The sequence below is a fragment of the Phaseolus vulgaris genome, chromosome 7, assembly GCF_051622355.1.
Source record: "Phaseolus vulgaris cultivar YP4 chromosome 7, ASM5162235v1, whole genome shotgun sequence".
Taxonomy (NCBI): Eukaryota; Viridiplantae; Streptophyta; class Magnoliopsida; order Fabales; family Fabaceae; genus Phaseolus; species Phaseolus vulgaris.
In genome coordinates this window covers 32,982,926-33,055,014 of record NC_143504.1, presented here as the reverse complement: position 1 = coordinate 33,055,014, position 72,089 = coordinate 32,982,926, and the positions used below count along the sequence as shown (strand labels likewise).

Here is a 72,089-nt window from a genome sequence, read left to right as displayed (position 1 = left end):
ATTTCAAACAATTTTATTGAGCCAAAATCCTATAATTTGAACTGAAAAAAATACTTTTAAATTGACCATAATTATAAATTTTATATCATAAAATCATTTGATGTTTATGGTGGGTTTATTTTAAAATAAATTGACCACATATCTCAATGTGAATAGACTATTTTAAAATTTTGTATAAGTAAAGATAATTTTAGATTTCACCCATTAAAAATTTTGTGAGCTTTCACTCACCCACCATGAAGATGTGAACTTGAAATTGTAATATTTTTAAAAAATAAAATTATAATAAATTAGCAACAATATATGGATACTTATGTATCCTTTTATTTATTTATTATTATATATATTATTATTATTATTATTATTATTAACATCTTAAGGGCCTCAACAATAGTAGGTCTTAACGCCACTATCAAATGAGCACATAGCATTCCAACATGAACAAACCTTTCCATAATTTTTACTGACCCTCTCTTACTGATTCCTCTAAAATTTCCTCTATCTTTCCAGATTCTGCAAGTGCCCATACCCAATCTGTAAATGAATCCGTGGATGAATTCAAAGTATCGAGCACTTTTCTTCCTCTCATGATTTCTAGAATCACAATACCGAAACTGTACACATCACTTTTCTCACTTAGTTGCCCATATAGCGCATATTCTGGTGCTGCATAACTATATGTGCCAGCAACTCCTGTAGTTAGATGAGATTGGCCATCATTACCCTGCTTGGCCAACCCAAATGTATGTCGATAGCTTTTATGTCACGATGAAAAATTGGGGGTTTGATTACATAATGCAAATAAGCAAGCCCCTTAGCCACATCAAGGATTATGTTCTTCCTTTGTGGCCATGTTAGCTTATTAGCACCATCACAACACAATCGGTCACTCAGTCTGCCATTAGGCATAAACTCATAAATCAAAAACCTCCTCTTACCTTTCAAATTATCACTTGTAACACAACAACCCCGAAGAGCAAGAAGATTCCTGTGCTTTATTTTGCTTATGATCTCCACTTCATAGCAGAACTCTTCATCCCTTTAGTTCCCAAATCTAAAATTTCCTTATCGCCAACCACAGTGCCATCTGAAAGAGTCCCTTTGTACACAACCCATCACCTTTCCCAATCACATTACTCTCTGAAAATTTACTCGTGGCACGTTCAAGCTCTGATATCTGCAACCATTTAGCACCTCTGCGAGGCAAAACACCTCCCCTAATTTGTCTAAAATGAAATAACAATATTGTTCATCATACGGTAGTGTCAAAGGAAGCAGTTTGGTTTAGATGCTAAGACCAAGTATGAAGAAGGGACTGGGAATGCTGTCAAATGAATTCTGCAGCAGATGGCGATGTATGGCATACTTGATGCCTAAAGTTTCTGTTTCATGGAAGAAGAAGAGTGCCAAGGCATTGCATATCATCAAGCTAGCATGTGGCTTTCAGTTTAATTCAGCGCATCTCTAATATTTGTTTTTTAAGTCATTTTGCTGCAGCCACAGTCACTATTACTCTACATGGTTGTGGTACTTTTAGGGATATTAGGCAATGGTCTCTTTAGGCAATTTGTGTAGATTTTTATGGGTTGGTTTAATGAGTTTTGTTTTCCTTTTAACAAACCAATATCCTTAGTTGGTTTGGTTTTTTTGATTATGTATAGGTGTTGAGATATCTATTAAGTATCTCTTTTATTCTATTTTATATTTTGTTGATAAAAAAAAATATTGTTCATCATATAATAATGAATAAAAAAAACTAAATTCATATATTACAATTTTATCTTCTACTTTATAATTAAAAAACAATACTTACTAGTTGATTTCGTGGTTTTGGAAGAAAACTACGACTTCTCATGTTTTGAATTTAAAAATAGTGTTATCTCTTATGTTATATTTTGATATATAAAATTAAAACTGCTAACAAAGTGACAAATATCTCCTCTCAGATATTTTTAAAATAATAAAATAAAATATAAATATAAGAATAAATTTGGAATAAAATAAAATGGCAGTTAAAGAGGAGAAATCCATTTATATATAGGTTGAATTACTTGAAAATGTTAATAAGAATTTTGTAAAAATAAATAAATATTTTTTAATATAAAATTATTTTATTAATTAATAAATTAATTTTTATATATTTTAATTTCAGAAACCTAATACTTTAGGATATTAGTTGAATAAATGTAATATATAGTTTTTTAGGACTTACTTAATGATTATTTGAAAAGATATTCATTAATCTAATTAAAGAAAAAATATTTTTTAAGTAATTAATGGTAATTTAATTTATTAAAGTGTGACAATTATACATGTGCTTTAGTTCATTTAAAAATAAAGGAAAATGTAGTATTTTTTTCCTAACAATTAGAATTGATAAGTGTACTGGACTAGACATCGAACATCGTCATCAAGCATCGGACATTGGTACTTATGAAACAGGTTGGCTCGGTGGTCTGGTCGAGATAATGGACCACGTAAGTGGGCCCCCAGAGATGCGTGTGTTGAAACCCGTGTATAAATGAAAAGCCTAGTCAGCAAGAAAGTGCATGTGGTGTGTATAGTACATTCGGGTCTAACACAAATAAATATCCCCTGAAGACGACAAGGCCCAAGAGCGTTAGGGTTTTCAGGGGAAAGTTGCATGCAAGATAGATAAGGACTAGGGCGCCTACAGTAACAGATGGACCCTGTAATGCTGGTACATGAGTTGGTACCTTGGCAGTCATGCTGTTAAGATTGTGCACTTCAAAGAGGAAGATTTTGTGCTCTAAGATTGTGTAACAACGTAATAGAATGTCCTCCCAGAAAACCTAATTTCACTAGAGATAAGGCTCTGGTGAGAGAGGGGTTGTTACAATAAGGTAACCTAAAAGCAGTATGTAAAAGGGAGTTGAGATCCCTGGTAAAGGTACGCCGTTTCTAAGACTGAAACTGTTTTACATACTTATTGTTCTTTAGTCCTTACTGACTTGAACGTCGGAGTGCAAACGGACGTAAGGCCTGAATCGGTCATCAGAGTCAACCGACAATAAGTCAACCGACGATAACAATAAACATATGTTATGTGTGAGGTTTGATTAGTAGAAAAGAAAAATTGAATTTGCTTTTAACTTTTTAGAATAAAATATCAAATAACATGAAAATTAAAATATGTAATATGTTTACCTTTATATATACATTTAATTTATATGAATCATATATAAATGTTAAAAGGTTGTATATAAGAATGAAAAAAAATATTTCGAGAACAAGAAGAAATATATAAATAAAGAGAAGTTAGAAGAAGATTTCTTAAAAGATAATTTCATAAAGTTATTCAAATTTAAAAGTTTGGAGATTTATTAAGAGATATTTTCATAATTTTATTTAAATGAAAAAATTTGTTTCTAAGAATGAAATAGCATTAACCTATACATGTAATTTGACGTTACAAAAATACAATTAGGTAAAAAAAAAAATAAGAAAAAGAAACGGAGAGAAATTATGAATTTATAGAAAAATTAACATCACTTAAAAATGTTAAAAGGGTTAAAATGAAAGCGGTTTGTTTGTTCATGCACCACCTCGTTCTGATAAAAGGATTTTATCTATTTTTAAAATAACTTCATCTTCTCTAATACACCTTTTTAAAATTTATAAATGTATTTTGAAAAATATTTTCTGAAATTTTGAGAAAGAATTTTTTGGAAAGATTTTATGGAATAAGATTTTCGGAATGTGTAATACATTTTGAGATGTGTTTTTGAGAATAATATTTTTGAAATATATTTTGAAAAGAACATAAGACCCAGATATTTTATTCATTTTACTTATTTGATGAAATGTAACGAAAATTTTGACAACAGGACAAACAGCCTGAATTAAATCACAACTTGATCCATAAACTAAGATGAAAGCAAAATGCAACATTCTATTTATCTAAGACAGTTTAAAAATACTCTAAACTTCAACTCTCATCCAATATCATCAAAAGTTCATTACAAGGAGAGTGAAAGGTTATTTATAACCATATGTATAGCATCAAGTATACCTAACAACAAATTCAAAAATATCTAAATTGAATTGAAAATTCAACCTTATAGTTTTATATAGTTGACCAAAATTTACAATGTAAACAAGAGAAAAAAAATAAAATATAAAATTCAAATTAAAGAAAATAAAGAAATTGTCCTATTAATAAAAAATAAAGAACATCTTTCTCATCTTTGGTCATGTTTTCCTTATTCCCTTGTCATGTTTTCCTTGTTCCCTTCACATGTGTTTTGCCTTTCTTTTTATTTTGTTTGACCATATGTTTGACAAAAAATGAATAGCTCCCAGATTGGTTTTATGTTTTTCCTTCTTCTTATTATTATCCGTACATCTAACTTATTTGAGTTAAGGCTCAATTACAAAAAGTACTATTTGCCCCTATTTACATCGAAGTAAATTTTTTATTTTTAAAATTTACTATCAAAATACTATTCTGTTTTACAAATTTTATTTATTTAAGATAATCTTTATCCATAAACTCAAAAATTAAAAAATAATATTATTTTATGTTATCAAAATGTTGAAGAATATTTACATGTCCAGCTTCATTAATGCATTGATTTATTAATATATTATCAACTTTGTTTCAAACTTAAAAGGTACACACTTTTAATCTTTTTGTGAAATAAATTAAAGTTTACTTATTAAATTAAAAAAATTAATGTAATCAAATAAATAATTAGTTTAAGTGAAATCTTTTATGTTATTTACTAAGACTTAAAATATAAATAATATAAAAATAACAAACCCAAAAATATTTTATAAGAGTTATTTCAATTTTAAAATTGTTAAATGATAGTAACACAAAATAAAAAATATCGTTATAAAAGTAACCTAGGTTATTCATATTTAACACACAATAATTCGTGCTCTCTTAGATTATTTCATCCCTGGAATTTTTCACCCACCTACTTCTATCACCATTACCTAATATAGTTGTAACTTCTTGCCCAGGATTCAGCTGCAATCCTGCTTGGTACATGCGACAAAAAAGGCTAATTCTTCTTTTGTACAATAGTTCACATCTTAAACATAAACTTAAATGATTTACAGTTAGCAAATTGCACTCAACAACCCTCCTAAGCTTCTATCAACCACTTAATCAAGTTCAAAAATCAAGCTTGCTACTTATCAGTCTTAGAAAATGAGTATAATACACTAATTTCACTAGTTTGTGCAGTACACTAGCCATAAATCACAAGTGCAGACAGAGCTAGCATTAATTACAAGAACTGACTCCATTAATTTCTTTTTGTATATATTTTAATTAAAACGCTAATGCAAATTAACAAAGACAAGTTTGCAACCTGAACTCCACTCCATATGAAAAAATTTCATCGATTGCAGAACAATCTGTTATAAAGCTCTTGTTCTAGGAATAAAGCTATACAAATTGCTAGCTTTATCAAAATGATATAATGCAACAGGAAGAAAAATCCTCCAGAAGATTAGTCATTCAATAAAGAAAGGAAGAGATGTTTAGTTGATTAAAAAAGACAAACAACAAGAAGGAACAATATACAAAGCTATGATATTCAGAAACTAATCTCCACATCATTAAGTTGGTTAATAGGTTTCACGATTTGTACCAAAAGAGTAAGCCCCAGGACAAAAGGAGTTAGCTCTCAGCAAGAAAACAACAATGTAATAAAACAACCTAAAAGAAAAAATGTAGCTAAATATCTGGAGTTGAGATTGGTCCCAGATAATCTCCTTCCAAACTGACCAATGCCTGAAATTCCCTGTCTGCTTCCATCCACTTAGTACCTATCACTGAAAAGCGAACTGTGACATCTTTTCCAATTTTTGATAATTTGTCATTCATGAAGCATGCATTTTCACCAGGAACATAACGGTAATCAGGCATTTTCAAATGTGAGAGATAGACATTCTCAATTGGACCACATCTCATGAAAACTCCATGCTTTAAAACCTTGTGGACAACACCCTCCAATATCTCTCCCTTGAAAATCTTGAAGGTAATGGCATTAAAAACAACAGGGAAGAGCACATCCCCAGTATGTTGTCTGACCTTTCCTTCCCCTATTTTCTCCAGTGTCGTCACAGCGAGAAAGTATCCCAGATCTTTGGTTGCTTTCTTCATAGCAAAGTCACCCAGCAGGCGGATGATGATTTCCCTCTGAAGCATCAGACCTTGTGGTTTCAGATTTTCTGCCGCAATGATGACATTCCAAGGCAGCTGAACTTTGAGAAACATTGTTTATTTCTTCTTAGTTCTTCTGCAATAAAACGATATAAGTACTAATACCTAATTCAAATTTCAAAGGCACAAGTATTCTTCAACTTAAAATATTTTCAGTACATGCTAATAATTTTGATCTATTAGTGCCAGAATGTCCCAAAGTCACTTTGTACTAGGAAATCAGAATTGTGTTGTGACACTGACAACCGTTCATAAATAGACAAACACATAAGTGTTTTCCAGTTTACAACTTCTCTAATACAGACACATATTTCTTACTACATAATATTCTAGTTCTCAAGCAAAGCAAGGTGCATAACCAGATTTGATCTGCTTTAAATATATATTCTCAAAGCTATTAACTTGTAACCACAACTACAGCTTCAATAATGAGGTATATGACTCGAGAAGCACCTAAAGATGGAAAAATGGGATCCAAACAATGACCATATGCAGTTTCTGGAAGCCCTTTTAGAGCACAGATCACATCCTTGATGTAGTTCAGTAAAGTTAAGGGACTAATCTGAAGGATTTTTCAATAATAACAGAAATACTGAGCACGATTCTAATACTTCTTCTATAACTACTCAAGTTATTTTTAAGGACCATTTTATCAGAGAGAATAATACTTTGAAGATCAAACTGACGGTTCACTAAAAAAATACACTATCAACAAAACACACATTCGAACAAGAAGGCAGTTGAATTTTCACGAGTCTCTGTTTGATTGCTAATAGAAACAACATAAGCAAAGTTGAGAGTTGAGACGACAACAGAGTTGACTGTTTCTTTTCTTCTTCTTTTTAACAGCAATGATTTACAAGAAGATGACTTCCTAAAAGCTCTCCTGATCAAAGGGTTTACCCTTAATGTTTTTGCACCCACATATTCAAATTAAAAGACCCAACAAATACCAAAACTCTTCCTAAATTCCTAACTACTCACAACAAATTTAAAACAAACCTAATTTCCCATACCTTAGGTATTTCCTATATTTTAAGGATTACAAAAGTTGAAGAGGAGGAAGCAAAACACCAAGAAGGTACTTAATCACCTAAAAGATTTAAATCCTAGCCATAAAACACCCCACAATTAAACTCACACTCAACAACTCCCTACACCGAACAAATCTCAAGCCATGCATGACTCCATAGAAGAAGAGAGAGAAATTTAAGAAAGAAGGGAGAAGAAAGAGCTTACCCAAGGCAAAAACTCTCTTTTGATACTCTACAATATCTCTTAGTTAGCTTGTAAGAGAGAAAGGTGTTTTAAGTTTGGGAGTCGGAGAGGAGGAAGGAGAATCGGAGAAGAATGAATGAAATAACTGTTTTTGTTAAAGAAAACATGAAATTTTAAATCTCTATTTGCATCCCCACACTTAGTAAAATCACCTCTGTTTTGCCCCATTTCTACCACAACCAGTCAAAGGTAAACCTTTATTCTTGACACACCACCTAGAAATTACTATTTTCACCTCTCAAATTAAATGTAACCCTCACCATGCACACAAATCTAAAACTTAAATACAATATATACATATATATTTATATATACACATAAAGACAATGCTTAGTTATACAATTTTATATATTAAGACATTTTTATTTAATGTTAATTTTCATTATTTAAGTTAAATAGTATTTTTTTTATAATTATCAAGTATTTATTACTATTTTTTTATCTTCAAAATTTATTTTAATTTTAATTTAATAACTTTTTTGTAGTTTGTTCTTATGAAATTTATAATTTGATAGCGATGTTTCACGTTCTGAGCATAAACTAACATGATTATAATTAAATCAAAATATTATTTATTATTTGTTGACATGATTTAAAAAGGATAAAAAAATTAAAACTTAATATATTAAACATAAAAGACAGATAAATATTTCAAAAAAATAAATTTAAAATATTAGCATTTAAGTATTCAAAATTTTAAAAATATATTTCAGAAGAATGAAAAGCTTAAAAGACGGTCTTACATTTTCTTAATATAAGATAAAATGAAAAAAAATAAATGAAGAAGATAAAAATAAAGTGAAAAGAAAGTCAAATATATATTTTTGAATTGGTGAAAATAGAAAATTAAATAAGTTGATTTATTTTATTGTTTATTTGTATTCTGATTTAAAGTGATGTGACTTTATATCAAATAGAGTTCTAATGTCTCTTTGGTTGAATTTGTGCTTCTTCTTATAGGGTAAATTTTTGCATCATGATCTTAAGAGAAAAGAATGTTTGGAGTATTGGAAAGTTATGTTCTCTTTGTTTAGATACTTCCAAAATATATCACTAAATTAGATCTTATCACAATTATGTTTGTAACCACTCAAAGATAATTTCATGGTATTAGTTTGGTTACTAGGTGACCAAGTTATTGTCCATGTATTGATCAATTTAATATTTCTGCTAGGCGTTCATCTTGTGGGTGATTAGTTCGTTCAAAGTATACATACGAATTGAGCTCGAATATCTGTATAGGTGATCACCTAAGTTAAGACAATACACAGCCCCCAGCAAAAATGTGTTCTTAACACTAGACTTAAATGTTTCTAGAGTGAGTTGTTTCAATTTATAGGATTATTCAAACGCCATGCCTCTATATATACCCTTCCATGTGGGCTACAAGTGATTCACTCTAACTCTACACATTTATAACCCTCAGTTTTCTCCTTTACAATGTGTAGTTATTCAAAATTTAAAAACTTCTCACTTAAACTTCTTACTTTGCCACAGACCCTTAAAAAGTTTTACATTTCCTCAATCAAATTTTCTCCATGCTCCATCACTTTAGGTACATTTAATCTCTTCTTTTGGGTAATCTTTTAGTTCGTTCCTCTGTGCATGTTCTACTGGTTTGAAGGTGTTGGTGTTTACTAATGAATATTTTACGACAAGTGTACCGTGTCAGAAGTAATAATTTGTCCCTAAGGACGGATGTCGAATCCACAAGGAACAGTTGAATTATCAAGTAAAATAATAATAATGTTTGTTGGGAGTTTGTTATAATGATTGCAAGAATTGTAAAGAAAGCAAGTTAAAGAGTTTGTTGGTTCAATTGGGAAAATTAGGATTGAGATTCATCCTTCTTTCTTTTTTGTATTTTAAAAATCATAGTAATATTCTATCTTTTGATTGATGTTGATGTCCATATAAAAGTCATTTATATTGATTCCTCGCATATAAAATTATTAAGAGAGTCTCCTAAATATCGATTCGCATATTTTATAAAAACTCCTTAACATTACGATTAGATGTTGATAGCAATTAACATTTCAAATCTATTCCTAGCATTCAAATATGTTAAACATTGTCATTTGGGTCAAAAACTTAAAGATACTTTTCAGTCAAGTCTAAGGATCTTGATCATGGTAAACAAGCATTACAAATAAAATGACAATACCAATTATCAATCGAGACCAAAATATTATATTTAAATACAAGAACTCAATACATAAGAGTTTTTTTAACATATTACTCCCAATCCCAAAGGGTAGAATTAGTCACTCATGTTGGCCATTACAAGCATGGAAAGTAAGAAAAGAAGATTCAGGATGTTTCTCCTTGACGACTGCCTCCTTTAGGGTTTTCTAACACCTTATATTCTCCCAATTGATTTCCATGGTTGTGCCTTACACCTCACATTTAACCTAGTTGGGCTTGGGCTAAGTGACTTCTCGCTTGGGCGTGATTGGGCTTGCCTTGGTGAGGTGGACGAAAACAAGCCCAACGTCTCTGGAGTGATCTTGCATGGGCGAAATCCTTTGGGAGTTTCTAGCTTGGGCGAGCTTGGACGAGTGCTGGAACGTTCTACCTTTCCTTTTTATCTTTGTCTATTCTTCTTTTTCCCTTTCATTCTCATTCTTCCCTATAATCTTGAAATTAAAATAATTTTGGGAATAAATCATTATTATTCAAATTATAATTACAAAACATGTAAAACAATTTAAATTCATAAATTATGGGTTTTATTATAGTTATTTTAAATAATTATTATCCATAAGTACCTGTATTTTAATATGAAATATTACTAAAATATAACACTTATCATTTACTTACTTGGAAAATTACTATCTAGGATCGATGTTAAGTTTTTTTTTATGGTTGGGATATTGAACTTTCTGAAGTGGTTTTTCCCCTTTCTTTGGTGTTTTTCTGTGTTTGTGTTTTTAATGCTTATATAGCTTGTGATGCATCATATCCTTAAGCTAAAATGAAGCTATTGAGGGAAACCTCTAATTATACCTTTGTTAAAAAACTTAGGGTCATTTAGAATCTCCAAGTCTTTACTAAAAATAAGGATAAAGATGTTAAAATATAGGCTTGAAAAAATGGGCGGGCATATATGTAAGAACGCGAGCAATGACACTGAGTGCCCTTTTTGCTTTTTCTGTGACATTGTCTTCATAAAACTAGATTTGAGGTTAACTCTGGATTTGTTTGAAAAGAAATTTTTTATTGTGAAGTGTTAGAATGTATGGCCAAAACAAGAGGGGGTGAATTGTTTTTACAAGATTTTCGCAAAGATTGGAAGTAGAGTAAAAAGATCTGTTAAATCAATCAATTGATTTTTTGTTCAACTAGATGAATTATTAGATTAACAGTTCTTTATGAAAAATCAACCAGTTGTTTTATCGAAACAACTGACGGTTTAATGTATCAAAATAAAGAATAGAATATAAAGCAGTATATTAGAGTAGAGAAAGAGAGATTCACACAAAAAAAATTATACTGGTTCACTTTTAGCCAAGAGTTACATCCATTGCTCAACTAACCACTGAGAATTCACTATGTGATGGAGGACTATCTGGAAGGACACATATTGGGCCTTTATCTAGGGACATGGTTAGAAGAATGGAAGAAGAAGAAGGAGTTCAAAAAACTCTATCTTTATGGAGAATTAATTTTTAACTTTTCTTCCAAATTTCTTAGTCTTATAAAATTGTAAAGAATATTGTAGGATTTTATTTGGGCCTTGTTTGGGCTTATTTTTGGACCATGTATTGGGCCTATTAGAATAGGAAGTAGAAAGTCTAATTAGGGTTACAATTGGGTTTCTTTTAGCCTATTTGGAACCCTAGACCGTTTAGAGTTTTTAGAGAGGTTTCTATGGAAGCATGAAAGGCACTTACATAGGAAGGAAAGTGTGAAGGGCCAGCTGGACAACCAAGATGGGAAGCATGACTGCCACATGGCTGTAACTCAATGGAGAGAAATCCTCTCCACTCACAAACCATCACTTGTCACTCCATGAATGGAGAGGATTTTCTCCAATTATAGAGTGTCATTTGTCAAGCTATGAATGAAAAGTATTTTTCAGATTTTTGGCACCATTTAGGCTATAAATAGAGGTGCTCAACTCATGTATTTTCCAGCTTTGATTGACTAATGAATCGCTGCACAAATTTAGATTCAATTGTCTCTTAACTCCCTCCTAGTTAGCACTTTTGTGAGTGTTTTAGCAAAGATTCTCTTAGAAGTTTTCCTCACATCTTCTAAGCATATTTTCCCTATTGAACTTCACCTTCATCCATGGTTCAACTTCAGCCATAGAAGTCACAAATCTGCCCCACCTTCCGCAACAAAAAACTAAACCAAAAGAAACAATGCAAATAAAGCTACAATTGCATCACTATGCAATCAAAATTAGATTACAAAACACACCAAGAATGTTGATCTTGAACCCCTCAAGAACACACAACACTCTTGAACAACACCACGGTTTCCAGAACCACTTTTTGAAACTATCTTACACACAATTACAGTATTCAAAGAAGGAAATAGAATACACATGGGTTTTACAAAGCACTAACACAATTGAATAGAAAACCCTGATCATACGTCACACATAAGGAATGAACAAAAAGCTCTTGATTTTCTCTTTTGATAAAACTCTCTTCTTAGTTTTTCAAAAGATCACAAAACAGTCTTTATATAGATTTTAAGAAGTGGTTAAAATTGTTAAATCATTAATTGAAAGTAGTTAGTAACATTTAAAATCAGTTTGGAATTCATAACAAAATTCTGTTTGAAAAACAGTTGATTGATTTTAAAATAAAATGATTGAATTCTTTTTCTGATAAAGATTCCTCATGAAACGACTAGTTCTTTTATCGAAATAACCGATTGTTTTTGCCTCATAGAAAAGATAAAAGAAAACCAAGCTTTTTCAAAAGAGATTAAGAATCAAATGAACTTGGATCAATACTAGATGTGAATTGACAACTCAAAATATACTAAATAAAACAGACACAATAGTAGATTCTTCAAGTCTTCAAAGCAGATTTGGAAGCATCAAAACACCTTGTTCAACAATCTCCCCCTATTTGATGAATACAAATCCTTGATTGTTTGTATTGTAGATTTTGAATTTAAGAGTTCCTATAAAACAGAAAAATATACACACAATGCAAGTATTGCAGAATAGCTCATGCAAATTTTATAAAATCATATAAAGCACCACAATTATTGATGGAAACCATCCAGCCACAGTCATCCCCCTAGTTGAAGAAAAAGCATTGGATTTGAGGACAAATCCTTTTCAAGAGGGAGGGGATGATGGAAGAGGGCCAAGCACAACCTCACAAGAAAAGACAAGAGCCAAGAAATGAGCATCCAAAGCCAAACCAAGAGCGTATAGGGCTACAGGAGGAGCGTCTAGGCCAAAGGGGAGGAGCGTCTAGGCCAATGGGAAGAGCGTCTATGACCAATTGCTATGTCCATGGCCAAGCGAATCCATGAAGATTTGTATATGCTACATAAAGGCCCATTAAGGGTAGCTTGGTATTAGTTGTGGTGTAAATAGCACACACTTGTTTCATAAGGATTTGACCTAGATTTGTTAAGATTTGGTACGTTTTCTAGAAGGAATCTTTAGGCTAGGGCCGGCCATGTGCCTTTAGTCTTTGGATGACATTTGCATTTCATTTGGATTGTATTTGTTTAGCATTAGGGTTACCTTATGGTCCTCCTTAGCCTATAAAAGGAGGAGCCAACTCCTTGTATTTGCAAGACTATTTTGAGTAATGAAATGCTACCCAAGTGCCATTCAAATTACTCCCTTGCCAAATTCTCTCTAGAATTAGGTTTTTGGTCTTCACTCTTCACCCTCAAATGGAGATGGCCGAACCACTCCAACCTTCACTACTCCTCATGCACCTTCAAAGCATCCACACTTCCTAGGAAGGCTTTGTTCCACTCTCCTCCACCAAGCTTCCGCACCCATCATCATCAAATTCAAAGAAGAGCTCATAGGAATGCCATCAATTATGCATAACCAACATTAGCAAAAAAACCAAAAAACACAATTCAAAAGTTCAAAGTGCAACAACAAAATTTAAGGCAATTACAACCAAAGCAAACCAGATAACTTATCCCCCTATTTGTCTTCACAAATAAACAAAAAGAAGGGATATACAAACAGAAACATAATGATAAGGAAATAATAGTCCAACAATACAAAAAACATAAGGTGTTTCAATGATATTTGAGCTTTCAAGGATCCTTGCCATATTGGAATTCAAAAAGCTGGGTTTGAACAACTTCAATCTACTCATCTAGATTTTGAAACCTAGTTGCACAGAACTCATAGTGGTCCTTGTGATCACTTGCCATTGTGTCCAAGTGGTTGATCATCAACCTTTCTAACTATGACACCAGAATCCCATGATCTACAGGTGGCTCATAGCTCACAAGTGCATGAATAACATAATTTTTTGCAACTGCAGTACTTGGACCAACTTCATCATTCGCACCAGCATCTTGTCCAGTTTGATCATCAACACTTTGTTCAACTTGATCACCAACATCTTGTTCAACTTGATCACTAATGTACCTGTTTGATCCAGGAGAAGGACTCGCTTGTTCTTCCTCTTTGCTAACCTCTTTGTTATGAAATTTAATGAATCTCATCTTGCTAAGTGATCCATTATTAATTTTATGAGATGTTTTTACCACCTCTGATAGTTCTTCATTAAGATCAACTTCAAAATATTGAAGAAATTTAAACACAAGAATAACATAAGAAAAATTATAATCACTTAACCTTATAGATTTTTGCATATGCTCCTTGAAGACATGGATCCAGTTAACCTTGATGTTCTTCATGATATAGTAGACTAAAACAAGGTCTTCTTCAGTGAGGACAACATGATTGCTCCCTCTTAGAGTTAGCATCCATATGATAATGAAGGCAGTGACTCATTCATTTAGTTTTAAGGCACCAGCATAAAAACCCTTTACTTTCATGTGAGGATTTCTTATGCAGCTGACATAGTACTGTATTTTATTGAAATCCTCCACAACACTTGTGTTTCATTTGCTAACCCGTGCACCAGAGAAATTTAGCCCAATGATGGCAGTCCACAAAACAAGAGTAATCTTCATATTTATCCGTTTGACATGTGAATACATGTTCTCACCATCAACAATTAGGTTTGTGTAGAATACCTTCACAAGATTTGGAAAAATATTTCCATTCATATCAAGGAACCTCCGTAGATTATGATTCCTCAAAGCTTTCCTGACCTCCCTGAGGTTTTGCTTCTTCAACCAATTGAAAGACAACAACTTTGGAGTGTTGATGACTTTTCTGCTCATCTCATGCATAAAGCTTTCTATTTTCTCATTGTCTCCATAAAACCAAGTCTCTAGATGATCAACCCTTGTAGTTCCTTTGATGGCACGTGATTTCTTTCTCATTTGTGAGTGGTATGAAGAGACCATGATGTAGATATATGTTTATGAAGTTGTAGTGAAAAACAATTTCAAGTGAAGGTGCAGAGAAAAAACAGTTTTTTTGTGTGTGAGTTATCCAGTTTAAATGCACACTTAACATAGGAAAAAGAAGATAAAATAATTAAAGTGGCTTTTAGTGAGTTGATTTTACTAGAGAAAATGAATCTTCTGCAGTTTTGAAAACTGCAAAATGTCAGACCAGAAAAATAAACAACTTTGATTGTACTTTATGGTAATTGACCATTCATAAAAAGAAATTAATTTTTAAGGAATATATTCTCTTATAATCAGATTATGAGGCTCACTCAATGTATATTTGACCAAAAACAAGTTTTGAAAAAACAGAAATCGGTATAACCATGCCTAAGCACTTATGCCAACTTTATACAGAGGTGTCAGATAGCAAAACAACCGGTTGATTTGTATTTTCAACAGATTGCAAAAAAACATGCTTTTTTTATCAATTTGCTTTAAATGCCCAAAAGAATAATTCCTTTTCTAGAACCAAATAATCACATTTTAATGTCAGGAAAATGCAATATGCTCTTTGTTCATACCCTTGCAAAAAGATCTCCAATAGATTCAACCAAAAGAATACTTTGAGATGTTCATTTGGTCATTTGAGACATTTACATAAGTTTCTAAGTGGAGACACACATACTTTCTTTATTCTCTGGTGTTTCTCCTTTGAGCAGCCGTTGTAGATATGCCAATGATGTCTCTAAACTGTTAAAGAACCATGCAAGATATATACAATTGAAATAGGAGGCACAAAGACTATTTATTCTTGATGTTTTTCCCTTGAGTAGTCATTCTTCAAGCCCAAGGTGATTCTTGGCTATTTAAGGATCCCTGCAAGAATGGTCAAAAAGTAAGACTTGGTCCCCTTATGAATGTGGGTCCAATTATATTAATAGGAACCTTATGAACCTTAGGCACCCATTTCAAAATATCTTTAGGAACAACAAACCTTCTTGCTCTGCCAAATTTAACAGTATGACCTTTTTTCATGCAGTAAAAATAGTTTTTAGCCAATTGTTTCAATAAAACAAGTGGTTGTTTTCAAAGAAACTAGAAAAAAATTTGTTCTTTATGTTTGGGTTAAAGCTCAAACCAGCCTTGCCAGAAACATAACTTTGTGAAGTAAGAACAATTTCAAAATTGGATTGCCCTTTGGAAAACTTGTCCATTGTTTTTAAAAGATAGTGAATATAGTTTTGAAGGGAATCACAATTTTCACAAAAGCTTGAATCATCACACTTACAAGAAGAGTTTTTGTAAATCATTTCCAGGTTTTGAAATTAGTTTTTGAATGACTTAGCTTTTCTTCTAAGGTCTTGAGTCTAATTTCCAACCAGTTGTTTAACCCTTTCAATCGGTTGTTTAATAGGGCCAACCAGTTAGCTTTCTCATGAGTTTCTTTGAAGGCACCAAGAAGTTGACTATAATTTTCAAAATTCACAAAAGTGTTTGAACTTACATTGCTGGTTTATGAATCTTCATTTGCCATCAAACACTGATTGACTTCTCCATCTTCCTTTGATGAAGAACTTGAGGATGAGTCATCATTGTCTTGCCAAGGTATGTAGGCTTTTCTTACTTTGCCTTTCTTCTCAAATTTCCTGTATGCTCCTTTCTCTTTGTTCACATTGCTAGGGCATTCAGCCTTGATGAGTCTTTTGTTTTCCATATCCAAAACAAGTGTAGTTTGTAGAATTAAAATCATTATCTTTCTTATTATTGTACTTGTTTGATGGCTAACTTTTGTCTGTGTTGTTCTTCTTCAAGAACCTGCCAAATTTCCTTGTAAGCAAGTTGAGAGCCTCACTATCACTGCAGTCACTTGAGTCTTAATTAATCTTTTGAGTTGTAGTTTTTAAAGCAATTCTTTTCAAGTGCTTTTCTTTATTCTCTTGATCATTCATCCGGTTCATCTCAAGCTTATGCTCCCTTAGCTTTCCAAACAACGATGCAGTGGTCAATGCAGTAAGATCCTTTGATTTAGAAATGCCAGTGACCCTTGGCTACTAAGATCTGTCCAAGCATTTTAGGATCTAGATGTTCAACTGCTCTCTTTCAAAGACTTTGCCAAAACCAATGAGATGATTTACTATGTGAGTAAATCTCTTCTACACATCATAAATGGTTTCCCCTTTCAACATCCTAAATGTTTCATACTTTGGGATCAAGGCATGCTTCCTTGCCCTCTTTACATTTGTTGTTCCTTCATGGGTCACTTTAAGGATGTCCCACATCTCCTTTCTAATCCACATTGAGAAACCCTAAAAAAATTCATTTGAATTCAAAGCAAAAGTTATAACGTTCTTGGCAATGCAATTATATTTAGCCTTTTTTCCTTCACTCTCAGTCCATTCAAACAAAGGTTTTTCAATGAAAACTTTATCTTTTTCAATATTAGGAATAAGAGGACCATTTGTGATAGCATCCCAGATTCCTCTTTCAAAATACTCAACAAAAAATTTCATTCTTACCTTCCATAATTGATAGTTCAGCCCACAAAACAAAGGTGGTCTGTTTGTAGAAGCACCCTTTATGTGAATTGATTTTATAATTTCACATTTTATGGTTTGCTCTTTTGTTTAATCTTTTTTAGATTAGCAATTATGGTCATAGCCCCAAAGAAGAACCCCCTTGGACACAAACTTAACCAAGTGGTTAAGTAAGTGTAAAGGTTCACTTATAGAGGGCAAATAGAAAAACACAATATGGTGAGTATGATGAGATGGCTTGCGAAATTAAATGAAAACAATGATGAGGATGACAAGATAAAGACCGAAATTAAAGGACATAACAATATAAAGAAGATATGGAAGATGACGCAAAATAAGAGAACAAAAGAGAAAAAATGAAAGGATGAGAAAGCTTATGGAATAATGGACAAGAATCACGCCACTTGGAGGATGGGCTACTCCAAGATGAGTGCTGAAGAGCCTCCACTTAAAGTGCTCACACACAAGATAAGACCCACTAGGAGAACTCTTAAGTCTCACTAAACACTCCAGCATATTTTCTTTACTATATTCAAATTCAATGTGTTTTTACATGGGGGAGACACCCTTTATATAAGGAGGAGTGTCTTGGAGAACAAGAAGAGGGGATGGTAGAAAAGGAATGAAGAAGGGCGGCCCTAAGGTTTGACCAAGGTCAATGTCGCCCCCTAGACCTAGTTTCTAGAAGGTAGGGTTTTCCTTTCTCAACCTAGGTGCTCATGAAGAGAAAATGGGCTTGGCACAAGCCCAAGTTTCTAAGCACACTCCTATTTATGCTATATGAAACCTATTCTACTGAAATTACAAATAAAAAAAGTAGATGGTCCTCAAATCCCATCACATGGGCTCTGCTCCTTGTAATCCTCTAAGGAATGATAGGCTTTGAGGTATTGGCTAGTAGAGGGTCCTGACCTAGTCCGAGATCATGTATCATGCTTCAGGTCATCCTTCTGGAGGGTTGGGCTTGGTCAGGGAATGCTCTATCTCTCAGTCTTCATCAACCCTCCCCAAAGGGTAATTTTTCAACAATTTTCAAAAGGATTTAGGAACAAAACTTGAGTAACTTTCAAGAACTCAACTCCTAATGCTAATTGTTAGAATGTATGGCTAAAACAAAAGGGGATGAATTGTTTTCACAAGATTTTCGCAAAGATTAGATGTAGAGTAAAAATATTTGTTAAATCAATAAATTGATTTTCTATTCAATTGGATGAATTATTGGATTAGCAGTTCTTTATGAAAAATCAACCAGTTGTTTTATCGAAACAACTGACTGTTTAATGGAGCAAAATAAATAACAGAATATAAAGCAGTATATCAGAGTAGAGAAATAGAGATTCACATAAAGAGATTTATACTGGTTCACTCTTAACCAAGAGCTACATCCAGTTCTTAGCTAACCATTGAGAATTCACTATGCAATCAAAACTAGATTACAAAACACACAAAGAATGTTGATTTTAAATCCTTAAAGAACACACAATACTTTTGAAAAACACCACAATTTCTAGAACCCCTTTTTGAAACTGTCTTACACACAATTAAAGTATTCAAAGAAGGAAATAGGATACACCTGGGTTTTACAAAGCAATAGAACAATTGAATAAAAAACTCATATCTTATTTCACACACAAGCAATGATCTAAAAGCTCGTGATCTTCTATTGAAAAAGTTTTTGATAAGACTCTTCTTAGTTTTTCAAAAGATCACAAAACAATCTTTATATAGACTTTAAAAAGTAGTTAAAACTGTTAGATCCTTAATTGAAAGTATTTAGAAACATTTAAAATCAGTTTGAAATTCATAACAAAATTCTGTTTGAAAAACAACTGATTGTTTTTAAAATAAACTGATTGAATTCTTTTTTAGTTAAAGATTCCACATGAAATAACCAGTTCTTTTATCGAAATAACAGACTATTTTTGCTTCTCAAAAAATACAACTGAAAACCTAGATTTTTCAAAACCTTTAAAAAACACTAAGTGCAATTCAATCGGTTTTCACGACAAATCAATTGGATGAAAAATGTGTTGTAGTCACCAGACTTTGAACAACAACTTTTTCATCTGGTTGAAAGCTCAAAACAAATGACTTAAATTAACACAACGTTTTAGAAAACAATTCTTTCAAAAAGAGATTAAGAATCAAATGAACTTGGATCAATACTAGATGTGAATTAACAACTCAAAATCTACTAACACACATCAATAGATTCTTCAAAGCAGATTTGGAACCATCAAAACACCTTGTTCAACAATCTCCTTCTATTTCGCCCCCACCCAACTTCATCCTAATAGTTGGGCCTTTATCTGAGCCTTTAGCATATTGTATACTCTTTTTGGTGTTATTTTGATGTACAACATATTCCTTTTCTTTTTCCCTTTTTCAATCGTCTTACAAATGTTTCAAAAGTCGTTTTGTAATGGTCGGATCGTCCCTAAATTATCATAGTATGTAGACAACCAAATGGCTATACCTCAAAAGGAGATGACTCACCGTTTCAAATTAAAATGATTCCAGCGCAATCCGTCTATTGTAATGATAGTTCGTCAAACGCCAAAAAGATGCTAGTATAATTGTGATCAGCTGACCCCAAGTTGTCTCCCAACGAATTAAATAGTATAATCAGTAAATTAGTGTTCATAATCTATCTACAAGCAAGAAATGTTAACAATAACAATAAAGATAATTTTTTTTAATTTGTCTAGTAGTAAACATAAAATAAATTATTAAAATAAAAAATAAAAAGTGGTTGATGACCAAGTTCTTCCACCATTCTTCACAGGTTCTTTAAAGATTAGTCATTTCACAATCCTCAAAAGAGCTAAACCAAATTGAACATCCGTCAATCTGATTCAACTTGAAACTTACCAGTAAAGTATGTGTCTACTAGTTTAATCAGGACCATTTTGTTCCATGCGTATACTCCATGAGAATGTTTATCTCCTCTCTCTTGAATCATGCACCTAAGATATTAATTAGAAAAAATGTGAACTAACTAAGAAACCAAAGTTAAGACAAGGAAGAATCTCAATCATTTGTTCAAATAAAACCTCTCACAAAAACCAGTTTTCCAGGAGATTAAAAGATTAAAATAATTACTGCAGAGAATTGAAAAACAAACCTTTTATTGATCAAAACCTCATAACTCAATGGAAAATTAAAAAGGAATCAACCAAAAAGCTTTAGCCTTCCATGCAGAGGAAAAACAAGAATAATAAAATAAAATTAGGTCTAGAATGTGTTTGCTACTATGAAACACGATCCAAAAATCTATCATCTTCCTTCCTCTGAAGTCTATTTTATAATCTTCTTTTCCTTGCACAAAATCAAATTAAAAACCTGCCTTATGATATTGTTTTACAATTATCAAATGTTTCATTTCCCGTTTCAAATTATTAAACAAATATCTTCATTCCCAAATAGTCTCAAATTTTTATTAATGCTTCTCTTCCAGATATATTGTTTCCAATTTTCTTTAGATTTGCGCATTGATTATGATTGATTCCAGGACTGTTGTGAAATATATTGGAGAATATTTTCTTGAATAATATTTTTAAAGTATATTTGCTTTATTTTTGAATGGTTTTGCAGAGGAGTTTTAATTTCAGGATTTGAGACAATATCCTTTGAAAAGATTTTCTTTCAATTCTTTTTTCTGAGATATTTGCATATTTAAATCTCTAACTTTTTATCTGAAATTTCGTTTCATGTTTTGATTAAAAAGAAGTAACTTGGATTAAAAATAGAGAATTAACAAAAATAATAATTAAGGTTTTGAATAAACCCAATCAGAAAAATATTAATTAAAATAGTGGATTTATTCATGATTATAGTCCAAGAATCTATAATTAAAGCTATTAAGTGTGAATAGAATTTTGCTCATCACTCACCAATTAGGACTATGTCCAGTCCCCTCAAGTAACCCGCTCAAGAGTCATTCACTAAATATTGTTCACGTCTCCAAGTACATAAGTATTCTTACAGCTCTTTAGGCCCACAAGTACTCTTACACCTCTTCATGTCCATAAGTATTCTTACACCTCTTCATGTCCATAAGTATTCTTACACCTCTTCAGGTCATCAGGTATTCTTACATCTATGCAGGTCACCAAGTATTATCTACCTCTGTAGGCAATCGATTCTAATATCCCTAGAGATCAAGGCCTCCCAATAAAATGAGAAGACCTCTTTACTGAGAGAACACTAAAAGCTTTAAAGGTATACTTCACAGTGTTAAAAATTTATAAAGGTTAAGCACACAACTCAATCTCATAGATCGCTCTACATCCACATACGCAAATTGTATAAAACAAATCTAATCACATAACTACAAATCACGTTTTTGTACTCTTTGAAAGCTTGTATATTACTATGTACACTTCTATGTTGTGCTCTTCATCTTCAAGGTCTTTATATAGTCTTCAGAAATGTGATCATGAAAGCTTTGCATTCTTCATTCTTCAATAAAGGCATTAGTTGCTCAACATAGAAACATTTGCTTTAATTGATCTTTGTCTTGAACTTGTAAGGCATTTCAAATTATTTCTTTATTTTCTTCAAATATGATTGTTGAGGCTATATTCTCTTTACTCAAATATTTTCTCAAATCTGCCACATTATTATTCTCCTTTAATGCTCTAGATACTTGAAATGGAAACTTTAGCTCTTATGCAATCTATGCAATTTTGAGCCATTATATACCTTTAAAAATGTTTCTTTAACTGAATTAAATGGAACATTGAAGCTTGAACTAATTCTGCACTTGAATATTTTCTCTTTTTGCACTGTTCATCTTCTTATACTTATTAGATGCTCAAAATGGAAATATTGGCTTTGATGAAAATATTCATGTATTTAAACAATATTTGTTCCCTAAATAGTTTCTTTATCTGAATAAACTTTGATCGTTGAGTATTAAATGTTTCTAGACTTAAATATCTTCTCTCCAACATTGTTCATTGTCTTCTTCATGATCGACGCTCAAATAGGAATGTTTAGATATGAGTCTTGATTACATTGTATCACTTGTTTTCGCTTTGAATAAGCTTTCTCTCTACAAACTTCATTGGTAGTTGATGAAAACCATCCAACCTTGAAACCTTCCGGCTAAAAAGATAGGCGAGGATTGATGACTTTTTACGGCAAGTGCACCGCTTTGTCAGAAGTAATAATTGTCCCTAAGGACGGATATCGATCCCACAAGGAAGAGTGAATTATCAAGTACAATAATCGCTAAATATAAAACAAAACAATTAAAAGTGTATTGAAAGTGGTTGGGTTGGCGATGATCAATAAGAAAACAGACAAAGGATTAGTTGTTTCAATTGGAAAAATAGGGATTAGGTTTCATCTCTCTCATTCTCATGTATTTTGATTAGCATGTCAATATTAGGTTTTTTGATTGAAATTGATGCCCGTATAAAAATCATCTATATTGATTCCTCACATATAAAATCCTTAAGAATGTCCCCTAACTATCGATCCCTCGCATAATTATAAGAACAACTTAGAACGAAGCTCAGACGTTTAATAGCAATTAACATTTCAAGTCTATTCCTAGCACTCAAATATGTAAAGTATTGTTGTTTAGGTCCGAACCCTAAAAATACCTTCCGGTCAGATTTAAGATTCTCAATTTGTCACGGAAAATTAAAAGTAAAACAACAATACCAATAATCAATCAAGAACTAAATATTAATATATAAAATATCACCTCAATACATAGGAGTTTGAGCAGATTACTCCCAATCCCAAAGGGTAGAATTAGCCACGCATACTTCTATCACCTTCCATTCTCCCAATTGAGTTACAACTCACTCTATGGTGTTTTTCTCTCAATCTGGCCCCCTAGGGTTGAGCCTCTAGCCCTCTATTTATCCTAGTTTTCTAGGGTTAGGTTGCTTCCTGTATCGCGCGAATGGGCTAAATGATAAAACATAAAAAGGCTCAATCTTTCTTTGCATCTTTTTCCATTCTGGGACCTTCCAGCTTTCTCTTTTTAGCTCAAATTATTCTCCTTTATTCCAAATCTACAATCCTCCCTAGAAATATGCAATTAACACCAAATTTGGGAATAAAATGCTCTTATTCAAATAAAACTCATAAAAATGTAAAAAGGTATAAATTCATAAATTAGGGATTATTTTATATGTAAATTAGCAATAAATCCTCATAAGTGCCTATATTTTAATATGAAATATTACTGAAATTAGGCACTTATCACCCTCCCCAACTTAGAATCTTGCTTGTCCTCAAGCAAAGTAAATGAAAATATTTGAATTTAAATATCAAACAGCTTAATTCACTAAACAACAGATCAAATTAGAAACTTATGATGCTTCCAAATTCAAATATAGAAAAATATAGACATAGTCAATTTCCAGGATCAAATCAAAACAAACAAATGACAATTCATCAAGGAATATCTTCTCATATGCCTCACAGGTAAGTGTTTCTCTCTATTCTCACTGAATCATAACAAATCACGGTTGTTTTTCATTTCATCTTCAAATCACAAACATATTAGAACATGAATCTTGAGGTCTTTTCCAGGGTTGTAATGAGGTTGGGCTTCCAAAAAAAATATTGGTTTTTCAGATAACAAAATGCACATCTTAAAGAAGAAGAACATACCTACAATCCAATTTATAGAGAACATATATGTTATCTAATCACCGCTTTCTTTCAAGAACACACTTTTCCTCATTTTTCTTTCTACCTTTTTATGATTTCCAACAATTTTTTTTTTCAATTAATAGGAATAGATTTTTCCTATTTTCAACTTTTTGAATTTTCAACAATTAGAACCAACCATTCCCTTTTCTATATGTATTGCATTTATGTTCTCCTTCCTTAAACATGCTAAAGGGTAGGAAAATATATCATTAAAGGTTAAGGTGCAATATTAACAAAATAAAATAAAATTATTGGCCCAAAAAGGGGATATATAAAAAAATGGAATTCTAATAAGATAAAGGTTGGCTCTTTGGCCTTGGGTTCCTAATTATCACAAACAAATGCCTCAATCATCTTCATGCTCTTTATGATGCAACAAAAATAAAAATTAAGCAACCACAACTGTCAATTCATCAGTAAAACTCTCAAAATTATTTAAGGTTCACACACTCACTTGGTTTAATTGGTCTCATTCCTTTTTGTTTTTGTCATTCTTTGTCTTAATAATCATTCTGTTAAATTTTCATGTATCACAATATTAACTACATTTGAATAGGGATTCAATCATATTTTCTTTTCTAACCTGTGTCTAATTCATCTCATTATTTAATATTTAAACACAAATTCTTTTTTCCACAATTCAAAATTAATATTCTAGTTCTTTTTTATTTGAAAAACTAAACTAGAAAATAAACAAATTAAAACTAAAATTTATTCAAGAAAGATAATTCAAGACTTAAAACTAACAAACTAACAAAACAGGAAACTTATTCAAAATAAGCAATAATAACAAACTAAACAAATACACAGAAAACAAAATAACCAAAAAATAAAATAAGACAAAATTCAAATAACTGAAAAGAAAAGAGAATTAGAAAGATAAAACTATATTTTTTGCTCAATCTTCTCTTCTTAAGAAGTCATCCAACATTTTGTTAAAATCTTTATCTACAGTGTTGCTTCATTTGCTGGATCTGCCCCCCTGAATAATAGAACCTATCCCCAGGTCAAAATACATAACCTCCTAGTAAGCGCTCTTTTAACGTCATATAGCTTAACGCCTATGTCTTTATGGGTCATCTAAAAGGATTACCGTAGTGAGGTTTTCCTGTTCATTACCCAAGTAAGGCTTTACCCTCTGACCATTTACAACCCAACTTTTGTGTGATTTTGGTTCTTCTAACTCTATTGCTCCATAAGGCTTTACCTCTTTCACAACATAAGGACCTGACCATTTAGATTTTAACTTTCCAGGAAAAAGTTTTAATCTATAGTTGCATAAAAGCACAGATTGCCCAGGGTAAAAATTTCTTTCCACAATCTCCTTGTTATGATATTTCTTTGTGCGTTCCTTATAAAGCTTTGAGGAACTATATGCGTTTAACCTCATCTCTTCATGTTCAAGGATTTGCAGTTTTCTCTTTTCCCCAGCTGCTTTAGCATCTAAATTTAGTGTCTTTAATGCCCAATATGTTTTATGCTCTAATTCCACTTGAAGATGACTGGCTTTCCCATAAATCAGCTGAAATGGGGAAAGGCCAGTAGTGTTGAACCAAGTGGTGTTCAAGCTTTGAAGAATCCAAACCCTTTGAAGGATGTTGAAGCCTTGGTTGTGCTTGCTGTTGCTGTGCTGTTTTAGTTTAGTTCTGGGGTAGTTTGAGTGTTGTAATCCACCCCTTGATCGAATCTAAAGCATAGGCATTCTCAATCTTTGTGAAAGAAAAATGTTTTTCAAACTAAGTTAAAACAACCGATTGTTTTGTCGAAACAACCGATTGTTTATACTTAGATGTTTTGAGAAAAGATTGAAAACTGTTTTTCAAATGGTTGAACTGTTAGAACCAAAACAACCGATTGATTCGAGGAAACAACCGATTGTTTGTTTTAGGACCATAACAGAAAAACTGTTTTATCTTTGACCGAGCTTTAAATGTTTTAACTGCTTACGCTCTAGTCTTTAAATGCTTTGACCAATCATTAAATGCAATAAAAAAGTTTGTTAAGATTTGATAACAAATAACATCTTTGAATATATTTAGAAAAACATAATTAAGTAACAAGTTTTTTGAATAAGAGTTTTTCAAAGAGTTGAGATTGCTTAGAGTTTGTGATTGAATCAAAGTGTGTGGAATAGGATTATGCTTGTATTGATTTCAGATTATCATCTGTAACAAGTGTAATCCTTGTACTCTGCTGAACAAGTTTCGTTTCTGTGTTTGCTGAGATTGGTTGTGTGTTCTTGAGGGGATCAAGATCAGTAATCTTAGTGTTGGTGTGTTGGCCAAGAAGAGTGTGTGTCTTGAGGTGTTCAAGGTCACTTTCTTGGTTGTGGTGTAAGTGATCAAGTTGTGGTTGCTTAGTGGATTTCCTCAAGGTTTCTGAGAAGACTGGATGTAGCTCTGAATTTGGAGTGAACCAATATAAACATCTGTGTGCAATCTCTCTATCCCTAACTCTTTAAATTCAGTTTTGTTATTTGATAACTGGTATAAACAACCGATTATTTCAGTAAAACAACCGATTGTTTTTACTAGTGTTGTGCCTTTGCTTTATGTTTTGAAAAACTGATTTGTTAATCAAGTTTTTCTTGAAGTTATTTCATTCAAGGCTGAAAAAGTTGTGAAAACTCTCTTTAAACAATTCACCTCCCCTCTAGTTTAAAGCCATATATTCTAACAAGTAGGAGTTTTAAATGTCGTTCTGTACGCCCACAGAGCTTCATCAAGTTTGATTGACCAATCTTTCCTTGATGCCGCCACTGTTTTCTCTAATATTTTCTTGATTTCTCTGTTAGAAACTTTTGCTTGCCCATTTGTCTGTGGGTGGTAGGCTGATGCTACTTTATGACTAACCCCATAATGCTCTAACACTTTCTTCAATTGGGTATTACAAAAATGAGACCCACCGTCACTCATCAATACTCTTGGAGTGCCAAATCTGCAAAAAATATTCCTTTTAAGAAATTTGATGACTGTCTTAGAATCTGCATGTTGTGCTGGAATTGCTTCCACCCATCTAGAAACATACTCAACTGCCACTAGTATATATTCATTTGAAAAAGAAGATGGCAAAGGCCCTATAAAATCAATGCTCCAACAATCAAAGACTTCAATTTCTTGAATGTTTTGCAATGGCATCTCATGTCTTCTAGAAATGCTTCCTGTCCTTTGGCACATGTCACATCTTTGTATTAATGCATGTGTATCTTTAAACAATGAGGGCCAAAAAAAACATGATTGAAGAATTTTTGCAGCTGTCTTTTCCCCATTAAAATGTCCTCCATATGCTGAATTATGGCATTGATATATAATTTTCTTGGCTTCATCTAAAGAAACACATCTTCTCAGCAAATTATCTGCACCAATTTTAAACAAATGAGGATCATCCCACACATAATGATTGGCATCCTTAAAAAAATTTCTTCTTTGATGCCAGTCCAAATTCTCCGGGCTTGTTCCAGTAGCTTTAAAATTGGCCATGTCTGCAAACCATGGCCTCTCTTTGATTACTAATAGCTTCTCATCAAGAAATTCAGCAAGAACTTCAGGATCCAATGTGGTTACCTCATCATTTTCTAGTCTTGATAAATGATCTGCTACATTGTTCTCACATCCTGTCTTATCTTTGATCTCTAAATCAAATTCTTGCAACAAAAGTATCCATCATATAAGCCTTGGCTTAGAATCTACTTTATTCAATAAATATTTAATTGCAGCATGATTAGTGAAAACAATAACTTTAGAACCTATCAAATAAGATCGAAATTTCTCAAGTGCATACACTATAGCTAGTAATTCTTTTTCTGTTGTGGTGCAGTTACTTTGCGTTTCATTCAAAACTTTACTCGCATAGTGTATTACTTGAAAAATTCTTTCTTTTCTTTGTCCTAAAACTGCTCCTACTGCATAATCACTAACATCACACATTATCTCAAAATTAAGTTTCCAATCAGGAGCAGTTATGATAGGTACAGAAATCAGTTTTTCTTTCAAGATATTAAAAGCAGCTAAACAATTATCATCAAATTTAAAAGGAGTATCCTTATTGAGAAGGTTGCATAGGGGCTTTGAAATCTTGGAGAAATCTTTAATAAATCTTCTGTAAAATCCAGCATGCCCTAGAAAACTTCTGATTCCTTTGATGTTGACTGGTGGAGGTAACTTTTCAATGACTTCAACTTTTGCTTTATCTACCTCCAGACCTTTATGAGAAATTTTATGGCCTAAGACAATTCCTTCAGTGACCATGAAATGACATTTCTCCCAATTTAGCACAAGATTTGTCTCCACACATCGCTTTAGTACGAGATCAAGATTAGTTAAACAATTATCAAAAGAAGATCCAAACATAGAAAAATCATCCATAAAAACTTCAATGCATTTCTCAATCATATCTGCGAAAATAGCAAACATACACCTTTGGAAAGTTACTGGAGCATTACATAACCCAAATGGCATTTTTCGATAAGCAAAAAAGCCAAATGGGCAAGTAAATGTTGTCTTCTCTTGATCTTCTGGATTAACCACAATTTGATTATATCCTGAATAACCATCGAAAAAACAATAATATGCTTTACCTGCCAATCTTTCCAACATTTGATCCATAAAAGGTAATGGATAATGATCTTTTTGCGTAGCTTGGTTCAGTTTCCTATAGTCAATGCACATCCTCCATCCTGTAACAGTTCTTGTAGGAATCAATTCATTTTTTTCGTTATAAATAACTGTCATACCTCCTTTTTTAGGTACCACTTGTATTGGACTAACCCACGCACTGTCTGAAATGGGATAAATCATTCCTGCTTCTAAGAGCTTTTGTACCTCCTCTCTAACAATCTCCTTCATGGAAGGATTTAAGCGCCTTGGTGGTTGAGCCACAGGTTTGAAATCTTGCTCCATGTGAATTTTATGCATGCAATATGATGGGCTTGTACCTTTCAAGTCAGCAAATGTCCATCCTATAGCTTCTTTATTTGCCTTCAACACTTTTATCACCTTTTGTTCTTCCTCATTGGATAAATGGTTACTTATGATAACTGGATTCTCCGCATTTTCTTCAAGAAAAACATATTTCAAATGAGCTGGCAACTGTTTCAGCTCTATTTTCTGAGGAGTGTTGGCTTGGTTCAGTTCTAATTCACCCAAAATCCCTTGTTGAACTTCTTTTGCCTTTCCCAACTCTAGCAAACATTCCTTGACTTCCTTATCCTTCCAGTCCTTGCAATTTTCATTATCATTTAGGACTGCTTTCATCAATGAATCATCTATAAATATTTCTCTCTGATTTTCCAAATACAGTTCATCTAATGCATCCATCCTAAAACAATCATTATGATCAATCGAATGTTTCATTGCTTCAAATACATCAAAGCTAACTTCTTCATCCTGCACTCGAACCTTCAACTTCCCTTCATCCACATCTATCATAATTTTTGCAGTCTTCATAAATGGGCGTCCAAGAATGAGAGGTACTTCAACATCTTCCTCTGTGTCCATGATCACAAAATCAACTGCGAAGTAAAATTTGTCTACCTTCACCAAAAGATCTTCTACTATCCCATGTGGATAATTTATTGATCTGTCAACTAATTGCAATGTCATCCTTGTATGCAAAATTTCAACATCCCCAATTTTCTTCAACATAGATAGTGGCATCAGATTTATGCTTGCCCCAAGATCTAGTAGTGTTTTTGCCACTGTAAAATTTCCTATTGTGATTGGCAAAGTAAAACTCCAAGGATCTTTAGATTTTTGTGGCAATGATTTTTGAATAATGGCACTACATCCTGCTTCTAGCTCCACAATTCCTTGTTCTTTTAATCTTCTCTTCTTGGTCAACAACTCTTTCATAAATCTGGCATATGTAGGCATCTGTTCCAAAGCTTCAGTGAACGGAATACTTATCTCTAGCTGTTTCAGAATTTCATAGAATCTGACAAATTGTTCTTCTATATTCTTTCTGGAGGGAGCATGTGGATAAGGTAAATCTACAATTGGAACACTTCTTTTTTCATTCTCTTTTACCTTTTTTTTTCTTTTCTTCTCCCTCTTCACTCTTGTTTTTTTCTTCCTTTTCTTTTTTTTCTTCCCTATCAATTTTTCTTTCCTCACTCTCTATGTCACTTTCCTTACTTTGTAGATTATCATCAATCCCCTTTCCTACAACTACTCCACTTCTTGTAGTGATTGACTTACATTTCTCCCTGAGTTCCCACAGCTCTTGTGTAAATTGCTTAATTTGTGTCTCAAAATTCTCAACGTTCTTCTGCACAACCAACATGGTGTGTGTAAATTTTTTTGTAGAATCTTCCATTTTGCTCATTCTCTCTTGGGACACAAGATCTAATAGTTGGAGTTGTTGAAAAGTTCCTTGCTTTCCTTGATCTTCCATGTAAAACGCTTTTTCTTCAGAAGAAATATTTTGGTAAGCACATTGCTCACTGGAATGCTCACCTCCACACAGTTCGCACCTTAATTCTTGATTCTGCCTTTGAAGAACATGTAATTGTTGAGGCAATTTCGCCATTTGTGTGGTTAACTGCTCAATCTGCTGTGTCAAAATTTGGTTTTGAGCCAATAATGTATCTTCAATCCATCCTTTCTTCTGAGTACTTCGTCCATCACACTGGTCTTGAGAATCCGTTGATGCCAATGTATTAATAATCCTCGTTGCTTGTTCGGCATCAAGAGTCATTATTGTGCCACCAGCTGCGGCATCTAAGAGCATCTTCATATCAAATTTGAGACCATTAATGAATATGCTCAGTTGAGCAATGTCTTCAAACCCATGATTTGGGCATTTTTTCAATATCATCTTAAATTTTTCCCATGTCTCAGAAAAAGACTCTTCTGCTCCTTGTCTAAACATAGAGATTTCAGACTTAGTTTTAATGTAGCGAGAGATTGAAAAAAAATATTTGCAAAATTTTTTCTTCTACATCCTCCCAGCTCGTGACGCTCTGATTTGGAAGTGATCTAAGCCAATCTTTAGCCTTTCCTGCCAATGAAAAAGGAAACAAGCGCATACAAACATTATCAACATCATCTGATTCAAAGCCCATTGCTCCCACCAATTCATAAAATGTATTCAAATGTGAATATGGATCCTCATGTTCCATTGCTGTGAATTGATCGGCACCGATAAGAATGAGAAAACCGGGATCTATTTCCAAGGCCTTGGCGGTAATAGGTATTGCAATACTAGAAAAATGCCTTGGTCCTTGGTACATGACATAATCTCCGAGTGTCTTCCTCGTTTGTTCTTCTGCCATGTTGCTTTCCTAAAATGTTAGTGGAAAAAAAAATATAGTATATTTTTATTTTTCGATTTTTTTTAAATAAACAAAAATTTAAATTGCTAACTAAAATAAAATCAATAACTGCCTAAACTACAAATTAAAACTTAAAAATAAAATAAAACAAAAACAAAACACTAAAATGACACTAAATAAATAAAACAAAAATATTCAGAAAAAAATATATATAAATAAAATAAAAACTAAAAAAAGAATAAAAGAAAACAATAAAAACAAGAAATAACTTACTTAAAAATAATAAAGCTAAAACAAAATAAAACAAAAAATTATAATTATAATCGTAAAAAAAACTAACCAACTTACGTAAAAGATACTACCTAACGTAAAAATAAAAAGTAAAACTAGTAATGATAAATAAATAAAACAACTAAATAAAAACTACCTAAACCTATATAAAACTACGTAACTAAACCTAAAAAGAACTAAAATAAAATCAAAACAAAAATCAAACTAAATCTGAAAATAAATAGAAATAACTAAAATCAAAATAAGAATTAAAATAATAACAGCAAATTAAAATAAAATAAAATAAAATAAAAACAAATATTTTTTAAAAAAATAAAAAAATTTAAAAAAATCAAAAAAATTAAAATATTCACAATATTTAGGAAATTATACTCAACAAATCAAACCTTTTCCCCAGCAATGGGGCCAAAAACTTGATGACTTTTTATATCGCTTTGTCAGAAGTAATAATTGTCCCTAAGGACGGATATCGATCCCACAAGGAAGAGTGAATTATCAAGTACAATAATCCCTAAATATAAAACAAAACAATTAAAAGTGTATTGAAAGTGGTTGGGTTGGCGATGATCAATAAGAAAACAGACAAAGGATTAGTTGTTTCAATTGAAAAAATAGGGATTAGGTTTCATCTCTCTCACTCTCATGTATTTTGATTAGCATGTCAATATTAAGCTCTTTGATTGAAATTGATGCCCATATAAAAATCATCTATATCGATTCCTCGCATATAAAATCCTTAAGAATGTCCCCTAACTATCGATCCCTCGCATAATTATAAGAACAACTTAGAACGAAGCTCAGATGTTTAATAGCAATTAACATTTCAAGTCTATTCCTAGCACTAAAATATGTTAAGTATTGTTGTTTAGGTCCGAACCCTAAAAATACTTCCCGGTCAGATTTAAGATTCTTAATTTGTCACGGAAAATTAAAAGTAAAACAACAATACCAAGAATCAATCAAGAACTGAATATTAATATATAAAATATCACCTCAATACATAAGAGTTTGAGCAGATTACTCTCAATCCCAAATGGTAGAATTAGCCACGCATACTTCTATCACCTTCCATTCTCCCAATTGGGTTACAATTCACTCTATGGTGTTTTTCTCTCAATCTGGCCCCCTAGGGTTGAGCCTCTAGCCCTCTATTTATCCTAGTTTTCTAGGGTTAGGTTGCTTCCTGTGTCGCGTGAATGGGCTAAATGATAAAACATAAAAAAGGCTCAATCTTTCTTTGCATCTTTTTCCATTCCGGGACCTTTCAACTTTCTCTTTTTAGCTCAAATTATTCTCCTTTATTCCAAATCTTCAATCCTCCCTAGAAATCTGTAATTAACACAAAATTTGAGAATAAAATGCTCTTATTCAAATAAAACTCATAAAAATGTAAAAAGGTATAAATTCATAAATTAGGGATTATTTTATATGTAAATTAGCAATAAATCCTCATAAGTGCCTATATTTTAATATGAATTATTACTGAAATTAGGCACTTATTAAGGATCGAGCTTCTTCTTAACCTTGTAAAGATTGTATAGAGTAGTTAGAATTTATTGGGCCTTGTATTTTTTACCAAAGTAGAGTAGGGTGTAAATAGAAAAGAGAGTATAGTGTAAAATAGGGGGAAAAAAAGGGTGCAAATAGGAAAATAGGCAAGGATAGAATGAAGGTACACATGTCCTCTCCTCAATGGAGAAGATTTTCCTCCAATGAATACATGTCACTTGTAACTCTCATAATGGAGAGGATTTGCACTAATAAGGAGGTCACACTTGTCACACTTTCATTTGGGAGGTTTTGAGAGACATTTTCTTATAAATAGGAGTCTCGTACATGTATTTTCAATTTGGAATTAGTAATGAAATGCCGCCCATATTTGGCCATTCTACTTGTTCCTAACTTCTCCCTAGTTTAGTCTCCTTCAAGGCTTAGCCTAGAATATTTCCTAGTGAGTTGGTCTCACCTCTCACTCTCATAAATTCCTAACTCCACTTCAATCCATGAAAACTTGTCTTGAGTTTCTTTAATGCTTCTGCTCCTCAACTCTCATCATCTTCCATCCAAAGAAGAAATACAAAAAGATGACTATTAGAAGAAAAGTGTTTTCCATCAATAGCGGCTTGATATCTATTTGATATTAATCTGCACAAATATCGCTCTTTTACTTCATTATTATGTCATTAGACGCTCAGAAAGGAAACTTTTGCTTTTAGCCCCATACGCGTCCTTATGTTTTTTTTTTTATTTTTAAAGATAATATAAGTATCATTGAACATTATAATAAACATAATAAGTCATGGGTATCACTAAAAACATCTTATAATATCTTTGAATTATTAAGACCTTCTGATACAATCCAAGCAAACAAGGAGATGACCAAGGACTCAAATGACCATTCACACTATGAGAAGTCATCTCAACTTCCAAGTGAAAACCCTACCAAGGATTTAACCGACCTCACCAGAAGAAGAAATGGGCAAAGACCAAAACATCAAATGTTCTTCCTACTGGTCTTCTTAACAATTAAACAAGTTGTAAATAAATCGGACTCAGTCTAGGGGTCCAAATGGCAAGATAGGCTAGAGTATGTTCATATAGCATAATAGGGGAGGTGTGCTTATCACTTTAGCTTGTTTTTAACCTAGTTTCTAGAAGAACAAGCCTAAGGTGTGGGTTTGACTTAGTCAAACCCTAAAGGTAGCCCCATATTTAGGTTTCCCATCGTACCATTACTTCTTGTTTTCCAAGGCACCATGTCCTATAAATAGGGTGTCATACTCCTTTATTTCTCATGTTGAATTTGAATAGAAAAGTTATTTTGCACAATTTGTGTGAGCTCTTAGCATTAGGTCTCATCTTGAGTGATTTGAGAGCTCTCAAGTGGCGGCCATCAACACTTTTCTTGGATGAAAACCACACTCCAATTGGCGTGTCCAACTCTCTTCCATCACATAAGCATTTCCTTCCTTCATCTCTTCCATTACTCCATTTATCTTTGTGTTCTTATGTTCCATTGTCAATTCGGTTTCCATCATGCTTTTATGTTTCCTTTCATATTCATTGAATTTCCACCCTTCATCATCAATCACCATATACTTGTATTTTTCCTTCGCCCTCTAGAAGTGAACCTTCATACTTAATCATTTGGTTAAGTTTGTGTCCAGTGAGGATCTTCTTTGGGTTCGCACCATATAATTGATAAAAATCTCAATCCTAAGTAAAATCTCATATCTAAAATGGAATCATCTAAAATCAACTCACATCACGTTCTACTCTCAGATATTTCACTCTAAATTCATTTTCAAATACTTTCCAAGTTAATATAAAATTTAAACGTTGGAGTATAATCATATCTTAACTTGGATATCTTTCCACAAAATATATTTCAAAAAACTCTTTGATATGGAAAATGTATGTGCTCTATTTTTTGAAAACTTTCAAGTAAAACCATTGTTCATTTGAAAATATTTCTTATACATTTTTAAACATAATCATGAATTCTCAATTGTATACAAAACATTTGTAATCAATATGGAAAGTATTTTTCATTCACAAATCATTGAGGCACATAATATTTTATATTTTCATTATGTTCTATCTTACGTTTTCGAATATGAAAACTTTCCAAAATCATTTAATCCTTAATCTTATTAAAAAACATATGAGCAGTGTTGTAAAGCGATCTAAGATTAAACGAGTTAAGTATAAACACCCCCTAATATAGCAGACTGTCTAATGAGTAGAAGATGTGATGATCGTTGATAACTCTTAATTTGTTGTATTTCTTTAGACTCATTACATTTCCTTGAAGTTTCTTTATCTTATTTCCTATTTTTAGATTAGATTTGTACTTTTTGTGCAATAAAAGAGTTCCTACAAAAATTACTTCTTGTAGTTTATATTTTGTTTGATTTATCTAATATAATATTTTGACTTTTTGAAGAGCTAACTTGGAGTTGAAATTGACTTGAAAAGAATGAATGAAGCTACTAAAGAAGAAAACTTGGAGACTAGAAGCTTAACTGATGGAAAATGGTTGGAAACCAGTAGTAGAAGGTCAACGAAAAGCATTGACTTACGTTACACGATCAACAATGTCTAAGAAAGAAAAATGATAGAAGTTAATTAAGAATGTAACTAGGAATTAGGGGTTGTTGACTGTTAAAACTGAAACACATTCCAAAGTAGAAACTCTATAAATAAAGCATATTAGACAAAGATTAGATTGTGAAGTAGATTAGTTCGATTTTATTATTTTTAGTTTTATGTTTTTGATGTTTCGTTTCTATTAAAAGGTTTTTCGTTTTCTTCTAGGTTTATATTTATCCTTTCTTCTGTTGGAGATCTTGCAAACTACTCAACTAGTGTGATAAGTGAAGATGTGTTTGATGAAGAAAATATTCTTGAAGAGTTATTGTATGGTTATTGTCATGTATTCTGTCTTTATTGTCTTAGTTAAGATAAAATTGTTTAAGTGTCTTTTGTATCTTGATCTAACTCCATATTCCATATCCATGATGTTGATCCCAAGCACAAGTGATTTTAAAAACTCACTACAAAAAAACGTGTATATAGTGGCGGTTTTAATATGGCGGTTATTAAAAACCGCCACAATTATTCGTATAATACGACAGTTTAATAATTGTCAGAATTCTCCTTCAAAAGGTGTCATTTAGAACCGTCACAATTCTCCTTCAAAATATTTATTCTCCTGCATTTTCGTTCCCTCCATACATTCCTTTTTTCATTTATTTTTCTTTAACCCTTTGGAACCCTTTGGAAACCTCACGCTTTTATCTCTTTGGAAACCTCACAGTAGTGACCCTTTCATCCTTCATAGAGAGAAATCTTTCAAACCCTCTCACTAAACCCTAAATCTTTTCACTCTCATTAGCGTAAATCCCACCCTTCACATAGCGAAAAAAGGTGCAAATAACCCTAATCAACAACACTCCAATCAAGAAACCAGCGGTCCAATGCCACCGAAGTTTGATCCCTTGCAGGTGGTGGACATGATCGTTCGCGTCACCAGTGGTGAGGTGGGCACTGGGAGTTCTCTCGCACCAAAGATCGATCCGTTGGGACACTCTCCGAAGAAGATCGATGAAGACATCACCAAGGAGACTGGACTGGAAGGGCCTCCATATGATGATGAAACTCACCGTTCAGAACCACCAGGCGAAGGTGACAGTGGTGCGCTCCGCCGTCGCACTTGTCATCAATGCACTTAAAGAGCCCGAGAGGGACAGGAAAAAGAACAAGAATGTAAAGCACAATGGAAACATCACCCTAAACGACGTGATTGAGATCGCGAGGGTGATGAGGTCGCACTCCATGGCGAAGGATCTCAGTAGAAGCATCAAAGAGATCCTCAGGACTTGTGTGTCTGTTGGGTGCACCGTCAATGGGAAAGACCCCAAGGATCTGCAACAAGAGATTTCCGATGGTGACATTGAGGTTCCTCTTAAATGATTTTGATGAATTTTCATTTGTTTTTTTGTTTAGATTGCTTCTGTTGTTGCCGTTATAATTTTGAATTTGGTTTAAATGATAGAGGAAATTGTTCTACTTCGGAATGGTAAAAAGAAAATTAGGGTTTTGAAATAAAGAAGTTGTTTTAGTTTCAATCAAGTATTTGTAATTTTCTTCTGTTTGGCAATGTATGTTATTGTTCCAGGACTCTTACGTTATTCAAAGCTTCGAGAGAGAAATATACAAAAGGCTGGTCATTTTTCTTGGGATATAGTTTCGGTGTCATAACAATTCCTATCTATATCTAATTCAGTTGATAACTTATGCAGTGTTGTTGATTTGATTTTCAATTAATGCTTTTTGTACATTCGGGTTGAGATTTCTGGCAGAAGAGGGAAACCTTCCATGCTTCTTGATAAAGATGAAGGTTTGGGAAAGGTAAATAGACTAATTTACAAATCCTAACTAATCGAAATGGATCATGTGGTTTGTGGTGCATATTAGGAGATTTTGGGTTTAAGTTGTTATTCTGTGTGATGGTGACTAGGTATATGTATGCGAATAGTAAATGGACCTAAATTACTAAGAAATACTATTTTTTTAAGGTTCTCCTATCACATTTTTTGGCTACTGCTTTACTTGTATGGAGCTAGAAATTGGTTACGCAAATAGATTGAATTTGTATACAGAGCTATTAGATTTCTTTTGTTGTCTAGTTTGAGGCAGGGAGTGTTTGTTAATTGGTTTTATTGTTTTTTACAATTACGTGTTTCAACTTAAGGTACCAATACATATTTAAACAACCTAAATTAAAATGACAACACGAATAACCAATATTCATATTTTAATTCTTTGATGTGTGATTTTGCAATGGACATTTCATCCTTTCATATTCAAGAGCAGAAAGATCTACACAGTTGTCATATGGTACAGGGTTTTAGCATTCTTAGTTGTTAGTTCTGATCACACTTCTCATATTCATTAAAGTATTGTTTAATCTTTTGGGAATATTAATTGAATAGATGAGTTCTTAGCGTGATAGATTGATGAATTAGAATGAGTCAATACTATAAATGCAGGCTGGCCACATGTGTAATGTTGCTTTTAAGTACTATTTTATATATATTAATGCACTAGTTTTCTCCCTTTATCTAACATTTGCATATTGTGTACAGCAGGCTTCTCAAGTTCTTCGCACAATAACATTTTATTCTACACAACTTCCTGGTTCAAACTACCACTGTCGTGGGGTATAATTGTTTGAGAATGTGTTTGTCACATCACATGTGCTTAAGGATTACTTCTCTTAACTTGTGTGAATAGCATATATGTGCAACATCTTTTATATATTTATTTTTCATTGATTCTTATAATTTTAGTCTATTTGATTATCTTGCCACATTACCTCATCCAGATAGTGTCTTTGAAGTGCTTTTAATCAATTTTAGTATACATTATTGTATTGGAGTTGTTTATATTTGATTTTTTGGTGTTTGTTTCAGACACTCATTTCAATTATTATGTGATTTTATTATAATATTGTTTTCATTTATTTTTTAAAAATTGTCAATTAACTCTAAACATATTTTAACTTATTCCAGACACAGGATGTTGGAAGTGGTGCTCTATCACCAAACCAGAATATAAGATCAAGTGGAGGCAGTAAAACAAATTAGGATTGAGATTAGTTGTAATATGTTTAGAAAGTGAAACAATTTATATTTTGACAATTTAATTTACTTGTTGTTTGAATTAGTTTGACATTATCAACTTTGTTCTATCAATAAATGAAAGAAGTCATATTTTGATTTTTATATTTATCATTTTAAATTATATTATGAAGTACAATTATATTGTGAAATTAGTTTATGTTATAATTTAATTATATTATGAAACATAATTGGGTACTAAAGTTTAATTATAATATGAAATTAATTAACATTATGAAATCAAATTATAAAACAGAATTAAATAAATTATTATAAATATTAAAAATGAAATTAAATATTTAATATTTAATATTTAAATTATGACAGTTATAAAGTGCGTTATAAATATCATATTATACTGTATTAATTGGCGGTTAAAAAGGTCACTATTTACGTTAGAATTGGTTTGTCTAATTTTTAAACTTTTGAAATTCACTACTGAAAAAAATACTTTAACAACAGTTAAAAAGACTATAAAGACAATTTTGAAACCATCCTTATTTTGAGTGTCATTATTAACCATCATTATTCTAAAAATAAATAGCAAAGTAAAAGTTTATTTTTAAAAACGATTTCTTTGGAACCATCGTTATAATGGTGTCATTAGAAAAAAAATCTCCCGATCTCAATGATATTCGCAGCATAAAGTTTCTTCCCATTTTCAATTAACAAAAGCGACATATATAATTTTGATCAAAGAGATAATCATAACAAAATCTTAACTTTTATTTAGAAAACTTTTCTTAAAAGACAAAATTACCCTTTTAACTCTTTCAATCTATTTTTATTATTTTAGATATACCCAATCATATTAAATATATTATTCTTTTTCACACTAATTGAAAAGAAAAAATTATAGTAAATCATATAATTGCATTAATTAATCATAAACTGATATATACAGGAATAAATATGTTGATTAATAAAAAAAATGTCTTAAATGTTAATCTGGCGGTGCATAAAAGTTAAATTTAATCATTTTAAGTATTTAAAATCAAAATCTTATCTTAGTTAAATTAAAACTACTTAATATAAATTATTCTACGCAGTGGTCTTTGTTTATATAAAAAGTTGTAAAAAATAATAATATAATTACAAACTAAATTTCCAAGTTCAGTATATATAATAAACATATTCATTGAGTTTGGATAACAATACCAATGATAAATTTTCTTTATAATTGCATCAAACCCTATTCAACCCAATCATCTTTTATATTAAGTGAATTTCAATTTTAAATTCAATCCTATTTCTTGTTTTTGTTTTCAAAAAACTAGATTATACACACAAAAGTATTAACTAAAAGATTTTTTATCTGAACTAATTTATTTTAGCACCAGTGTAGAGAGAGATCTATAATGCTTACAAATGGAGATTCCAGTAGCTGATTTTTTATCAAATCCAATGACGATGGAAAGATGGTTACAAATATTTCTCCTCCACCAACACCTCTCACAGTCCCAAATGCAGATTATAGAACCCTATTATGCTTCCTGTTACTATTCTCCATCCAAATTCGATGTCCTACAAATTAAACCACCCAGCATTGCCACTGCTCAATAAATTAACCAAATAATGAGAAACAAAGAGAAGAGTTTTGGTGACTGAGTAGAGACACTTACCGACTAAGTATGTTGGTATCTGGATCCTGAGCTCCATAGAAATTTTAGAACTTTAGAAAGAAAACCAGTACCCTCCGCCATTTTGAGTGTGTTTTTCCTCACCAAAGCCAAGATCCAACCTTGCTAAATGGAAAGTAGCATAAACCCAAACAACATAAAGTTAGTTAAGATGCTACTTCCTCTTACTGTAAGTGTTCTTGTTGGTTGACTCGATTGTCTTCGTACGTCTACGACAATCACACACCCAACTATCCCTGCCTTCGTTTGTGCCTTTCTTCGATCAAACACCTGAAAATGCAAAGACAAAGGGCGCCCTAGAGGTCGTCTGCACTCTGACGCTCAAGTCAGTACTGGCTAGGAAACAACGAAACTTAGTTGAAAAGCTCTTTGTGTAGACTGTGTGTGTATTCGCGTAAGTGTTGCGTAAAAACTTGCATACCTTATTAGCTTTATTACTTCCCTTTATATACTCTAGGGTTTCCGCTAACCGCAATTAGGGTTACTGAGGGTGTACCTTAGCGTCGCTATCACCCACTCTTAGGGCAATCTAGTGTGTAAGACTCCCTTACTAGAGTGCAACCTTTGACGGAGACCACCTGGGTACCAAGTCATGCACCTAATCTTTGGGGCCATCAGTTCTGGGAGTGCCCTATTTGTTCACGTGCCATGCATGCAGCTTACCACTGGAACGTAATCCTCATGGGCCTTGGCTCTTCCAGTGGCTCCTTACTTGTGTTACGCCAAAATGCGTCATCCACACCACACGCATGGGCCCCTCGTGATCTAGGCTTTCCCCTAATTGATAACTGGTGTGTTGTTTGGGATCCACCCCTCGTGGCCCAGCTCCGCTGGTTGAGTCGCTGATCAGGACACGTCAGCACTTCCTGATGACCGATGCCTGACCACTCCTCGACCCTTTGGGCGTACCATCTATGAGGCACTCTGGGCGTACCGCTTGTGGGACCCAGCTTACGTGACCGACGCCTAACCACTCCTTGACACCCTGGGCGTACTGTCTGCAAGGCACTGGCCCATGCCGCTCGTGGGACCTAGCTTACGTGGCCCCACGTCTACTAGCAGTCAAATGTACATTAAGAATCAATAGTCAGGTAGAAAGTTCAGAACTTTAAAGAGAAAATTAGTACCCTTCGTCATTTTAAGTGTGTTTTTCCTCACCAAAGCCCAAATCCAACCTTGCTAAATGAAAAGTAGCATAAACCCAAACAACTTAAAGCTAGTTAAGATGCAGAGGGTCCTGCGACGTTGGCGACATGGGCACGAAGGGTGTTGCGACGTGGGCGGCATAGGCGTGGAGGGTTCTGTGACGTTGGTGGCACGGGCGCGGAGGGCGCAGGGAGCGCGATGGTTGCTAGCAGTGGCAACCTTTGGGTTGCGAAGGATTTGTGATGGTGGCAGTGGTGCATAGGTGAAGTGAGAGAACTAGTGGGAGTGGATAGTGAAGAAGTAAAAGTGGGTGGACAAAGTGAAAGAAGAAATAAAACGCGCAAAATGAAAACGAAGCAGCTGGGTGCGGGAGTCAAAAGCAATACATATAACGATGGTTAATAGAACATATGTCGTTATTTGAGATCAAATTGACTTATAACAATGGTTCACAAGGCAACCGTCATTAAAAACGAAAATTAATTACAAATTTTTCATCGCCTCTCTTTTAACAATGGTTCTATAATAACCGTCTTTGTTTGGAGTCGTCGTATTGATATTTTGTACTAGTGGTTCTTGTTCTGTCATTTTCACATTGGCTGGTGATTAGGAGCTTCTTCAAGATGTTGCAGTTGTGGAGGTCCAGTTTGAGTCTCTTAAGTCTGTAAACAAGGTGTACTTGTTCCATACCTTTTTTTCTTTGTAATGTTGTGCTAATATGCTTCTAAGATAGAGTTTCTTGAAGTATAGGATTGCTGAAATAGTGTTTTTCTGTTTATATCTTTGGTTCTTGAAGAGTTCAAGAATTGGTTTTTGTATAATCTTTTGTAAAGGATTTTGTGATATAGTGAAATCCATCTTAGTGTAAGATGGGACTAGATGTAGCTCAGTATTGAGTGAATCAGTATAAATTCTTGTGTGCTTTTCTACTTTCATAATCACTGCTCCTGAAATCTGGAAATATTTAAAATTGATATTAATTGAATCTATTGTTTCGGGAATAAATCTGTTGTTTTGCTGCAGTACTAGACTTTGCTGCATTTTGTTATCAAGACTCTTAAATGCTTAATTGGTCTTTTAAAAACTGCAAAGTGTGTTGATATTTGAATCTTTCATATTGGGAATCAAACAACTAGTTAGTCATCAAAGATCAAAGAACTATTTTTTATGTTTTTGTTTTAAATCAGAACTTAAAGAACTTGATTTAATTTTGTTATGTTTTTAGATTTCAAATCTTGTTTAGCAAACGAAAATAAAATATTTAATAAGTCACTGTGTCTTATAACTAATTAAGATCTATTTTTGAAAAACTGTTTACAATTCTCAACTGTGAAGTTCTTTGAAAAAACTATATGTGAATTTGTTAAAAATCATCTTCTAAATTAAAATAAGTTGTTTTAAATTCTAATGTGTTGTTTTTTTTAGGCTGTACTCCGATTGAGAAATTTGAATCTGTTGTTTCTAGAAACAGTCTGTTTTTTATTGTCAACATTGCTTAAAGATTGCATTTGCAAAAATTATCCTAAGTACAATTCACCCCGCCTCTTGAACTTAAACTCCCATAAATTCAACATCTTCTTCGTTTTACATTCACTGTTTTATAATTTTTTATTGAAATTGAATTTGGCTTTGGAAATAGGTAATTAACAACGAAGTGAAAATCATGTCAAACGATGTTCTCTATTAATGATTTTCTTTTCGCACTTCACAATTCTAGTTTACAATTTCTTTTCAGTTCAAATACATTTTAATTCAATGTTATTTATATTATTTTACAATGCCCTGTTTTCGTTTTCAACAATTTACGTTTCACGCACGTTAATTTTCCAACACTTAAGTTTTCTACATTTTACATTTCCAGTCATTTACTTTTTCAATAATTTACTTTTTCCACTCATTTACTTTTATCACAATTTAAGTTTCTTATCATTTACCTTTTTATGCAATTTATGTTACTGTTCATCTTCATTTTCCTATTGGAAGATTTGTTAAGCAATTATTCTCAGATCGTTTGATAGTCAACTGAAAGTCATTTTACATAGTTCATAATCTTTCATTGAATTCCATTTCGTTTTCTTTCAAACAATTACGAGACAAACTAGTCAGAGATCAGATGAAATAGTCAAAGATCGCAGGCTAGACGAAATGATGGTTGCGTCTTATTGATTTTGTTCTTTACTTTTGTTTTCATTTACATTGCATTTTATTTTCACGTCTTTACTTTCATATCATTTATTTTTTCAGGTGCATAGTTGGTTTCACTAGAGAGTCCATCAAACGATCGTATGCAAATAATCTAATGTTAGTTTTACTGCATTTTTTTGGTTTGGTTACAGTGTTGTTTAAATATCAATTTTCCCCATTGTTAACTTGTAACCGAAAGATTATATACAATGAATTTTGTACATGTGATGTTGTTTTTGGATTCAACCTAGGTTGACTCTACACGACATTACCGGTAACTTAGTTTTATTTTTAGGACTGGACGTGACTAATCAATCACATCATTTGCTTTCAGTAGCGCTTTATCATTGATGCAACTATGAAGCACTTTATAGTTGAGATTTCATATGCTTTTGATTTCGTCTAGCTAGTTATGCCTTTTGAGACCGTTTGAAGAGATCTTTTGATCTACCCATGACAAATAGGATCTTTTGATGAGACCTTTTAGCGAGAATGTCTGATTCAGTCCTATGAGATGTCTTACGCATCTCTTCATCTTTGAATGATATTTTTGGACAGTGTTCCTCATTACGAATGTTCTCTTTATAACATATAAGCACTTTAGTGATTATTTAATATTGAGACAAAGACTTGAATTGTCTGATGCATCTTTATTATACTGTCTAACAAATCTTTTCATTATAACATCATGTAGTGAGTCTATCTCATCTTTCTTATTAAGATCTTATGATAAGATCTTCTAAGTGTTGCAGAATCTTCTAATATGTTCAAGATAACACTTCCATCTGACACATCATACTTTAGAAGCGTCTATCGTGTAGAGTATTTTGTTAAGATCTTCTATATTTGAGTCTTTAGAGATCGTCTTACACTATAGACATTCTAACATGTTGACTATTCTCTACTGCAGAAAAGGTCAAAGACATCGGTTCTTTTAGTAATTAGACACTGATTTTGAAATTGGTGTCTATTAGCATGTAGTCTATCATATTAAGTTATAGATGACGGTTCTAGAACCACTGTCTATAAGTCACATATAGAAAACAAAATATTAAAAATAAAAATAAAAATAGTACCAACCTTAAGGTGACGGCAGCGGCGGCGGTGGAGGCTAACGGTGAAAGGCAGCAACATCGGTGGATGAAAAGTGGAGTGCGATGGTAGAGTAACGAACAAAAATCTTAAACAATGAACCATTGGAAAATGGAGGAAAAATAAGATGAGAATGTAAGCGGAAGAATAAGTAATGAGGGTAGGAAGATTTTACAAAGGCAGTGGAGAAAGCGGTTGTGGGAAAGCGGAGTGAGGTGGTGGAGCAATGACCAAGAACCTTAAACAATTAACCAATGGAAGAATGATAAATGAACCAATAGGAAGAATGGAGGAAGAATAAGAAATAAGAGTAGGAAGAACTTACAAAGGCAAAGAGTGAAGAGAACGTTCAAAAAAGTAGAAGAGAGAGTGCGAAGAAGAAGAAAGAAAACGCAGAGAACAAAAGCGTAAGTGATGCAAGGCTTCGAATTAGGGTAATAACGAGGGTATAGGCATCGATTGTAAGAGGAACCGTTGTCTATCTACCTGTTTTAATTTAAAAAATGCCATTGCATTTTGATCGAGAACGTTTCGTTGCGAAACACTGTATATTAGCTGTCGTAAATAAGCGTTTTTGCATTAGTACTTTGAGAATGACATGATAGAACGTCTGATGTATCATATTCACTAGTATAGTTTAACACTTACTACAAAGTTTGATCGTCTGATAAGCTTAAGCAACTTAGAACGACTGTTAGGTATTCAACTAAACATGCATACTTAGTAGTTTTGTTAGACATCTTTGCATACCTTATAGTATTTTATGGAAGAGGCCCAAGCACAATGTCATATAAAAAGACAAGAGCCAAGACATGAGCATCCAAAGCCAAACCAAGAGCGTCTAGGCCAAAGTGAAGAGCGTCTAGCACAAGGTGGAGTGTCTAAAGGGAGAGCGTCTAGGAGGAAGGGTAGAGCGTTTAGGACCTATTACTAGGTCCATGACCAAGCTACGGATGTGAGACTTGGGCCAAGCTATGGAGGGAGAGAAAGCAACTTGTATAAGCTACATGAAGGCCCATTAAGGGTAGCTTAGTATTAGTGTAGTGTGAATAGCATAAACTTGTTTCCATGTGATTTACCCTAGATTTGCTCACGTTCTAGAATGTTTCTCCACATGGCCAACCATGTGCTCCATGTGCTCCATGTGATGTAATTTGCATTTCATTTTGATTAGCATTAGGGTTGCATTATGGTCCTCCTTAGCCTATAAAAGGAGGAGCCTACACCTTGTATTTTGAAGATTGAATAGAGTATTGTTATGCTGCCAATTTAGTGCCATACATTACTCCTTGCCTAGCTTCTAGGTTTTAATCTCCATTTCACCACCTTCAAAGGGGCTGGCTGAACCTCCCCATTTCCACACTCTTCATGCACCTTCAAGATCACCACACCTCTTAGGAGGACCTTGTCCATCTCCTCCATTAAGCTTCCGCACCATCTTCAACAAACATCCAAGAAGAGCTCATAGGAATGCCATTAGTATTTGTTATCATCTAAACACATAGACTCTCGTGTTACGAGACTGTTTGATAGGAGATTGACCATCTAGCATCTTATGAAAAGGCGAAGCAAGACTCTATAACAGAGGAAAAAAGACAAAAATATCTCTTAAAACTTTTGCACGAGATGGATCGGCTCAGGTTTGAATCTTTCGATATTAGACAGAGAAATAGACGGGAAAAAAAAATGTCCATGCCCCTTCCTTAAGGAATGGGATGATGAAATTTAAGTTATATAACTTGAGTGCATATATGTTATATGTTTTAATACTTAAAATAAAAGAAGATTCACTCATCTTTACAACTTAAATACATAAAGAAAGTGAAATTAAAGGGATTTTTATTTTTTTTATCAGCAAATAGCAATGAAATTAAATGAGACCACTTCAGGGGTGGTCCAACCCTTATACAACAAAATGATGCTCCCAAAGAACCTTTCCATCTACATATAAACCAAAAAGACCTCCTACTGTCTATCTCATCTCTACCAATAATAAAAGAATAACAAGGATCAACCTTTTATATAAAACTGAATTGAATACATACATACCAAGGGTTCAAGACACCAATCAGAGAATGAGAAATTAGTTGACGGTATCTTTGATGAGATCCAGGACCAAAGAGAAAACTTCAGTATGATAAACCACTCCACCTTTATTCATGTGCCTCCATATCTCGCTAACCAACGTAATCCACAAGTTGCCCATAATAAGATTAACCGAAATAGGTGCATCCAGAATCTTGAAATGTTCAAAATGAGACCCAGGATCCATAAAATCGACTGATCTTATTCCTAACCAGTCATAACAAAGATTCCAAATTAGCCAAGCAACTCTGCATTCACAGAATAAATGATTGTTGTCTCCTCTAACCTCCTACACAAGCAACACAGATTACTCTCGATCTTGATTCCTCTTCTCTCCAGATTAACCCTACAAGCAACCTTGTTTTCAATCACTCTCCAAGTTGTGACTTGAGCTGAGGGGAGCGCCTTAATTTCCAAGAAAAAATTATATCTTCTTAAGTCTTCCTCACTTTCTTCTCCCCTTAAAAACCCATAAGCGGACTTAACTGAAAACTCTGTTGAATAACTATCCTTCCAAACCCATCTATCCACTGTTTCCATCTCTAGCGTTTTATTAGAGATCAACTTTAAAAGTTGACTTTCTTGCTCCTCTCCCCAAGCAAACAAACCCCTTCTCTACCTTAAGTTCCATTCCCACGTCCCGTTCTCCCATATTCCACAATCACATAATTTTTCCTCCTTATTAACAGACAAAGAAAATAACCTTGGAAATATGTTCTTCAAGTCTTCTAAGTCTATCCAATTGTCTGACCAAAACATAACCTCTCTCCCGTTTCTGACCTCCAAATTCAAACGATCTTCAAACTTCCCTCCCCATTCCTCAGACCTCCAGACCTTCCTTAAATCTCTCCACCACATAGAGACCTTACTATTATTATCTCGTTGCACCTTCAAACCTCTCCATCCTCCATACTTAGATTCCAATACCTCCTTCCACAACACCCTTGTTTTCGTTTTCAGACGCCATATCCATTTTCCCATCAGAGCCAAATTAAACTGCCTGACATTCATGATACCAAGCCATCCTGCTTCCTTGGGTTTACAAACCTTATCCCATGCCACCCAGACAATCTACCTTCCATCTGACCCCATCCCCACAAAAAATTCCTCTGCAGGCTCACAATCTTCTTTAAAACAATAGACAGAATCTTGAATAGAGAAAGATAAAACAATGGTATTGACGACAAGACTGACTTAATTAAGCATATCCTCCTTGCCATCGAGATAAATCTTCCTTTCCACCTGCCTAGCCTTTTCTTTACCCTGTTAACCACTTCATCCCAAAACTCACCCCTCTTATGACATCCCCCTAAAGGCATCCCCAAATATTTAAAAGGAATTCTCATCACCTCACAATTTAGAATTGTCGCAAAGTAAAGAATCTTCGACTGCTCCACCCCAATCCCACCAAATCTACTCTTAGAAATATTCACCTTAAAACCGGATGTGAATTCAAAAGAGTTCAACATAACCGAGAGTATGGGATACCATTTGTCTTCAAGATGCATTTAACAAATTATTTCAAAATGCTTAATAAGTTATATATATATATATATATATATATATATATATATTTCACATTGTGTACGAATCTCCCACAATTCTAGCCGTTGTACTCTTTACTGCGAAACATAGTTAACCCTATTTTATTTTATTTTTGGTAACATGATATATATTTTTCAACAATTAACAACTACACAGAATATACGAAAGAAACAAAGTAGAAAAGCAAAAAAACAAACTTAAAGAACACTGAATAACGTTAAAGAAAAACTTGTTACAGAAATGTTAATGTTTGACTGACTTATAACAGAGAAAGTTGATGATAAAGAAACAAAAATAAATCTTGCATGTAACGTTTAAGCTTTTATTTCCAACCCTCATGTCTGTAACCGTATTGTTTTTTGCAAAGCATTCTCTTTTTCTATGCTATTTTCCATGGGACCATTGGTTTCACCTTTTTACCCTTGTTATGCTTGTTATTGTTGTCTTCTTGGTAACGAATTGATGTAAACGTGCATGGTACACAGCTTTCTGTTAGGTAGGTAGCATTTAACAAAAGAAATATTGATGGATTTTCTCAGTTTTTTAATTCAATTTTAATCTTTAATTTTTCTTGTCTTAATTCTATCTCTCTATTTTTTATTTATTTTCAAAATAGTTATGATTAGAATTGAGTGACATTAGAAACCGTCTGAAGATACACCAGAAAATAATTTTAAATTAAATGAAGTAATTAAGAAACACAATTTTTCAGAATTATAACCTAATTTGATTTCTTTTAAAGAAATAAAAACCACATTACACTCAAAATATTATTATCTCTCTCAATTGTAGTCGGTGGTCGCCTTGAGTAGTCGGTGGTCGTCGTAGGTATGCAAAGATCAACATGATCGCCGGTTGGTGACGCGGCGTTCTCCATAGGCCAACAGGATCGCCGATCGATGAAGCGGCGTTCGCCATATGTGTAATCGGTGGTTGCCGATGTTGGTTATTTTTTGGGTAGGGTTTTCTCACTTTAAGGTTGTTTTGCTCCAACCATAAAGGAGAGTTTCCACTTCTGGTTACTGTATATGGGTTGGGATACCCCTGAAGTATCCCCTTTAATTTTATTTATTCATTGCTGATAAAAAAAAAAATCTCTCTCTAATTGTCTTATTGAATTTAAAAAAAAAAAGATATACGTTGAGAGAGAGATGAAACTCACTTAGAAATTATAAGTCTGAAAATATATAAAATTATTGTAAAATATACTTATAAATATGTCTATAATTTAAATAACATTAAATTTAATCTTCAACATTTAAACTTTGGATATGATATAGTCAAAAGTATCTTGTTGTGAGTTTTGGATATGTGTAAGTCTTTTTTTATTTATAGTATTCAAAGTTAGGGTGGGAAATATATTTTATAGGTTTTGGTTAGGTTTTGGTTAGGTTTTTCCCCTAAACGATATAATATATTCCTAAGTATTATTTTTAATCGATTTCTATTGCAAATAGTTATGTCATGTATATTTTAAATATTTTTGTTAAATACTTATGTCAGTTATGGATTAAAATGCACCTTAGTCATTAATTTTTACAGTTTATGTTGCACTGGATAAGGATATAAGAGTGCGTAAAATCAAATTATTATTATGTGTGTCAATGTTAAAATTAGAATTATATTGTGTAATATTTATTATAAAATTTAAAATAAAATAAATATTATCTTTTAATAAGAATTTAGACTAATAGTTATATAAAATCTAATGTAATTTTTTTACTATAGGAAATTAGTATAAAATCTAATATAATTTTTTGACCAAAGGAAAAAATATTTTCATTTGTTTACAAAAGAACTATTGTTTAACCTTTCATTAATTCAAAATGTTTAACAATCCAATTAGTTATCAATTATGTTTGACTTTGTAACTATGTTATTTTTTAAATCGCATGATATTTTTTTGTTGAGAATCAAAGAGGATATATATCATTTAATAACTAACATTTTCAATAGATGTTATTTCATGTAAACGAAGTTAAAGATGATACATTTAATTATAATAAATACAACTATTTTAGTATTTCAACATTTTATTTGTAGTTTCATTTTGAAAATGTATAACATAAAGTTTGACATTAATGATTAATGTTATCTAAATAAAGTTCTACTGATAAAATAATTGTAACAAATATATATTTATATTTTTAAACTATATTTTGAGTTTTTCCCATCCAGCCTAATATTTTGTATTCTTTTCCAATTTATATTTTTTAATAGGTATATATATTGATTAATGTAAAAAAACACAACTATGTATGGATATTTTTACCTTTTTTTATTTACTATGAGATGGTAATAACTCGCACAAAAGAAACATTGTTATAAACTCGTAATCCATAGTTTGCTTTAAAAGTTGTTATAAAATTTTCAAAATTACTAGTATAAATCAAACAATAACATTACCTATAAAAGTTATGTGAACTAATAAGAATTTCATATAAACAACCTTATACATTCTTGAATATATATAAAAAAAAATTATTGTAAATAAGTAACAATGGCCATAACATTTAATCATAGCTGGAAAGATATAACATTTTTATTTTTATATGTATCTTTCCCAAAAGCAAAAGTTTGGCCGTATTAACTTGAGACACAAGAAAAATAAATAAATTCCCTGCAGTTTGTACAAAATCCCAATTATATCCTTAGTCTAGTGATGTCACAGTTAATTGAGATAGCTTCAGAAACTTGGAGGGGCATGTTGTGAACTCCACATTGCTGCAGCATGTTTCACGTTTAGAGATCACCGTATCAGAAGCTACTTTACATATTATTCTGTGTCTGTTTCTGTCCCTTTTCTTTTGTTTTCTTTTCTTTTGTTTTCTTTTCTTGAGTTGAGATATCTCTATGCTTAAGGAAGTAACTATGCCGAGTTTAAACACACACGCACTCTACCCTATATATAAGTTGAGCATCATCACCACCAAAGCCAGGGCAAAGCATAATTTGCTTTCAAATACAAACCAATACTACTCTCACACTGAATCACCATGGCATTGTCTAATGGAACTTCAACTACCGCTTTGATCCCTCAAAGTGGCACAGTTTCCATCCAACACCGTGCCTCTTTGCCCAATCCATTTGATCTTACTGACGATCAGATCCTCGACATTGTTTATCTAGCTCACCTCAATGATGATGAAATTTGCGACACAGACAATCTTTACAACCTTGTCTCCAACATTGTCCTTCGGGTAATTCCCATCCATTTTCTCACCTGTTTTTAATTTCTAACCTTCTCTAACGTTCCTTAATATCATATTCAGTTTTTCAATAATACAAATACCATCGTTCATTAATCATTACAAGTCTTTTAATTTGATGTCCCTTATATTTTCTTACAAAGTTGTACAAAATAGTAATATAGAAAAGCTATATCCATTATTTAACAGAGTAGCTGAGTTTTAACTTTCTAATTGTTTTACAGAGTCAATCTATGATTTCCGCAAGCAGTTTCAAACCAGAATTCGTTACACTGAAGCTGATTTCTTGCCAGGTTAATTTTTATGCACATGTTATGATAGATGATCTAAATCTAATAGGTGTGGTTAGAATTTAATTTGACACATATATAAAAGCGGTGACACAGATGATATCCACACGTGGTGCTGCACACTGCGTACACCAGACAACAATGTGGATTCTTCAACATCTAAAATGTTACTCCTGGGATGCGAAAGCGCTGATAACAATAGCTGCTCTGTCTTTGGAGTACGGGAGTTTCGTGCACCTTTCTCAGTTTCAACCCAACGATGTGCTTGGAAACTCGTTGAAACAGCTGAATCAAGTTCAGAGCAGGAATGTGTCTGCTGTTGCCGAACTTGTCACGTACACAGTGACAGTGTTTGAGCAAATCAAAGAGTGGGCAAGGTATGCTGCTGATGGTTATGATCCAGAGGACGTGCCTGACTTGACAGAAGCCTTCCAAGCCATCCTTGTCGTTGTATACTGGACAATTGCTGCCACTGTTGCTTCCACTGGCAACCTTGTCGGCGTATCGTAAGTTTTCATCAATTCAACTCATCCAAGTTTTTAACTCAAGACTCCAACTGAAAAACATTGATCTTATTATATAACTTGTATTCTTTGTTTTGATCAGGAGCTATAAGTTATCAGAATATAGATTCAGGCTTTCCGCTGCTGTTGACAAATTGACAACGCATCTTGGCAATTGCAGTGTGCAAATAGGTTCATAAATTATTTGTTTCCGGTTCTTTAAATTTTTAAGAGTTTGGAGGCTGATTAGGATTGTTAAAAGGGTATAGTAAGAGCTTGTCTTTATTTGTTCAGGCAATGTACGAGATTACGTTATCATCAGGAACATCTTTGACAGGCCTAAAGATATTGTGGACCTTTTGAAGGCTCTGATCTACTCTCAACAAAAGGGGCCTGAGAATCCCAAGATATTTCAAGGGAGCAACCTAGTTACAAAGGTTAGTTTGTTACTTTTGTTGCAATGGAAGTATTAACTGGCATTTGTTTCAACCTAATTATAGATGGAGAGAAACCTTGTTGAGTGATTATGTTGTGTTCTTGATTTTTTTATGCCACAAACAGGGCATTGAAGTGCTCAGGCTGAAACACGTGTTGCTCTTCATCTCGGGTCTGGACAGCGTGGAAGATGAGATTTCGCTTTTGAATTCAATGTACGACAGACTGCAAGAGGATCCGAAAGAAGCAAAAGGTTTCAAGAAAGAGGATTTTAAGATATTGTGGATCCCCATTGTGGAGGAGTGGAGCGAGGGAAGCAGGGAACAGTTCAAAGCTTTGAAGAGTGGCATCAAATTTTACGTGGTGGAATACTTCTACGAGCTACCAGGGTTGAAGATAATAAAAGATAGAGAAAGGTTGAATTTTGAGAGTCAGCCAATTGCCCCGTTGTTGAGCCCCAAAGGTACCATAATGAATGAAAACGCCCTGGACGTGATCTTTGAATGGGGGATAGAGGCTTTCCCTTTCAGGAAAACTGATGGTGAAGAACTTACTCTAAAATGGAAGTGGCTTTGGGATTTAATCTTAAAAGCAACACCTGGACTGCAGGTACCTTACCCTTTTCAGTTTATGTCAGTAAAATGACATTAAAGAAGCATTTCTTAATAGGTACTAAAGTAGAAAAAAAAAAAAACTAACACTATAAGGACAAAAATCCTATAATGATTGACTTGAATTTTACGATGTGAATCAGGTTAAGGAGAACAGATACATCTTTATCTATGGAGGTAGCAACAGTGCATGGATCCAAAACTTCACACACGAACTGTCAAAGATAAAAATGAACGAGAGTATTCAGCGTGCGGATATTATACTAGAGTACTATCAACTGGGGAAGGGAAAGAGTGAACCCAACAACAGTGTTCCCAGTTTCTGGATTGGCGTGGAAAGGAAGAAGCAGAACAAGAAGCACCAAGAGGCTGTGGACTGCGAGATTCAAAAGATTGTGAAGTGCTTATTCTGCCTGAAACGAGATCCACAAGGATGGGCCATTCTGAGCAAAGGGCATAACATTAAGCACCTTTATCATGGGCAGGCTGTATACCAGACTGTGGCTGAGTTTCAAAATTGGAAAGGGAAAGTGTTCGAGAGAGAAGGATTTGACATTGCCTTCAAGGAGTACTACGATGCCAAGGAAAAAGAGATATCCGCCATTCAACCATGTGAGGCCTACTCTTCAACTTCAAGTGTCATAGGTACAATCACATGCCCCAACCCCACCTGTGGCCGTGTCATGGAGGTGTCTTCTGTTAACTACAAGTGCTGCCATCGTGATGATGCTTTGAATTGTTGACTTTCAAGTGGAAGAACAAGTATGTGCTCCAGTTTCGTTTTCCACAAAGCTAGAATGTGACTTCCAAATTCTGCTCCCCTTTTGCTTTGTTTACTATGCATCGTGTGATATACTATATACCCACCTGCTTTACCCCTTCAATGGGCTAGAATAAGACTTTCTCTTTTATATGTCCCTCTTTAGTCCAATTTCTTTCTTTAATTTCTTCCTTGTTACTTTTGCAGCATTCACTTCTCTCTAATACTTAGTCTTATAACATTATTCGTTCCTCGTATTAAAATCTGATCATTGTAGAATCATATATCACAAACATAATATAAAAGTGAATTACTATTCAATTAAATATGTGTAACAAACAATGTAAATAATGAAACAGTCCCAACCCAAGCATATCAAATATTATTCATTTCATTAATACCACATATAAAGAAAATTGTCTCTAGAAAAATGGTATTAAATTTGTACTTAGAGACTAACATATTACGTAAATATATGAACTTTCTATCATTATTGATATAGATCACATCTAACAAATTCTTTAAACATCTCATTGAGTATTGATGAATCTTCATTTATGATTTGATATTAAAACCATAATATACTAAAAGCATTTCTAATATCATAACACATTTTTCTAAATTTATATTGATTTTTCTAATTAGTCTCGCTTCACTTTGTTTAATCATCTTATGTCATTTGGTGATGGAGCACACTACAAAAAAACGTGTATAATGCGGCGGTTATTTTCGTAAAAACTGACGTTTTTAACTGCCGCATTATACGTTTGTGGCACCAGAATTCTTGCTGCCACAAATTTTAATGTGGCAGTCAATTAAAAACCGTTGTAGCAGACTCCATATTATGCATTATATAAAGTGGCGGTTTTAAGCGTGTAATTGGCGTCAATTATAAATGTCGTAATTTTAAAACTAGGTACACCAATTCTAACGTAAATAGTGGCAGTTTTAATCGCCACTTAATACGATATAATATAAATTTAATTTAATTTTTAATATTTATAATAATTTATTTAATTTCGTTTTATAATTTGATTTCCTAATATTATTTAATTTTATATTATAATTAAATTTCAGTACACAATTAAATTTCATAATATAATTAAATTATAAGATAAATTAATTTTATAATAAAATTATATCTCATAATATAATTAAAATTGATAAATATAATAATAAGAAATGATTTTATTCATTCATTAAGATAACAAAGTTGATAATGTGAAACTAATCCAAAAAACAATTAAACTAAATTGTCAAAATGTAAATTTTATTTGAATATATTACAACTAATGTCATAGTCCTAATTCTAATTTGTCTTGTTGCCTCCACTTGATCCAATAATATTCGGGTTCAGTGATGAAGTACGACTTCCATCATCCGGTGCCTGAAATTAATTAAAATATGTTTAGAGTTAATTTTCAAATTTTAAAAAATAAATGAAAAGAATATTATATATCCAAGGAGTGTGCATGAATTAAGGAGTGTGCATGAAAGCTCATACCCTCTTGGCAATGCATATTCAGCAGATGATTGTTCACTTATTGGGATGGAAGGTTTAAGGTCGTATTCACTGGTTGCACCAAACTCACTAAGCACTTCTACTCACATCACCCTCCAGTACTCTCACAACCTAATTAATTCATTAATTCATCCATCATAACTTAAGTTAAACAAAGCTTATTCAAATTATATAAACAACAACAATTAGAAAAGAGAGAAAGAAAAAATAACATGTGACAAATTAATGATTTAAAATAGGAGGAAAGTGAAATGAATGTATAGAGATATTATTAATTACTTGACTCATTTTTGGACACCTCTTTGTTGAGTGCCTTGTGCTAAATGCAACACAAGTCACCATACAAGCCATTAGTTGCTTGTCATAAATCTCCTTTAAAAGTGGATCCACAAGCCCTTCAAAACTTCCATCCTCCATTGCCTTTGTAATATGCAGACTTGTAATCTTAAAATTGTTTCTTAAATAATAGTTAAACATTCAATTTATTCCTAATTTAAGTAATCATGAAAAAACATTGTTTAAGGCATGGATAGCATACACCAAAAACAACCTATGAAACAGTTCTTACTCCAAAATTCACTTAAAACAAAGATGTGGCATGGATAGTAAAAAAACATGTAACCATAAATCAAAAAAATTTAGATTCACCTGAAACAAAGATGAACAAAAATAATTGGGCGTTGCTTCACCCTTATTCATCTCATATACAACACATCAATGTGAAAACTAATTGTATGATACTTATAAAAGTTAATCTTTTGGCAAAGAGATGCAAAAAGGCCATACTTGGATTGTGGAAGAAATCTTGCAAGAGGTAACAGTTTCCTTAGATCAATGTAAAACTTGTCACCAGCTGAATAAGAGGTAGCAACAATCCCCTCCATCATTTTAATCAGGAAGTACTGCAAGTTCACAAAGAAACCACCATAACATCACTACTCTGTTCCAAAATAAAAGCAACCAACAAGTTAAAAAAGAAAAAGAAAGAAACCCACTGATTCATTGATGGGGCCGAATATTTCATCATTTTTCCCAATCTAAGTCATGTTTTTGAGATAGATAGGAACACTGAAAAAGGGAATAAGCTTCGTTCCAATCGTTAGTAATGGAAGAAAAATAACCTCGCATTTGGAAGGTGGCCCATCATCGCGAAAATCGCGCATCCTCCACCACCACGACCAAATCCACCTCTACCACGACTGCCATCGTCGTGGCCACCCTTGAAATCGCCACCGTCGCGACCACCCCTGAAACCTCCACCGCACCCACCGCCTCTGGGGGTTCTCATTGTTTAGTGATTAGAGAATGCAGCCACAGAGGATTGCCAAGACAACGTTTGGAGGTTTTAGGGTTTTGCGGACAACGCTGACGAAAATAGGTTTTTGAAGAGAGATGAATACTTCAATGTTTGGGCCACTATTGGGCTTTCTTGGGACTAAAATGGTGAGTGGGCGATGAGTTGCAGAGAGAAGATGATGGATGTGGCAGAGAGAAAATGCTGAGTGAGACAATGAGTTGCAAAGAGAAGAGGGTGAATGTGCAGAGAGAAGGCGGAGAGCGGCGGGGAGAAGACAGTAAGTACTAGAGAGAAAATGGTGAGTGGGACAGTGAGTTGCATAGAGAACATGGTGGATGTGGCAGAGAGAAGAAGAAGAGCGGCGGGGAGAAGACGATTTGTGGCAGGGAGAAGAAGAAAGGTTTTCAAAGAGAAAGAGAATTTGAAAGGTTTTAGAGAATAAATTTTGGGAATTATTTCAGAATTACGTGGAGGGAACGAAATGCGGCAGAGCACTAATTTAGAAAGATAATTATGGCGGTTCTAAATGTCATATTTTGAAGGATAATTATGGCGGCTATAAAATTGTCGTATTATACAGATAATAGTGGCAGTTTTTAATAACCGTCATATTATAACCGCCACTACATACACGTTTTTTTGTAGTGGCACCACTTGTAACATTTGGTGCCTAGAGTAAATAAAATAATATATAATTAAGTTACATGTTTATGAAAATAAATTAAAAAATAATACAAGAAATTTTAGTAATTTCATAATTACTAAATTATACCTCATTAACATATGCTTGTACCAAACTAGTAGTCATTATAGAGAAATGTTATGAAACATCATGTTTATAAGCAATGTAGGCAAACAATGTTTGTGTTTGATTTTTGATAGTTGTAAGCTTCTTTTTTCATCTTCACAACCTTGTCCTCCATATTGGGTGAAGTTGCACTAGATGAAACAAAGTTCATACCACTTAATTTTCTAGTGGATCGCTTAAAAATAAGGGTAGTGCAAGCTCCATATATGATAGTCCTCTAACCCGACTTGAATGTTCTTTACCAAATATGACATCAACTGGATCATTTGGAGATATATATAATGCAATTTTTAGGTTTTTCAACATTAGTTCATAAATTTTTTTTCTGCATAAAATTGGAATAATAGTTCACCAGTTGGATCATGCACAACTATTGATCAGTTTTGTACCGAACCAGAACATAATTATAGTAATAAAAGAAGTTAGATCGAATTGAACAATCCTATATTAATATAATAATAAGCAAGTAATATATTTTTGGGTAATTAATAAATTATTGCATAAAAGGAATTTGGCTTTACCTTTGGGAGGTTAATTGCAGTATGATGTGAGTTGATTTTTAGGATTTCACATTTTATGGTGACCCTTGTTTATGAGTTTTTGGATTTTAGCAATTATGGTGTGAGACCCAAAGAAGATCCCCATTGGACACAAACTTAACCAAGTGGTTAAGTAAGTATGAAGGTTCACTTCTAGAGGACAAAAGAAAAAACACAATATGGTGGTGATTACTATGATGATTGCAAGATTTAAAGAGCATTAAATGAAGCAAAGGATGAAAAAGATAAATGAATGGAAAAAGTCATAAACAAGAACATAATGAAGAAAATAAATGGCGAAATGGAAAGGAATTGGAAAGATGAGAAGAAGGAAGCTTATGGAGAATGGCAATAATGAACACGCCACTTGGATGGTGGGAACTCCAAGATAAGTGAGGAAGAACCGCCACTTGAAATGTCACACACTCAAGATAAGACTCAAAATCATTTAGGAGACAAGATCACTAATCACTCAAGCAGAGTTTCTTTACTATTCAAAATCTATGTGAAAATACATGAGGCAAGACACCCTATTTATAGGAAGGGGTGCCTTGGTGGGCAAGATGGGTGAATCATAGAAATGGCAAGGGAGGGGGGTTGCCTAGGGTGTTGACCATGGTCAAAACTGCACTTTAGGCATAACTTCTAGAAGGTAGGTTAAAAACCCTAATTTTAGGTGTCTTGTCTTGAAAAAGTGGGTTTGGTACAAGCTCATTCCGCTAAGTACACTATCTTTTATGTTGTGTGAACCTACTCTAGCGTATTTTTCTATTTGGACCTCAAAAGTGAGCCCAAATTATTTACAAACATGTTTTTGTTTTTGTTTTTGACCTCAGAAGAAATGATGGAAACCAAGTAGAGGATGCTCAAGCCCATGAAGCCCAAGCCCAACAAGGGGCCCAAGCCCAACGAATCACTAGGAGCATGGCAAGAGCTTTGGGACAAGAGTATCAAAAGATGGCTCTTCTTACTTCTTTTGTAGAGTAGGGGTGCGGATGTAATAAATAGGTGTGTAAGCAGTAAGGGATGCTAGGGGAGTGTAGATAGGAGTTAGGAGGTGCCAAACTAGGAAGGAAAGTCACACTTTCTCCATGCACTAGTTGGTGCCGAATTTGAGTCTCATTTGAGGCACATTTGGCTTTGCATTTCAGCACCTTATAGGCTATAAATAAAGGTGCTGCCCTTGTACAATTCAGATTTGGGAATTCAGAAGTAGAGAGACTATACTCAAATTTAGAGAGAAATTGTGAGCCTTGTGTCTTCTTCTTCCTTTGCCTCATCTTGTGTGCCAATGGTGAGCTTCAAGTGGCGGCATTCCATCACTTATCTTGGGACATGGCTCCAAGTGGCGTGACTGAACTTCCAAGGTCTCAAATCCAGCAAGCTTCATTCCATAAGTGTTCCTTCCTTCATTCCTTTCAATTCCTTTCGGTAGTTTCCATGTTTAAGTGTTTTCCATTCATTTCCACCGATTGAAATGGTGTTTTCCAGCTTTGTTTTCATTTTCTGTTCGGTGCAGTAGCTGTATATTTCAATTCTGTCCAACTTTCAATTCTTGTTCTTCATTCCTTGTTGTTTGATTCCATTTGACAATATATGGACTTCCATATGAGCTTTGGTTTGGTGCAAAGTCTTGGTGAGTTCTTGAATTAGAACATTGATCCAATTCTAAGTAAAGTGCCATTTCATGACCAACTCAAGTTGCTCCTAAGAATGTCAAAGAATCATGTATTGTTGTTGTTGCATTCACATCATGTGGTATCTAGAGTCTAGGCTTGTTGTTGCTTAAATTTTGAGTTGTATTGCACTTTACTTTCAAGAGCTCTTTAAATCAAGTTGTTTACCGTTCTGTTTTAGGATTTATTTTGAGTTTTCTTGTTGTTTTTCTTTTGTTACACCAAGTGTTTGTGAAAAGGATTATGGCACTCATTGTTCATATGAGTATGGCTGCTCTTTTGGAATGGCACTCTCCTTCCTAGAGCTGACCTTAAGCTTCCTTTCACTTGTTGTTATATCTTGTGATATGTCTTTTAATTTTGTAATCATGTCAAGTTTTGTCTTAGTCATGTTATTCCATAATTGTCATTACTTCTAGTAGTACTTTTATTGCTTTGATTGTTTCTTGCTTTGGTTTACTTTCTGTTTTTGAGTTTATTGCTTGATCCTTTGTGCATTTTCATTTTTAGATTTTAGTTCATGCTTGTATTCTCATTCTATACAAGTTCCTTTACATACTTTCCATTATGTCTTTGTTAGTTCATCATACTGTTTTTCATTCCTAAATAAGCTCCTCTGTTTTCTTACAAACGTGTTGTTTTCTGTTTTCTTCAATCTACTCCAGCACTTTTCTTTAGGACTCTTTTGGTGTGCCTTCTTTATTCATTGAGTTCCTTATTTTCTTGTTTTGTCTTTCATTCATATTCTTTTCCAGTTTGTCATACATTGCTTTCTGTTTTTGGTTTAGCTTTTCTTGTTTATACCTTTTCTTGCTTGTCTTTTTTGTTCTTTTAAAAGTTTTGTGGAAGACTTGTTCTTAAGTAAGTTGGTTTGTTGTGACATTGTTTCATTTGAAGCTCCTCCATTCCACAAGAAAGACTTGGTTGAGGACAGAATACTTTCTTGGAGTGGCTTGAGTACTTTCTTAGGCTTTTTTCTAGCAACCTATATCTCACTTTATTTGTCTAATAACTTTCTTTCACTGTTTGTTTCTGTTTTTGTATTTTTTTGAACATGGCTCATTTTTCTAGTGGAGAATCCTCCAAACCTTGCTCACCACAAAAGGCAGCCCTTTTTGAAGACTTAAAGAATGCCAAGCAATCCAATGCTCACTATCTTGAGGTGATAAGACAAATGGAGGCAAGGCTCCAAAGTTTGGAGTTAAACTGTGAAGAAATCCATCAAAATAGGGAGAGAAGACCTCATCCTCCTCTTCGACATTCTTCAAGACATTCACATTCTTCTCATGGTTTTTATGAAGACAATGCACGACCAAGGCATCATCACCATGAAGAGAGGCGCCAACATGTGGCTGGCCCTTGTTCTCCTAATGTAAAACTTCCTAGTTTTAGTGGTGAAAGTGATCCCAATGTATACTTAGGATGGGAGGCTAAAGTTGACCAAATTTTTAATGTAAATGGGGTTAGAGATGAGCATAGGGTTAGATTAGCTTCTTTAGAATTTTTGGACTATGCCATGCAATGGTGGCATCAATATCTCATGGACATTGACCTACACAAGAGGCCGCCCATGGTCTCTTGGAACGATTTGAAAGCATTTTTACGCGCTAGATTCGTACCCCCACACTTTAGGAAAGACCTAATGTTGAAACTCCAACGGTTTCATCAAGGCACGCTAAGTGTGGATGATTACTTTAAACAACTAGACACGCTTTTAATTCGAATTAATATGGATGAGAGTGAGGAAGCTAAGATAGCTAGGTTTGTGAGTGGCCTTCGAAGGGACATTCAAGACGTGGTAGAGTTACAAGAATATTCTTCTTTGGAAAATGTGGTGCACCTTGCTAGTAAAATTGAAAATCAACTTGCAAGGAAAAATGCTTTCAAAAATTCTTCTAAGGATAACTACTACCACTCTTCTTGGAAAAATAAAAATAACTCTTTTTCAAATATCCCTTCTAAGGACTCTACTTTCAAACCTAGAGAGTCTAAGCCTTCCACTTCCAATTCTAGGCCTAAATCACCACCTAGATCGTCTAGTAAGAAGTGTTTTAAATGCTTAAGCTATGGACATATTGCTTCTAATTACCCTACTAAACGAACTATATATATGCATGATGGGGTAGGTGGTAGTGAGCATGAGTCTGAATCTTCTAGACATTCCTCACCTTCTAGATCCCCAAGTGAGAGTGAGAGTGAAAGCCCACATGAGGGTGACCTATTAGTAATAAGACGCATGCTTGGCCAAGTTTTAAAACCTTTTGATGAAACTCAAAGAGAAAATATTTTTCATTCAAGGTGTCTTATTAATGATAGGGTATGCTCTTTAATTGTGGATGGGGGGAGTTGTGCTAATGTGGCAAGCACAAGAGTGGTAGACAAACTTGGATTGCCTACCATCTCTCATGCCAAGCCCTACAAGTTACAATGGTTGAGTGAGGTGGGTGAGTTAGTGGTGACAAGCAAGTCCTCATTACATTTTCCATTGGCAAATATAAAGATGAGGTCTTGTGTGATGTTGTTCCAATGGAAGCTACTCATATACTTTTAGGTAGGCCATGGCAATTTGATAGAAAAAAATTTCATGATGGCTTTACCAACAAAATTTCTTTTAACTTTCCATGGGCACAAAGTCATTCTTAAGTCTCTCTCTCCAAAGGAAGTGCATGAGGACCAAGTCAAAATGAGAGAAAAGAGAGAAAAAGAAAATGATAAACAAAGTTCCAAGAGAAGCCTTCTCATATCTACCCAACAAGTCAAAAAGGTAATAGTTACTCGCAAGCCGCTATTCCTAGACCTATTGACTGTGAGTCGGCTAAGGATAGTCCCACATGTTTGGACCATTTGGTAAAGGAATATGAAGATGTGTTTCAAGATCCTCCTAAAGGCTTACCACCTCTAAGAGGGATTGAACACCAAATAGACTTCATGCCCGGGGTTTCTTTACCAAATCGCCCTGCATATAGGACCAATCCCCAAGAGACCAAAGAAATTCAAACACAAGTTGAGGATTTATTAGCTAAGGGGTGGGTACAAGATAGCATGAGCCCATGTGCTATGCCTGTCATACTTGTCCCAAAAAAGGATGGGACATGGAGGATGTGTACGGATTGTCGCGCTATAAATAATATCACCATCAAATATAGGCATCCCATTCCTAGGTTAGATGACTTGTTGGATGAATTACATGGGTCTAAAATATTTTCCAAAATTCAACTTAAGAGTGGTTACAATCAAATTCGAATTAAATATGGTGATGAATGGAAAACCACTTTTAAGACCAAATTTGGTTTATATGAGTGGTTGGTCATGCCTTTTGGCTTGACTAATGCTCCTAGTACCTTCATGCGACTCATGCATCATGTATTAAGAGCATTTCTTGGCAAGTTTGTTGTGGTTTACTTTGATGATATTCTTATATATAGCTTGTCCTTAGAAGATCATGAGTCACATGTTAGACAAGTATTAGAAAGCTTTAGAAAGGAGAAATTGTATGCTAATCATGCTAAATGTTTCTTTGCATTAGATCATATAGACTTCCTAGGGTTTGTGGTAAGTCATAAAGGGGTGCATGTAGATCAAACAAAATTTGCAGCAATTCAACATTGGCCTACACCCACCAATGTCAATGAAGTACGAAGTTTTCATGGACTTGCTAGTTTTTACAGGCGGTTTGTGAAAGACTTTAGTACAATTGCCGCACCTTTAAATGCCATAGTAAAGAAGGATGTGGTTTTTAAGTGGGGACAAGAGCAAGAAAACGCTTTTCACACTTTGAAAGATAAATTAACTAAAGCCCACATTTTAGCCCTTCCTAACTTTGCTAAGACATTTGAAATAGAGTGTGATGCCTCTAATATAGGCATTGGGGCCGTGCTCCTTCAAGAAGGACACCCCATAGCTTATTTTAGTGAGAAACTCAAAGGGAGTCATCTCAATTACTCCACTTATGATAAAGAACTTTATGCTCTTGTTAGAGCTTTGCAAAATTGGCAACACTATCTTTTTCCAAAGGAATTTGTGATCCATAGTGATCATGAGTCCCTTAAATATTTGAAAAGCCAAAGCAAGCTTAATAAGAGACATGCTAAGTGGGTGGAGTTTATTGAGCAATTTCCTTATGTGATCAAACATAAACAAGGTAAAATTAATGTGGTTGTCGATGCTCTTTCAAGAAGATATACCTTGTTAAATGTTTTGAATGTTCAATATTTAAGATTTGATCACATAAAGGTACTTTATCATGATGACTTAGATTTCTCTCTAATCTATCAAGAGTGTTCCAAGGGAGGTCACAAAGACTTTTTCTTACATAATGGTTTTCTTTTCAAAGGAAAAAGACTTTGTGTTCCCCAAGGATCCATAAGACAATCTCTTGTTAGAGAGGCTCATGAGGGTGGGCTTATGGGACATTTTGGGGTAGCTAAGACTTTAGAAACATTGCATGAACATTTCTTTTGGCCTCACATGCGCAAATCCGTACATACCTTCTGTGATAAATGTATAGCATGTAGGAAGGCTAAATCTAAGGTCCAACCCCATGGTTTATATACCCCTCTTCCTATCCCTACAATGCCTTGGGTTGATATTTCTATGGATTTTATCTTAGGACTACCCAAGACATCGAAGGGTAAGGATTCCATCATTGTGGTAGTGGACCGTTTTTCTAAAATGGCTCATTTTATTCCATGCCACAAAGTGGATGATGCATGCCATATTGCAAATCTCTTCTTCAAGGAAGTTGTTCGTTTACATGGATTTCCTAGAAGTATAGTATCCGATAGGGATTCTAAGTTCTTAAGTCACTTTTGGAGGACCTTATGGGGGAAACTTGGCACAAAACTTATGTTTTCTACTACTTGCCACCCTCAAACTGATGGTCAAACTTAAGTGGTTAATAGAACTTTGGGTCAATTATTGCGATGCTTTATTTTCGGGAATCCAAGGGCTTGGGAGGATTTACTACCTCATGTTGAGTTTGCTTATAATAGGGTAGTAAATTCCACCACTAACCATTCTCCTTTTGAGGTTGTTTATGGGTTTAATCCCCTCACACCTCTAGATCTTCTTCCCATTCCTGTACTTGATGAGGTTCTATGCAAGGACGATTTTGAAAAGGCTTCTTTTATTAAGGATTTGCATAATCGCATCAAGTTACAAATTGAGAAGAAAGTTGGTAAGTATGCTGACACTGCCACCCAAAGGAGAAAGGCATTAATCTTTGAGCCCAGCGATTGGGTTTGGCTTCATTTGAGAAAGGATAGATTTCCTTCTCTAAGGAAGTCCAAACTTATGCCTCGTTGTGATGGCCCTTTCCAAGTCATCAAGAGGATTAATGATAATGCCTTTGAGTTAGATATGCCTACTACTAATCTTGGAAGTAATTCTTTCAATATTAATGGAAACCAAGTAGAGGATGCTCAAGCCCATGAAGCCCAAGCCCAACAAGGGGCCCAAGCCCAACGAATCACTAGGAGCATGGCAAGAGCTTTGGGACAAGAGTATCAAAAGATGGCTCTTCTTATTTCTTTTGTAGAGTAGGGGTGCGGATGTAATATATAGGTGTGTAAGTAGTAAGGGATGCTAGGGGGAGTGTAGATAGGAGTTAGGAGGTGCCAAACTAGGAAGGAAAGTCACACTTCCTCCATGCACTAGTTGGTGCCGAATTTGAGTCTCATTTGAGGCACATTTGGCTTTGCATTTCAGCACCTTATAGGCTATAAATAAAGGTGCTGCCCTTGTACAATTCAGATTTGGGAATTCAGAAGTAGAGAGACTATACTCAAATTTAGAGAGAAATTGTGAGCCTTGTGTCTTCTTCTTCCTTTGCCTTATCTTGTGTGCCAATGGTGAGCTTCAAGTGGCGGCATTCCATCACTTATCTTGGGACATGGCTCCAAGTGGCGTGACTGAACTTCCAAGGTCTCAAATCCAGCAAGCTTCATTCCATAAGTGTTCCTTCCTTCATTCCTTTCAATTCCTTTCGGTAGTTTCCATGTTTAAATGTTTTCCATTCATTTCCACCGATTGAAATAGTGTTTTCCAGCTTTGTTTTCATTTTCTGTTCGGTGCAGTAGCTGTATATTTCAATTCTGTCCAACTTTCAATTCTTGTTCTTCATTCCTTGTTGTTTGATTCCATTTGACAATATATGGACTTCCATATGAGCTTTGGTTTGGTGCAAAGTCTTGGTGAGTTCTTGAATTAGAACATTGATCCAATTCTAAGTAAAGTGCCATTTCATGACCAACTCAAGTTGCTCCTAAGAATGTCAAAGAATCATGTATTCTTGTTGTTGCATTCACATCAAGAAAGAACAATTGATGTTATGGTTTATGCCAAGTTATTCTTCTAGTGAGGTCCATTTGATATTTAGGAGGTGTTTGAATTGCATCCCAAAACTTCTTTGTCAAAGATGTCAAGTCTGTAGATTTATTAGGTAATGAAAAAGACAAAGAAGAAAAACACCTTAGAGGTGCAGTTTGCGTTCCAGCACGAGTCAACATGATTGTTTTTGTAGTGTAATGTGAGATATTGTGACCCGATTTATCTTTTCCTTTTTTATCTTTTTCATTTTCTCTTTTGTTTTTCATTTTTATTTGGTCTTCATTTACCTCCTTTTGAGAGAGAGATTTTAATATGATCTTATGCCCTTTGAAGGTAAAAGAAATTTTATTAGTAAGGCCATCATGTAAATTTTTTCTATCAAATTGCCATGGCCTTCCTAATAGAATGTGGATGGCTTCCATTGGCACAACATTGCACAATACCTCGTCTTTATATTTTCCAATTGAGAAGGCTATGAGGACTTGTTTATTAACAATTATTTTTCCCTCTTCACTAAGCCATTCGAGCTTGTAGGGCTTTACATGAGAGATGGTGGGTAACCCAAGCTTCTCCACCGCTTGTACTTGCCACATTGGTGCAACTACCCTTCTACGATTAAGGAACATAATTTGTCATTAATAAGGCACATTGTATGAAAAATATTTTCCCTTTGACTTTAATCAAAAGGTTTTTGAATGTGTTCAAGCATGCGCCTTACTACTAACAAATCACCTTCACAAGGCAACTCATATTCATCCTACTTTGGCTTCTTGAAGAGGTAAGGGAACTAGACCTTGAAGTTTTGGAACTATGGCCACTCACAACAACCCCCGCCCCCCCTCCCCCCCCCCCCCCCCCCCCTTCCTCCTTTACCACCATGGTTCTTTTGGATGGTAATTTGCAATTGTGTGCCCAAAACCTAGACATTTAAAACATTTTGTGTTTGAGGTCTTGGTGGGTGACTTGCGGGTAGAAGGTTTAGAAACTCTATGGTTAGAAGTGGTTTCTTTTGAAAATTTGAAAGGAAAAGTTTTTGAAGAAATTTTATTTTTATCCTTTCATGAAGATTTGTAGAAGCCTTCATTTTAATTATTTTTGAAATTGATTTTCTTCAAAAGTTGTGATTCTACCTTGATGGTTTGGTGAACCAATTTTTCCAAAGAAGAGCAATCATATAATTCTACAATATCTTGGATTTATCTCCTTAAACCACTCACAAACCTAGCTATCTTTGACTCCTCACTATCATGCATATTAATTTTGATCAAAGTAGTTTCTAAGTCTTTAAAATATTCATATTCACTCCTATGCCCTTGTTGAAGTCATTGGAGCTTCAATAAAAGTTCCTTCCTATAATGAGGAGGAACAAACCACGTCCACGTGAAATCCTTTAAATCATCCCAAGAGACCACGACTGGCCTCTTGTTCAAACCAATATCCATTACAATTTGATGCCACCACTGCATGGCATAATCTACGAATTCTAGGGAAGCTAACTTAATCTTTTGGTCCTCTTGGACCTAATACACATTAAAAATTTGCTCTACTTTAGCTTCCCATCCTAGATACACATTGGGATCACTTTCTCCACTAAAACTAGGCAATTTCATAAAAGGAAAAGACTTTTATGGTGGTTGTTGGTGGCGCCTCTCTTCAAAGTTATGCACTCTCCAATCTTGTTCTTCCTCTGGACTCTTATAGTGTGTGTGGCTTCTAGAGGCTCTCCTTTGTTCTCATCTCCTTCCTCTATGTTGTCTTTCTTGAGTTGTTTCTAGTCTTTGCAACCTCCCCACTAATTGTCGCACCTCCTCTTCTTTATGGGCCAAGGTCCTTTTGGTTTCCGCAAGTTCTCGTAAAAGAAAATCCTTTTGAGGAGATTGTGACTTTGAAGATTCTCCCAAAGACAAATGTGCAATGATTTGCACCAAAAAGGAAACAAACAATTAGTGAAAAAAAGGAAACAATTTTATCCACTCCTCACTTGTGTCACTCAACAATATTAGTAAAGGAGGGAAGAATTGCAAGGCAGTCAAGAAAATTTTTCTCTAAACACAAAGGTCTACACTTGGTAGCAAGCACTTCAAGTGAAAGATGACAAATCTCTTACACTTGCTCACCCAAAATTCCCACAATAAAACTTAAGAAAGTTAAAAGGACAAGCAAGAAAGCTAAACCAAATTAGAAGTAAGATAATGACAAAAATTTGAGAAGACAAGCAAGAAAAACACTTAAAAAAAAAAGACTCAAAGAAACTTGCTTAAACTTTAATTATGAAGGTGTGCATGATTTTTAGAAATTATGAAAGCAAGAAGGATTAAATTCCACAAGTGTACAGGCCAAACCTCGGTCATCGGCCTAAGAGAAAGACATCAGACATCGGTGGACTGATAGTAATTGTGGGCCACGTAAGCAGGGCCCCACAAATAGTATGAGTTAACACCCAGATACCAGAAAAATACCTAAGTCACGAGAGGATCATGCATGGGGTGTGTATGGTACATTCGGATACAGCACAAGCAAGTGTTCCTTGGAGGTGCTAAGGCCCGTTAGGGTTAGGGTTTCCAGGGAAAGACTGCATGCATGGCACGTGAATACTTAGGGCACCCACAAAACAGATGATGTCGCAGCGCTGGTACGAGAGTAGGTACCTTGGCAGCTACCCTGTTAGGTCTATGCACTCCAGAAAAGGGAAGTCCTATGCGCCAAATTACGCTAAGATTGTGTAATAGTGGCACAAGAACCTTCTCCCAGGAACCCTAAGCCCACTAAGAGATGTGGGAGTATCATAGAAGTAACCCTAGATACAACCTATAAAGAGGGTGGTAAGAACCCTAGCAAGGTACGTCATTTCTAAGACTGAAACTAATTTACACACATTATTGTTTCTTTAGCCCTTACTGACTTGAGCATTGGACTGCAAATGGCCGTAAGGGCGCTCTTTTATCTTTGCAAGAAAGCGTTCTTCAACACAAGGAAGTTCGATTCTCAAGAGGAGATAGGCGGGTTTGAGGCTGCTGTTCGAGTCAACCGGTAACTAAGTCAACCGGCGAGAACATTTGGCGCCCACCGTGGGGCTCGATAAAACTAGGTCTCATTCGCAATCGTGTTGAGAGCCACAAGCAACATGAGGGCACGAGACAAGGATCTTTTGCGCCCTCAGGAGGGGACAACGTCACGATGCAACAACTCATGGAGACCATACGTGCCCTTCAGAAGGCAGTAGCAGCGTCCATAGTCGACCAGGATCGTTTGCAGGTTGATTTGGCCAGATCGCAAGCGAACAATGAAGAGTTGCGCAAAACCAATGAGAAACTGCGCAGAAATTTGCAGAACGTAAGAGAATGCACTGTGGATGAGCTCGCCCCGCCGCTGCCAGTTAGGGCTCGCCCCATGCCATAATCTCAGGTGATCATGGACACTGTGATACCAGTCAACCCTAGTGCTTTCTTCGAGGGGAGTAAGAAAAATAGGGGAGTATGCTCAGTAGCCACCCAACCTCCAAGGGAAGAAGGGGTCACCCGTTTCGAGATAGCTCGGGAGAAATGATCCGAGCCTGCACAGGAAGTGTTGGAGAGGGAGATCGATGGTAAGAAGTTCAAGTTTGGCCGATCTTTGAGCCAAGAAGCACATGACCAGATTGTTGAAGTCATAACGTGACACATGGATGTTTTCGCATGGTCAGTCTCAGACATGCCCGACATCCATCCTGATTTCCTATGTCATCACCTCACCATGGACCCAAAGGTCCGACCTGTCCGCCAGAGACGAAGAAAGTTCAATAGGCGATAGGTCATCAGAGAATAAACCCAGAAGTTGCTGAGCGTTGGCCACATCAGGGAGATACAATACCCGGAGTGGCTGACGAACATAGTGTTGGTCAAGAAGGCCAGCGGAAAATGGAAGATGTGTGTGGACTTCACAGATATTAATAAAGCTTGTCCCAATGACTCCTAGCCGCTGCCCAGCATCGACGCCCTGGTAGACAGCGCCTCAGGGTGTAGACTTTTTAGCTTCTTGGATGCTTTCTCGGGATACATCCAGATTCGCATGCATCCCAGGGACGAATGCAAGACGGCGTTCATGACGAAGCTCTCCTGTTACTGTTACAAAGTGATTCCCTTCGGGCTCAAGAATGCAGGAGCGACCTACCAGCGACTGATGGACAGAGTGCTTGCGCCCATGATAGGGCGAAATGTCCAGGCGTACGTGGACGACATGGTGGTCACTTCCCAGGTGAAAGACCAACACGTCATCAATTTGGAAGAGTTATTTACTACAATAACTAGATACAGGTTGAAGTTGAACCCCGAAAAGTGTGTTTGGGGTGGAGGAAAGCAAGTTCTTAGGGTTCCTACTCATTGAGCGTGGGATAAAAGTGAACCCAGAGAAGTGTGTTGCAATCATAGCTATGCGTAGCCCGATCTCGGTGAAGGAAGTGCAGCAGTTGACAGAGCAGATGGCCACTTTATCCAGATTTGTGTCAGCAGGGGGAGATAAGGAGCATGGGGAGATTTGTGTCAGCAGGTTCATCTGGACCAAGTAGTGTGAGGAATCCTTCCTCAAAATGAAGGAGTACTTGGCCACCCCCAGTACTGTGCAAGCCACAGCCTGGCACCCCGCTTTTGTTGTACTTCGCAGTCACAGATCGGGCAATCAGTTCGGTCCTGGTCCAGGAGCAGGACCAGGTACAAAGACCAATATACTTTGTGAGTAAAGTGCTCCAAGGGCCTGAGGTAAGGTATCAGGCCATGGAGAAGGTAGCTTTGGCGGTAGTATTTTCAGCGCGAAGACTTCGCCACTACTTCCAGAGCTTCACGGTGATCGTGATGACAAACCTGCCCATTCGCAAGGTCTTAAAAAAACCTGATGTGGCAAGAAGAATGGTGCGCTGGGCAGTGCAACTATTAGAGTTTAATGTGCAGTACGAACCTAGAGGCCCTATCAAAGGACAGGTTTACGTTGACTTCGTGGTAGAGCTCTCCTCAGAAGCCACGCACCAAGAAGGAGCAGATTTCAGGTGAGTCCTCTCCGTAGATGGGTCCTCTAACCAACAAGGGAGTGTGGTTGGTGTCATCTTGGAAGGACCAAACGTGTTGTTGATCAAACAGGCCCTGCGGTTTGCTTTCAAGGCTGACAATAACCAGACGGAGCATGAAGCCCTCACAGCTGGAATGCTGCTAGCCAAGGAGATGGGGGCGAAAAGTTTGATAGCAAAGAGTGACTCTCTACTGTTAACAGGACAGGTTACAGGAGAGTATCAGGCCAAGGACCCCAAGAGGTGTTCGAGTTAGTACATGTCCCTCGAGAACAGAATGTCCGAGCTGACTTGCTAGCAAAGCTCGCCAGTTCAGGCAAGGGGGGCAGACAGAGGACAGTCATACAGAAGACCTTGAGGACACCACGGACCACCAAAGACGACACAGTGAAAGTCCAACAGATAAGTACCTCGGAAGGTGTCAAGAGAAGTCATCGGTCGTTGGCTCAAGAAACCCTGAAAACGCCTAGAATAAGCA

General features: G+C 34.4%; 3 protein-coding genes and 3 pseudogenes across 3 annotated transcripts; 3 read left to right on the top strand and 3 right to left on the bottom strand.

Annotated features, from left to right (window-relative positions):
• LOC137817290 (putative receptor-like protein kinase At1g11050 pseudogene) overlaps positions 1–5,017 on the bottom strand; it is a 9,756-nt pseudogene extending 4,739 nt beyond the window's left edge.
• Positions 5,018–5,569: 552 nt separating this feature from the next.
• LOC137817285 (DNA-directed RNA polymerase V subunit 7) lies at positions 5,570–7,571 on the bottom strand. The gene is made up of 2 exons (XM_068620535.2): positions 7,439–7,571; positions 5,570–6,275 (listed from the first exon to the last, which is right to left on the bottom strand). Exon 2 carries the CDS (start codon positions 6,251–6,253, stop codon positions 5,711–5,713), a length of 543 nt encoding a protein of 180 aa, XP_068476636.1. The 5' UTR covers positions 6,254–6,275; positions 7,439–7,571; the 3' UTR covers positions 5,570–5,710.
• A 17,660-nt stretch (positions 7,572–25,231) lies between these two features.
• LOC150025876 (uncharacterized) lies at positions 25,232–30,294 on the bottom strand. The gene is made up of 3 exons (XM_090304790.1): positions 29,406–30,294; positions 27,270–27,299; positions 25,232–25,684 (listed from the first exon to the last, which is right to left on the bottom strand). The coding sequence occupies exons 1-3, from the start codon at positions 30,030–30,032 to the stop codon at positions 25,232–25,234; spliced, it is 1,110 nt and encodes a 369-aa protein (XP_090160916.1). The 5' UTR covers positions 30,033–30,294.
• A 649-nt stretch (positions 30,295–30,943) lies between these two features.
• On the top strand, positions 30,944–31,049 carry LOC137817293 (small nucleolar RNA R71; annotated as a pseudogene).
• A 5,641-nt stretch (positions 31,050–36,690) lies between these two features.
• Positions 36,691–37,198, top strand: LOC137817284 (large ribosomal subunit protein uL11 pseudogene; annotated as a pseudogene).
• Positions 37,199–51,487: 14,289 nt separating this feature from the next.
• LOC137817281 (protein SIEVE ELEMENT OCCLUSION B) lies at positions 51,488–54,564 on the top strand. Its single transcript, XM_068620532.2, has 7 exons — positions 51,488–51,799; positions 52,033–52,101; positions 52,195–52,604; positions 52,705–52,793; positions 52,896–53,038; positions 53,163–53,645; positions 53,791–54,564. The coding sequence occupies exons 1-7, from the start codon at positions 51,596–51,598 to the stop codon at positions 54,388–54,390; spliced, it is 1,998 nt and encodes a 665-aa protein (XP_068476633.1). The 5' UTR covers positions 51,488–51,595; the 3' UTR covers positions 54,391–54,564.
• Positions 54,565–72,089: the final 17,525 nt, after the last annotated feature.

Coding starts and splice junctions, on each gene's coding strand:
- LOC137817281 (XM_068620532.2), top strand. CDS start 51,596: ATGGCATTGTCTAATGGAACTTCAACTACCGCTTTGATCCCTCAAAGT. Junction 51,800..52,032: donor TCTCCAACATTGTCCTTCGG/GTAATTCCCATC, acceptor ATTGTTTTACAG/AGTCAATCTATGATTTCCGC. Junction 53,039..53,162: donor GGAGCAACCTAGTTACAAAG/GTTAGTTTGTTA, acceptor TGCCACAAACAG/GGCATTGAAGTGCTCAGGCT.
- LOC137817285 (XM_068620535.2), bottom strand. CDS start 6,253: ATGTTTCTCAAAGTTCAGCTGCCTTGGAATGTCATCATTGCGGCAGAA.
- LOC150025876 (XM_090304790.1), bottom strand. CDS start 30,032: ATGCCTACATATGCCAGATTTATGAAAGAGTTGTTGACCAAGAAGAGA. Junction 27,300..29,405: donor ATGATTCATTGATGAAAGCA/GTCCTAAATGAT, acceptor AGAAGACATGAG/ATGCCATTGCAAAACATTCA. Junction 25,685..27,269: donor AAAACATTCAAGAAATTGAA/GTCTTTGATTGT, acceptor TCCCCATTTCAG/CTGATTTATGGGAAAGCCAG.